Source organism: Tasmannia lanceolata, unplaced genomic scaffold (genome assembly GCF_043159265.1).
Source record: "Tasmannia lanceolata isolate RefF3 unplaced genomic scaffold, GAP_Taslan_0.1 ptg000054l, whole genome shotgun sequence".
NCBI lineage: Eukaryota > Viridiplantae > Streptophyta > Magnoliopsida > Canellales > Winteraceae > Tasmannia > Tasmannia lanceolata.
In genome coordinates this window covers 2,856,532-2,928,620 of record NW_027518731.1, presented here as the reverse complement: position 1 = coordinate 2,928,620, position 72,089 = coordinate 2,856,532, and the positions used below count along the sequence as shown (strand labels likewise).

The following is a 72,089-nucleotide window of genomic DNA, read 5'->3' as shown; positions in this document are numbered from 1 at the left end:
ACATCCCTTTATGCTGTGATTCCTAATTTTTGTTGTCTTCGTACCTGCAGTTATCTCTTTATTTTTAAACTTTTGCTAGTGTCCATCGCAAAAGTCATTTGGCGGCTGGTCTGTCACATGTTAGACCACCTAACTCGTGAATGGAGACAAAAGCTGTTGTCTTCATTCAAGAGGTGGCTGGTCTGACATGAGAGAGACGAGTTGCGAAATGCCTTTTGTGATGGACCCTAGCGAATCCCTATATATATATATATATATATATCACTTACATTTCATAGATTTGAGCATATGTGAGTTTTTATTGCTATTCAAAAAGAAAAAAAAAACAAGTGATTTTTTTTTTTAATCTTTTTTGTATTTCTGTTCTTACAATTGCTAGTTGTGTTTCGTCTTCTATGTACGGATTATTCTAAATATTTGGCAGCATTCTTTGGTTTAAGATCATGTAGAAATATCCATGCTAATTTGGTATTTATGTATTTCACATTCTTCTTCAAAATCTACATAAGATAGATTTGGGATATAAGAATCATCTTTTTATTAACGAAGCACTAGTGGCCAGAAGACCCAAGCTTACCCGAAAAAAAAAAGCCTAATTTAGGGAATTGCTAGCAGCACCCCATTCTTTTGATAATGGCACTCTTTGCTTTAAGTACTTATTTGATCTGCTTTTGATATTTTTTGGGAATTGTAACATCCTTCAATAGCTAATTAGTGAAGTGCCATATTAGAATAAGTATCTTCTTCGTAGTAGAGACGAATTGGGGCTACCTTTCTCACCAAGCAATGCTTTTAAAAAAAAAGTGCCAGATTAGAATAGCAGTGCCATTATCAAAGCAAGGGAGTACAGAATCATTTCCCCTAATTTATATTGCACACTATGTACATGTCAATAATATATGAATGTCAAAAAGTCTAAGTTCTAAAGCATCTTTTGCCTGTAAATTTCTATAACATCATAAACAAAATGTCTGGAGACAATCAACAAATGATGATTACTTCCACGGTTGGAATAAATACGGATTCACTCCACAATCTTCTCTCCAACATTACAATACAAATAGAAAACAGAATTCGCATAAAAAAAAAAAAAAAAAAAAAAAAACCCCGAAACAAAAATCAAATAATGATGCCAATGCTATAACTATCAAAAGAAAATGCACATGGATATTCCCAAAAAAAGAAGATAAGAAATTGCCTCAAAATTCAAATATGAAGGAAATAGCCCTTTGAATGCAAGGGAAATCCACCAACGGCCCCAAAAATAATGAAGGAAAAAAAAAAGGAAATTTGCCGTCAATCTATGCTGGGGTGTCAACCAATAAAACGATAGGTTCAAGTTCATTGCACATTCAAGAGGATGGAAGGATTTGACGCCAACTGCACCAAGATCCAGTCCAAAGGGGAAAGCACTGTTACCTAATGAAGGCTTTGCTGGGATAAAAGTAATGAAGAAGAGTAATAGTCAAAAGTTAAGGAAAATTTTGTGTTTTTCCCCATATATAACAACTCAAAAATAACCCCTTATCTATGTATCTTGACCATCTCGGCCTTCTTTTTGCAATACAATTGGCGATCGTTCAAAAAAAAAAAAAAAAAACTCAAAGTAACCCTAATAAGTCACACATAGACTTCTAATGTAATCTCACTTACTAATTTAACACCAACTTGGTTGAAAAAGCAAACAAACTAATGTTAACATGCCAACTACTGTCAAATAAAATTAATAAAATAAAAAGGAAACTACTGATTGGCTATGGTAGCCCACCTATTATATATTTTTGTTGGCCTTGTACTTGAAAACAACTTGGGTAGAAACAGTGAGGAAAGACTTGTTAGGTAGGAACATAACAGATAACATGACCTTGGATAGGATAGAATGGAAAAAAATGATCCACGTAGAAGAACCCAACTAGAACCAAGATTAGAGCCAGGTAGATTCCTTTTACCTTCTTTATGAATTTTTCTAAAGGATTCATTTAGCCGACCCCAACTAGTTTGGGACTAAGGCTTTGTTGAGTTGAGCTGAGCTGAGCATCTGTTCTTGAGATTTCTCCTTTATCTTTAATTGTTTTACTTATTTTTTCTTTGCTAGATGGATTCAATCGAGCAATTCTTCAAGGAGAAAGTAGCCATTATTCACGTAGGCTTGGAAGACAGAGAGGACGAGTTTGAAAAATCATTGCAGGAACAGCTTGAGAAAGCAAAGCAGTCAAATGCCGGTTTGGGAAGCACTGAAGAATGGAAACTCAAGTAATGAAACTGTTCAACACCTTCACGTGAATGAATTGTTGGAAATTATTTACTTCATTTTCGGGAAAAAAAAATTCCCTCCTAATTTATTCACTTGGATTTGGGCCCAACTTGTACCGAATTGGGTGGGAATTTTTTATTTTAAAAGAAAAAAATTTGAAAATAGTTCCCCTTTTTCATAATTTCTATAAGGCTTGGATTTCCAGGAAACTTTTCCCTTTCAATGGATGCCAAAATGGCTAGGCACCAGAAGAATCAAAATGACAACAAATATTTTTCAAAAACTTTATTTTCCATCTCATTTTGCCAGTGACACGTCGCCCACCAACAAGTGAATCAAAATCAAAACAATTAGTCATTGAATTGTGGGTGTCGTTTTTCCAAAACTTTTGGTCATCCGAGTTCTTCAAATTATTTGACCCAAGTTAGAAATGCTATGTTCTTCTTGGTTGTCGCTACTTATATTTGTTTCTTATATGTATTGCTCTTGTGAAATGCCATTACAGGAAAAAAGAGATTGAAAAGTTTATCCTTACCCAGTCAAAGGATATTGAAGAGTTTGAAGCAGAAAGAGAGGAGGTGATACGGGCGCATGAAAGGAAGAAGAATGAACGGAGGCGCAAGTATCTGGAGGAAGAGGTGGAACTTGAGAGAGAATTTAAGGAAGCACTTACTCAACTTATGGAGAGCTATGCCCCTCCCCCCCCCTGAACCTTCTTCCAGTGGCTGAAAAATGGTTTGATAAATTGCTTCTCTTTTGGGTTTTGATTCTCCTTATGATGGTAAATGGTATCTGAAAACTGAGCATATTTGCTGCTTATATAGCAGGAAGTAGACTTTTAACAGAAGGTTTCATACATAAAAGAATTAAATACATAGGGGATTTGATTGAAAATGGTGGTTCTAAACTTCTAATGGCTGTTTTTTATAGTTAATTTGATACCTATACTCTGAAAAACCAGAATTGATTTCATGGCTTTACAGCCAACTTCTCTAATTTGTTTTGGGGTTCCTTGTGATTTCTTGGACTTACCAAAGGAATGCTTTAAGTAGTGTGTGACCTCATTGTATGGCATTTTGGGTCCCATCTTAGTTTGATCTGAACCGTTCATTTTAAAGGCCTTAACTTGGACTCATATGGCCCAAAAATTACACTAATTATGCTATACTAATGTTGAAAATTGTACATGCAATGGTTTATATTCAATTGGATATTAGGATTACATTGATTGGCGTGAACATCAGACCAAAGGCTTATAAATGAACGGTCCAAATCAAAGATCTGATCTGTAGACTTTTACCTATTGGATGTAGACCACTGATCATTTTGCGATACTTTCCGTTTATCTATTAGGCCTAACCCCCAGATGGTTCTTGCACACGATGGTTTGAGCAATCCTCACGCTCTGATCTGTGCTCTCTTTTTAAAACTTCCCTTAAATTTTCCAGGATCCTTCGATTGAGTAGATTTTTATGGTGTGCACACAAAAAAATGAACGGTCTGGATCATTGAATTGTTTTTCTTACATGTATTTTAAGATGCTGCTCAAAATAGGGCTGGACACGATACTTCATTCTTATAATGATATCTTTAAAATTTGTCATTTTTGAAAAAAAAAAAGTTCCTCAAAAATAGAAGGCAAGTAAAATGCTAACTACTTGTGCTGGGATTTTTGCCGAAAATATAGTGTTTTTTTCCAATTTTTGCGGGGAAGGGAAAATATAAAACTTGGAAAAATGGGCTGAAAGCGATTTAATTGTTAGAGATTAAATTTGTCATTTGACAGATTATTATGGTGGAATGCAGACTGAGTTCAAAACCACATTTGGACTGTTTGAAAGATTAGGGATGTTTGTTTGGTATTGATTTTGCAAAATGAGGATTAATGGCAAAGACTAGGGACGTTTATTTGGTAATTGTTTGGATACGGGGAATTTAGAATCTTGGATTTCATCCGAATCGTAGATGGGAGACGGAGAGGAGGAGAGACCAGCCATCATTTTCTGTTTTCTGGAATGGAAACTTCCAATAGTCTCATGATAAGAGCATTTTTATTTTCTTTTTCATTTAAAATTTATTGTGATGTGATTAAATAACACCAATTCCAACGGCTTAAGCTTCTGGAGTAATTGGTTGTTCCACATGGTATTAAAGCAGAGGTGATGAGTTTAAAAATCCTTGATATTAAAAGTCCACATGCAATGGCCAACTCAAAGGCAGGGCATGTAAGCCAACACTAAGAAGAGGGGTCACAACCTAGGGAAAGTGTTGAAGTCTAATGATTAAATAACACCAACTCCAACGGCTTAAGTTTTTGAGTAATTGGCAGTTTGACATGATGGGGTCATGACTATGAGTGTTTGTAGAGAAGGATATCGATTGTACGAGATTTACTGTTAACACCTTCCAAACATGTAAGCAAGAATGATACATGCATGGTATCCTAAAGAGAAAAGCATGTGTCCTGAATATTAATCCAACTGGTTCATTCAGTCGCCACTTTGTTGGGGTCCTGGGGAGCTCAAATACATGTGACCATTAATGACAGGCCATTGACATTTCACCTAACAGTATGAATATTATGACTTCAGAAGGCCTCTAGCACAACCAACGTCAAAATCATAGGTGTACTCACATTAATCCTTAGTAGTTAGTACCGTTCGATCAAACATCTACACCCCTAGAAAAGGAATTTGTATTGACCAAGGTACATTAACCAAGGTAATACTAAATCGTTCTCAATACCAACCTTAGATATCCACACTCCAACTTTACGTCATGCACCTAAAAAAGAGTAGTGTAAATATTAGAATTCCCTTAGTGCATGATCTAGAAGATGCGACCCCAATGTTACAAACTCTGATATACTTGACTAATGTATTTTCACCATCCTATTCAGAGGGGTAATCAACATTCTGCATTCCCTCAATAATACCTTTCATCAATTCTGATCTTAATGTATTTCAAATCATCCGAGTATTCCTCTCAGAATCATTCCTAATCATTTTTTTTTTCTATAGTTCTATCATGAAAGCTTCAAACGCTTACAACTTAATCATTGGCCTTGTGTTAAGTATGAGTTTTGAAGTAATGTGGACTAAACAAATCTCATACTAAAATTTTACATGCCAATTTTGCAATACAAGCCTCAAACAGAGTTTATTTTTAGTTGTCGAACATTTTTTTATTTTATTTGACAGTTGGATGAATCCGATTAACTCAAATAGACGGTTAAGATCAACCAAAAGTGGGACCCACATGGCCGTGAGCATGTATGAGAATGATGGGCCCACTCAAGTTTTGAAGGTCCTGATTTATCAGCCATATCGGACACTCTTCCCGATACATATTTATAGCAATATTTAAAGATGAGAAATTATATGATGCCCGACCTTCAAGATATAAAGGACGGAAGGAGACAAAAAACTGCTGCCTTGGTTTTTAAACCAAAGAAAAGTAAAAAACAGTAGGAGAGAGATTTTGTCTCTATCAGCCCTCTATTTTAACAGTCGGGCATCATATAATTTCTCTTTAAAGACATAGGTGTCTTTGTGTTGTAATGGGTCCTACATGGGGGCACCGCCAGAATGTCACGTGACTAAATAATGTGTGGTTGGGCCTCTAGTGAGCCCGAACTCTGGCGCGAGTAGAGCACATTTTACAGATAGCCACGTGTACGGTGGTAAGCTAGTGATGAGAGTGAACCCACCTTGATTCATGGTAACGAACTCAATCGATATCACTTTTCTTTTATCGTGCATTTTCCTTCTCCTTTTGATTTTTCTATTCACGTGAGATTAAAAACGAGTGCCGGACAAGAAAAAAATAATTATTAACCTTATTCTCCCTGACTCCTGACTTGGAGCAGAGCTATCATCTGCCTTGTGAAAAACCTTATCCTGTGGGACCCAACAAAATAATAACATAGTAAAGGGAAACGACTCATTTGCCCTTTTCACACCCCTTTTAGTGTAGTCAAAACTCAAAACTCAAAAATACACTAAAGAGGTTGGCCCAAGGAAGAAACAGGGGTGAGTAAATCACGTCTATAGTAAATTTTATAATGACACGAATATATTATAATAAAAAGGGGAATGATATATTTGCTGTCGGTTTTTACTTGGGACAGCCCCTCTTATAGTGTAAAAGAGTGCTAATATGAAATAAATACAATCTGTCCTGAGTAGAAATAGGGTGGGAATATATCAGTTCCCTAGAAAAAATGAAGAAAATGTGAAGCTTTTTCCTTGCCGGTATATCACTGGCCAGACTCTCTGCCTGCTCCAAGGCAGACATATAATAAATGCATCGGCCAAACCAAACGGTCGCCGTCAATCGGCCGTCAAAAAGTGAGGAGAGTCGTGTAACGGCGTCAAACCTCCTCTTTGCACGCATTCAATACTTCGCCGTCAAAAAAGTAAGTCCCCGCTATATATGTGCAAGTTCAGCGCAAGACGTGCTGTTAAACTAACCCTGGTTTGATCCCGTGCTCCACCGATTTAACCGCTACCTGACTCGGGTTAAGTCGAAATGAAATTACTAAAATACCCTTTTTCATTAATATTTCAGAGGAGTGAAATAATACATGCACCTCTTGTTTGATAATGGCACCCCTCACTTTATTTGGACGGTTCAGATCATTTAATACTTAACAATTGATTAAAAAAAGTGTCCATAAAGAAGGGAATGAGGACTTCCGTTGTTAATTTGAAAGATGCTAAAAGGTTAGTGGTGGTTAACAACTAATTTTTAGAGCCTGCTTGTGCCACACACATGTAATCTGATCCGTTGATTTGACTCATGGCCTTATATCGGGGAAAATGCCGTTGAGATTACTTTGATCGGATGATCATATTCTCTTGATCCGTCAAGGTAAGTTTAGGGTTCTACCCAAAAAACTTCAACCGTTGATTTTGGCTGCCGCATGGGATGTCTGCTCGACAAGGAAGCAAGAGCGTGTGCATTTGATCATGATGTTTTACAAGATCAACTGTATAGATTGATCGCACCAGTTCAGATCATTTCATCTCTATGGAAATACCCTATAAAATGAACGCAGTTCATCATCTTAGCGTCATGTGGTGGGCCCAGATCAAGCTTCCCAAATTTATGGTTTTTCATAAAGTTGTTTGAAATTCTTTTTATAAGAAATATCCAAAAAATGTTTCATGGATATCTTATTAAAATTCACCATATTTGGACTCTTTGAAGATTTGACTTTTATTGAAAATTTTGACAGTGGAAGGTAGAAAATTGTACATGTGGGCCCATCCATTTCGATGATCCCAGCCCTTCATATTTTATCATTCAACAAAGACGGCTGTGTCACAAAATCTCCAACATTGGATTATTATAAGAAGGGTAAAAATGCAACGATCCACATTCAAGTACCCTCGTGGGTCCCAACAGGTACGGCTTGGATAATTCAGGAAGTCAGTACTAATTTTTGCCTATGAATATTTGCATTTCTTAGACTCTTTGGATGTATGGAAAACTTATTTTTCATTTTCTTGTCAAAATTGAAAATTTTCAATACGCTGCATTGCTAGACGAAAAATAGTTGCAAAATAAAATTTGTTTTATATCCATTATACATCTAAACAAAGGGAGATGATATTTTCAACCCCCTTGCATTACGTGCACACCCCCCTTATGACCTGATTTGACATGAAAAAGTGGGCAACTTTATGTCAAATTACGTTATAAGGGGGGGGTGTGCAAGTACTGCAGGGGGTGAAAATATCATCACCCTTAAACAAACTTAGCTCTTTTTTTAAAGAAAATTTGCAAGCATGCTACACACTGGATTGTTTTTCCATGAAATTTTTTTGTTTGAGTTTGTGACCACTGATTGTAAGCCCCCCAACAGGCACACAATCGGTTATCACAATCTCAAACGAACTCGGCAATAGTAATTGCTTATTTTTAGGGAGAGGTATCATCATTATAAATTCAAGGCAATCTAACCATAACGTTAATGCTGGTGCCCAAGTTATTTTTTTTTTCACGAGTAATCAACCAACAGAAAAACAAGAAATTGTAGAAAACGTTTTCGTTTTCAAACAATTTTCAGAAAATTCCTGCAATGTTTTAGACCATAAGTGAAGGGATTTCATTTTCCACATTAACATATTCCTAGTCTAGCGAAAAGTTTCTATTCAAAAAAGTGTCCGTTGTCTGTATTTTATGACAAAATAGCCTTTGGGTAAATGTATAAATGATGATAACGGTATCTTTCTGCGAAAGAGAGATATGATATGGTATTAACAGGGGTATATTTGTCCTTCTAAAAGGACGGAACACTACAATATGTGTGTTCTCTTTCCAGGTCTACTGAGATTCTAAAAGGCTATAATGGATATGGTATTTCAGTAAGTTTTTGGCCTACCAGGGGTATTTACGAAAATGGTATAAAAGGAGTACTTTAATGTTGTGTTTTTGGTCTTTTTTGGGGGACTTTTCCTTTGCGCGTGGAGAGGAAGCTGGTAGGGATACTAGGGCACGCTTCGGACAAGGGTACAAGGAAGGGGGTGCGCGTATAAAATAGAGGGGGCGCGCACTACGTACTAATCGACGATCGCCTTCCTTGAAAACCCGAGAATTCGGTCTCGAAGCTGAAAAAGAGGCAGCGAAAGCGATTTTACAGGCCCTTGTAGGATTTCTAGGGCAAATCCGCTTAAACATCGAACAAGTTCCCCTAATTCCACTTTCAGACATCGATCTGATTTGGCGGTGTTTCGGCGATTACGATAAAGATCGAGCACGTTCTTAAAGCTGAGGCGGATTTCTGGGGTTTGTGGTGGAAAATAGTGCAGAAAAGGTGCGGATTCTTCTTATTGTGAAGGAATTTTATTTTATTTTTTTTTAAATTTCGGTTGGAGAGAAGAATCTAGTGATCTGGATATGATTTAGGTTTCTGGTAAAGATCGAGCATGTTCTTGAAAGCCGAGGCGGATTTGGTGGGAATAGTGCACAAGACGTGCGGATTCTTACTATTGTGAACGAATTTTGTGGTTTTTTTCTTCTTATTGTAGTGATCTGGGTATGATTTAGGGTTTCTGGAGGAGAATCACGTGGAGACATTCAGTATCGAAGGAGGAATTTTGCGATCTAGTATGTTGATGATAGAGACCTGAGGGTTTTAAGTCTAGTGAGAAAGGTCAGATAAGGAGAATATTCGATTAGATTCCAGGTCTCCCAAGAAGATTCTGCTTGGAGAAGAAGAGACTTGCAGGTTTCTCTCTATTCGCGATCTTTTAAAGGCCAAACATCTCCGATTTTCTGCTGTCCGTAAGGCAGGGTTTGCAGTCTCTTGGAATTTCTGCTTTCTTCTTCTTCTCTCTCTCTCGATCATTCTCCGTTGATTGATTTTTCTTATCTGATATTTACTCTTACTCCTAGCTCTGCAAATCCAGAGAATTCTCAATTGAGCTAACCGTTTGTATACATAGATTTTATAATCCAAAGCCTGGATTTTATATGCTAAAACCAAAATTTTAAATGCTAAACCCTAGACTTGCAGGTTTCTCTCTATTCGCGATCTTTTAAAGGCCAAACATCTCCGATTTTCTGCTGTCCGTAAGGCAGGGTTTGCAGTCTCTTGGAATTTCTGCTTTCTTCTTCTTCTCTCTCTCTCGATCATTCTCCGTTGATTGATTTTTCTTATCTGATATTTACTCTTACTCCTAGCTCTGCAAATCCAGAGAATTCTCAATTGAGCTAACCGTTTGGATGCATAGATTTTATAATCCAAAGCCTGGATTTTATATGCTAAAACCAAAATTTTAAATGCTAAACCCTAGATTTTAAATGCGTAAATAAAGTGTGTTACCACTCGATTTTGTATAATCCAGCTTTTAGCTAATAAAATCTAGGTTCAGATCCTGGATTATAAAATCCATGTATCCAAACGGCAGTAGTAAGCGTTAAAAACCCAACCTTTTTATGCATTAATTCCCCTCCCTCTCTCTCTCTCTCTCTCTCTCTACTGCTATTTTTTTAATTTTATTTTGAGCTGATTTTGCAGATACTTTTTTCCGGTTTTCAAGATAAAGAAGGTGTGTATCCTATATCCGTGTCGGGAGCAGAAAAGCCGCGTCGGATCAAGCTCTGGCGAACGGGTTTGGTGCCGTTTCCGTTATAGATTTCCGTTTCAAAGGCGCATAAAGACGTTTCTAGATTTTTTTAATGTACTGGAAGTGGCAGCTGACATTGGAGTTATTCTGGGTTTAAGCCGTTTCAGAGGGAACTGATTACAGGCGTATTTAAGATAACCATTTTTAGGGTTTTCTCTCTTTTCAGAAAATCGAGGCTCTCAGCTATTCTAGGGTTTATAGAGGGGCGGTTTTTAGGGCTAATTTTGAAGTAAATGGTGGGAGTAAAGGCCTAGTTCTGAGTATTAAAGCTGATTTGTTAGGTGAAGCTTAAAAGATTTCTTCCTACATATAGGGGCTTTTAATTTACTTGGTGGAAAGTGTCTGAACAGAGAAATGGGGTAGTATTTTGGCAATTCGTTTTCCTACTTTTAAAGAGGATTTAAACAAGACTGAGCTACTGTTATTGCCGTTCTGCCTCTTTGAAGTTCATTTCATGCAAAAGCTCTTTTAGCTCAAGAATTTTGAGGATTTGTGGTCTTCATGGCCCATGCGCCTTCGAATCATCCCTCTGGAGGACCTCCCTCAGGTTAGGGTTTATCTTCACCTCCTTTCTTTTCTTTTTCCTCTATGAAAATTGAAGGTTATGTGAATGCACACACAAATACAGAGGTATGTATATGTATTCATATCAGCTTGTAGTTACAGTAGCGGGCGGGAAAGGAGAAACAAACAGATGAAACATTTGCTAACAAAATCGAAAGAGTAGCGTTTGGTCGAATCTTTCTTTCTCCTTATTTTCCTCTTGTATTACACGCCTGTATCTGTGTCCCCTTTTTGCTTTGATTGTTTTGTAGTTGCTTCAAAACACCATTCTTTCTCTTATTTGCTATCTCATTTTCTTCTGAATCTCAGTTTTACACCAAGCCTTTTGTGTATCTCAGCATTCATACCAGCATGTAGTTGCAGTAGCTGGCGGGAAATGAGAAAAAACATTTACCAACAAACCTGAAAGAGTATTGCTTGTTTGGTTCTTTCTTTTTCATTATTCTCCTCACCTGAAAGAGTATTGCTTGTTTGGTTCTTTCTTTTTCATTATTCTCCTCACCTGAAAGAGTATTGCTTGTTTGGTTCTTTCTTTTTCATTATTCTCCTCACGTTGTGTAAACGCATGTATCTGTCTTCTCTTTTTTGTTTTGATTGTTTTGTAGTCGCTTTGAAACACCATTCTCTGTCTTTTTAGGTGCTCCCTTTTCTTCTGTATCCCAGCTCTTCATCAAACGTTGCATGAATTTAGGACTCCAAACTGACCCTTCTATGGGTCTCGTTCCACTCATGTTTTAATGTGTTTATCTTCCCACGGTGGAGAATTTTTCGGTCTTTAGACCTTCTCTTTGCTTGTTTTGTTTCTTTGATGTGTTAAGATATTGTTAGTGGTCATTCTTTTATACTCCGGATTAATTTCTTGATGTATTAAGATATTGTTAATGGTCATTCTCTGATACAACATTTGTTTTACTGCAGTTGCAGTGCTTTTTTTGCAATGCTCTTGGGCTGTTCTTTTGCATTTTTCTTGTATTTTCCCCAATTGATCTTGTGATTAATTTTTTAGAATCCATTTACATTTTCTTTGGCATTTTAATGAAGCCTAATGTTTGAGACTTCTTTATGTCGATACAATGCCCCGACCCCTTAATTAGCCAACCTTGTGTTTTTTTGGTGAGACAAGCTCGAGTCATGAACTCTTAACTTGATTAACTGGGAAAGGGATTTGTACTGCTAGCTTCCGGCGCTGCAAGCCAAAATTTTTATTGGAACCGTAGTTTGAAATTTCCACTATAACCGGTGTTCATTTCCATCCCGTTTGAAACTAATACAAAAACCGAGATGTGTAGAAAAATTATAACACTAAGTGTATTAGTGGTATACGATAACAATATGTGTTACATTATTATATTTATTTGGATTATATGTGGTATGTGGGATTTGCTAGGCAATTTCGTGGAAAGCCATTTCACGGCTGACTTTTGCACGAGAGAAAAGCCACCTCATTTCATTCATCTGAGGTGGCTGTCCTCATGCAAAAGTCAGCCGCGAAATGGCTTTTCGCAAAATTGCCTAGCAAATCCCATATTATGTATACATAATTTTATAAAGAGAAAACTGTTGGTGAGCTTAAGCGCACCATTGTTTTGGTGCGCCTAAGTTGTTATAACGCCTCCCATTGGTGCGCTTAAGCGGGACCCAAACATTTAAACGAATGAGAGGCGTTATAACAACTTAAGCGCACCAACAGTTTTCTCTTTTATAAATTACATGTGAAATATGGTATATATGATGAAATGGTTTGTGTGCAGCTGCACAGATAAGCTATCTGTGCATGGCTGCATAAACCATGGGGGGGCCACATTTTTAGGGGGATCCAAAGCATTCATTTGGAAGGCCCTTCCATTGATAGGGTGTGTACCAAAAATCAGCCCTTTAGGATCATCCTAATCCTGCCATTTGTGGAGGGAAAGAATGGGCAGAAACAGTGTCTATCCATTTTCCCCTCCAACTTTGATTGGGTTAGGATGATCCTATAGGGCTGATTTTTGGTACACACCCTATCCATGGAAGGGCCTTCCAAATGAATGCTTTGGACCCCCCAAAAAATGTGGCCCCCACTATGGTTTGTGCAGCCATGCACATATAGCTTATCTGTGCAGTTGCACACAAACCATTTCCTCGGTATATATATATATATATATATATGGGGAAAGTGATTGTGAGCGGCCCCTCATATAAGCTTATATGAGGTGACCGCTAAAAACATGGTGGGCCCACATTTTTGGGGTGATCCGAACCGGTCATTTGATAGGCCCTGACATAGATAGGGGGTGCCCAAAAAATCCGCTCCATAGGATCATCCCAACCCTTCGAACTGTGGAGAAGAAAGAGGGGGAAATGGGCGGGTATAAATTTCCTCACGTACCCGTCCATTTTTCCCTCTTTCACCTCCACAGGTCGAAGGGTTGGGATGATCCTATGGAGCTGATTTTTTGGGCACCCCCTATCTATGTCAGGGCCTATCAAATGACCGGTTCGGATCACCCCAAAAATGTGGGCCCACCATGATTTTAGCAGTCACCTCATATAAGCTTATATGAGGGGCCACTCACAATCACTTTCCCCTATATATATATATATATATATATATATATATATATATATATATATATATAGAGAGAGAGAGAGAGAGAGAGAGAGAGAGAGAGAGAGAGAGAGAGTGTTGGTGAGCTTAAGCTCACCAAACTTATGGTGAGCTTAAGCGCCCAATCACATTGGGGCCTACTTTGTTAGGATGATCCAAAGCATTCATTTGAAAGGCCCTTACATAGATGGGGTGTGTACCAAAAATCAGCTCCATAGGTTCATCCTAACCCATCCATTTGTGGAGGTCAAAATGGACAGACATTATTTGTCCAAAAATCTGCCCATTTTGTCCTCCACAAATGGAGGGGTTAGGATGATCCTATGGAGCTGATTTTTGGTACACACCCTATCTATGATAGGGCCTTGCAAATGAATGGTTTGGATCACCACAGAAAATGTGGGACCCATGTGATTGGGGCGCTTAAGCTCACCAACACTTTCCTCATATGTGTGTATATATATATATATATATATATATATATATATATTATGTATTGATTAGGGTTTTTCTCTCTTTCCGTGTTTTCTTTAAAATGAATCCCATAACAAATATTTCTAGAAAAGAGAGAAATCCTAATCCCACATAAACTCATATTAATTATAATTTCAATTATACCTCCAAAATCTCTGTACATTATGAGCACTATAGGAACTAACCCATCCTCTCCTCAGCAATTCAAGTATGCCATCAATGAATAAATGCCCTTTATATTTAACATAGTCATAATAATGCTATTGTCTCTTAAATGTTAAATGTCATCTTTCCAATTAAACCAATGACACAAGTTAAACCCTAATAAACTCCCGATCAAGCATCCAACTCTGGTCTCTCATACTGAGACCTTAACAAGTAAGACTTTAGGAATTGAGCATCTTCGCAGCCTCGAAAGCACTGTACCAAATCTCCATCTAACCAGCACAAAAACATCCCAACTCCATCTAGCCTGCCCTAATCCCACATGATACACATATCAATGTGAATAAGCTCCAATACTATGTGAGCTATAGCTCGGAGCCTCTATCCACTCCAGCACACACTTATTAGTTCATCAAGTAAACAAATATTTCACAAACTCCTTCTTCCAAAAAATAAGTATATTTAACTATGTAAATACATTTAGAAAACAATTTGTAAATCTATGATAAAACACTCGGCACTGCCGGCGGATAAGAAAACATAAGCGTGCATCATGAAATTATGATCATAATCCTAGATCGACAATCCGATTCACAAAAGTCATAATATATAATATCACATAATCTTTTCCAAGCACACATGTTATTCTGTATCGGTTCTATCTTATTTCCCAGCAATGCCCTAGTCGGTCGAATCGGGGCTGCCTATCACTTACTCGTGATCAGCCTCATCCCCCTCAATGAGGTTGGTCTCGCTATGCGAGTACCAGACCAACCTGTGGACGATCATCAATTAATTACGCATTTTTTGATTGGTTTAATTACAAATTAAATTAACCAATTATCTAGTACATTAACATGCATCTCCATAGGTATGCAATAACAAGCTTACACATATTTGGCAAAGACAATCACAATCATTAGTATGCTTAACCTTCATTCTACATGTCCAAGTTAAATTGACTGCAAGGCCACGCCAATGTAATGCAGGCCAGGAAAAGAGAAAGAGAAGAAAGGGGAGAAAAGAGGAGAAGAAGAGAAGAGAGAAGAAAGTAAATTAGAGGGGAGAAATCTGCAGTAACATTATTCCAAAAGCTATCTTGTCCAATACATGAGGCCCTCATAACATAGGCAATGGAAATAAAATAACATGAAACAAATAAAATTCCTAAATCTAAATAACATGGAAATAAAACCCCCAAAACTAAATAACATGGGAATAAAATCCCTAAAAATCAATCATTCTACTTATTGGGCAAATGTGCCACTCATTGGGCCCCATGGGTTTGCGATGTGCCGATGATCCTCATCACAATGTCTAACAATGTTATGTAAAAATAATTATATAAATTGCATGTGTGAAATATGGTATGTATTAAGTTATCATACATGCCTGATAGCACGTATCACGAGGTATTTGTTGTTGTTAAACCATTATGGGTGATATTTTTTGCTTATGCGATGGTTTTTTTGTGTGTATTTATGCTTATTCTAGCATTTTTTAAATGTTCATCTTAAATGCCCATCTTTTGCATATGTTTAAATGTTTTTTTTATATTATAGGATTTTTTTTCCAAGATTTTCATCTGAAACTGACATGTTTCCATCTCTATCATGACCAAAACGCATACAGAAACCTGAAACCTTAAAGGAACCTGCTATCTTTCTTTAAGCATATTTTTGTTCCTTATTCTCTCTTCAATTTTGATTAATGTTTACACTGTCTGGTTTTTAGGTTCCTCTGGAGATATTTTGTATAAGGAACTCTGGCATGCCTGTGCTGGGCCTTTGGTTACTGTGCCTCGTGAAGAAGAGCGAGTTTATTACTTCCCACAAGGTCACATGGAACAGGTATAGTCTTTTTTTATTTGGTAATAGTATTCTATGTTTTGCTGGGGAATGGAAGCAACATGTCTGTTGTTGCCGACAAACACGCCATGACTTTTGTTTTTCATAGTTCATACTTTTTTGCATGTTTCAACTTCTAACTAATATTTCACAAAAATGTCATTAATTCTCTGTTTTGCTCTACTCCCTTTCTTTTTCCTTTTTTTATATGGGTTCTTACTTCTTAGGACTTTGTGGAAATTGCATGATCAATTTTTTCTTTATTGATGAATTATCCTCTGCTTGAGGAGAGGAATTATTTTCTCTGCTTTAGGACATTATGGGATCTAGTGGAACTATTTATCTGAAAATCTTGGCTTCTTTCGTGATTCCATCCCTTTTTGATTTTTTCTTGAAGTTGGAGGCATCAACTCATCAGGGACTCGACCAGCATATACCTCTGTTTAATCTGCCACCTAAAATCCTCTGCAAGGTTATGAATGTGCAGCTTCGGGTATATTTTCCACAATCTCTTTCTATTGTTTGCATCAACGAATTGTGCGTTTTCTTTCTTAAATTGCTATCTGTTTAATACGGTGCAAGTAATGATAGCATTTTCTTCCTTTTCCCAACTAATTAGCTTATTTTTAAGTGTAGGCTGAACCGGAAACTGATGAAGTTTATGCACAGATTACTCTGCTACCTTTACAAGTTGTGAGTTTTCCTTTCTTTTTTAAGTTTGTCTTCTCGAACCTGAGCTTGCCATGTGATTTGAACTGATTTAACAAGGCTGCCTTCCATTTTTTTAAAAAAAGATGCCAGGTTGCTACCATATCAGAAACTAGATTTACATTTCAGTTTTTTTTTTTCTGGGTACCATATACGTATCCTGATTTCTGAGTATGTAGTCATAAACCCATGGACCCATGGAATTAACATAGTTCGATTTTCAATTTTGACGTATGTCTAAAGAGATGGGGTAATGCAGGAAACACAGAATAAGAATAGGGATAAGAACACCTGCATCCTTACTATTCAAATAAAAAAAAGAACACCTTCATCCTTTCTCGATGTGATTGAAATGATCCTTTTATTAATAAACTGTCTATATATTTCCCATAATAGAATGCATAGCAGATGTCCTGTTGAGGGGAAATTTTTGTCTTTGTGGGTTGTTAAATTTGATCCATGATTTATGAAGTATTAAAAGTAGCACAATCCATTTTGTATACATCCATGATGGCCATTCACTTTGATATTTTCTATATGGTCTTGTTATTGTGCAGGAAGGTGAGATTACCAGCCCAGATCCTCCACTCCCAGAACCTCAACGGTGCACTGTTCATTCATTTTGCAAGACACTCACTGCTTCTGACACAAGTACCCATGGAGGATTCTCTGTCCTCAGGAGGCATGCTGATGAATGTCTGCCCCCATTGGTGAGCTTTGAATCGAATGCTTTCTTTTCTAATAACTCTAGTTCGTGAAGTTCGTTTTATCTTGCTTGTGCCTTTCCTTGATCTTCCTGTTTGTGCAGGATATGTCTCAACATCCTCCGTGGCAAGAATTGGTTGCCGCAGATTTGCATGGGAATGAATGGCATTTTCGTCACATTTTTCGAGGTTAACTTTCTTCTGGCAGTGTTTGCTCTTTGCATACGAAATGTCTATAGCAAACCCTACCTTATTCTCAAATAAAATGGCATAATCGTGACCTAAATGTGGACCACTTCTCTTAAGTGCACCAATTTAAGCCTCAACAATTTAACCATTAAACCTATCATTCAGAAAGAACCCATTAAACCTAAGTGGCTTCTTAGTTGTCGGATGCATTGTCACTTTAACCATCAAAATTATTAGAAAATCATAGTGACTTATTCGAGTTCTCTAGTCTTATAGTAGGAAACCATGGAACTTTATAATTGTGCAAACTAAATGGCCTTGTCCCTTAACTTGTTCGTTCTTCATGCTGCTAAAAAGAAAAATGTTACATGCAGGCCAACCTCGACGACACCTGCTCACTACTGGATGGAGTGTCTTTGTTAGTTCCAAGAGACTGGTAGCTGGTGATGCTTTCATCTTCCTAAGGCAAGTCAATTGCATGCCTATGATTGATTTGATGACCTTTTTGTTTATGTTTAATTTGGTGAATTATAATCATGGCAGAGGTGAAAATGGAGAATTGCGAGTTGGTGTAAGGCGGCTAATGAGGCAACTGAGCAATATGCCGTCGTCTGTGATATCCAGTCACAGCATGCATCTTGGGGTCCTTGCTACTGCGTCTCATGCCGTATCAACATGGACACGCTTTTCTGTGTTCTACAAGCCAAGGTTTGGTAGTTTTTTCCCAGTCTTATTTATTTATTTGTATCAATTCTATCTGTTGAAATGCATATTTTTTTGTAATTTATCAATTCTTGTCTTGCTGAGCAAGGTCTTCCGGGTTTCTGTGGAGCAGTCTCTGGGGTTTTAATTAATGTTAAAAAACTCTTCACCCAAATTTTTTTTTTTTTGGTTTTTAACTTTAAGTTGACCAATTGAATGAAGGCTTTGCTAACATTGTTAAAAATCAGCTGACTTGCTAAATACTTCCATTTTTTCTTTATGAAATTGGTGTTTGGATTTGGTTCTTGGAGCCTTACGGAGTTCTGAGTTCATCTTTGTAATTTTTTTTTGGTAATCATAAGAAAAAATAAAGATGTTGAACCATTGCTCTTTTATTCCAGAACAAGTCGATCTGAGTTTATCATAAGTGTGAACAAATATCTTGAAGCTAGGAACCACAAACTCTCTGTTGGGATGAGGTTTAAGATGAGATTCGAGGGCGAGGAAGCTCCTGAAAGACGGTATGTCAAGTTGCAGCCAGTGCTTCTAAAGTTGTGAAGAGATTACACAACACATTGATTAACTCTCTCTTTTTTATCTACAGGTTCAGTGGGACTATCATTGGCGTTGGAGATGATTCATCCTCACATTGGGTGGATTCAGAATGGAGATCCTTAAAGGTGACCTTTTTCGTTTGCCATGATATAAAACCTTGGGCATGGCAAACTAGCTGGATTTAGCGCTAAGGGCCTTGATATGATTTAGCCAAATGTTAAATTTTTTCTCAAAACTCGATCCTCAAAGTACTTGAAGATTGAAGTGCACGAGTAATAGTTCCCCAAAACTTTGTTGGAATGCCAACCTCAAACCTAGAAAAACTTGGTTGTGATCATTGTTTTCAAATCTTACAATTTACTATCAAATCTTACTTATTCAAATCGTCGTATGGAGTTTGATATGAATCCCATGATTGAATCTAAATTTGTATGAATATTGTGATTTTCAATAGAAACGTACTTTTCAATCTTTAAAATCGTATGATTCATGCGATTTACCCTAATTAGGTTTCTTTTAAAAGAAAATATAACCTCCATTCAAAATTCCCTTACCCTCTTGCGTTGAATAAGCCCTCGAAATTACTTTCGCAAGAACGAAGAAAGAGGAAGAAGAGTTAGAACGAATTGAACCAGTTTGAACCGGCAGAAAGGAGAAGAAGAAAAAGGGGATGGACCAGTTTGAGCCTGTTCTTCTTGAAGTAGATGAACCGGTTCGAAACATTTGAACAAATCATATAACCATTTCAAACAATCAAAAAATGAAGAGAAAAAGTTGGCAAAACAAAGAAGAAAGAGAACAATAGAGAACATATCTGGTGTGGTGGCCATTGTTGCCTTTCACCTGAGCAAGGGCATGAAGCAACTCACCGTCTGAAGGGAAGTTCGTTGGTTTTTTCCCTCCCTTTGGCTGGGATTAGAGGTTGGCAGGGACTCTAAGTTAGCATATGCATGTTGTCCTCTTTCGGCAAAGCTTCTCATTTACCCTATTTTTGATTCGATGGAATAGGCGAAAATAAGAGAATGAGAATCCTCCGAAATGACTCCATTCCGCCACTAATACAAACTACGCCTTTTAAACCTCAAACTATGGAAATTGGAGAAAGAGGTGCCGTGGATCGGGATTACAGAACGCGTTCTTCTCGAGTTTTTTATATTTTCATTCTCCGCACGAAAAAAGCACAATTTGATAATCGTTGTCCAACATTACATGTCTCTTCTTTTTTTCATGATGAGATTAGAAGTGCGTAGGGGACTGTATGAGTTTTTTTGGTTAAAATTAGACGTAGATAGGGATTGTAAGATTAGAAGTTCTTTGTTTATTTCTATGTGGACTTCCTCTCTCTCTTTTTATTGCGACTATCCTAGCACTTAATGTTACAAAAATGAATTATGCAGCTTAGTTTATCTTTTTAGTGTTTACCCACTTTTGGGGAACTTATTTCCATATGTGTACTCTTGAGGGCATTACTTACATCGAGGAGGGAGATTTGCTGTAATGAGGACAACAATAACGACTTATCATTTTTTTTTAATAATTGATAGTTGTCATTTGATGTTTGAGACTGAGAAAATTGACATGCATTTGTGTCTGTTATCATTTTATGATATTAACCAATATGCATGGGTTTGGATGGGATGTATGTGTCATGTTTGTTAGCAAACAATTCAAATTATATTACTGAATAACTAATCATGGTAGTTTTGATTTAAATTAATGAATTTAGATGAAAAATAAATAATTAGTCATTTTATATATATGAATATTACGATTTACAATCTGATACAATTTGACCGTTGTTATGATTTACGATTTGTTTTTGACTTTCAAAACATTGTTTTTGATGACATGGAACCACATCCCCTACATTGGTTGTGATGACTTGGAACCAAGGTTTTAAATTTCGATTTCGGTATGCGTTCGGCCCTCACAGAAACTAAAAATTTCGGCCGAAATCCAAAATTTCGCCGAATTTCATGAAATTTGGGATTTCGCCAAATTTGGGATTTTGCCAAATTTCAGTTTTGGTCCCAACTGAAATCCAAAATATTTGGATTTCGGACGAAATTTAAAACCATGCTTGGAACAACAGTGGGGCTTTACTGGGACTCCTGTTTTTGAAGCTTGGTGTGGCACCCTTGGTGTCTTTTACAGTTCTTGGATTGCTTTTTATTTCTTTAGCCCCTGTTTGGATTGTTAGAAAAACTTCTCTTGCGGAAATTTTTTTCCTAGGAATTTTATTCCACGATTTAGAGGAAAATGATATAATTCTCGCTTATTTAGAGAGACCATTATAAATTGAAGGTATTCCTATAAATAAAGCTTGAATTGTGGCGGTCAACTTACTTTTGTCATGTCTACTCAAACAATGGAAAAGCAAGAAATTTTGGAAAAAAATTCTATTCCAAACTTTTCCAGAAACTTCCTGCAATCCAAACAGGGTCTTAGTTCATGCACATAATTTATAGTAATGGACCATGGATTTCTTTGCAGGTTCAATGGGATGAACCTTCATCGATCCCACGGCCGGAAAGAGTTTCTCCATGGGAATTGGAGCCTCTTGTTCCAGCTACTCCTTCAACCTCCCAACCAGCACCGAGGAACAAACGGGCACGGCCGCTAGTTTTACCTTCAACACCGGATCTTCCACCAGCATTTGGTATGATGTGATGTTCTTTTGAAGTCATGGTTAGATAATTCTTCCTTACCTCTTTGTAAAAGGGGGAAAAAGATCCAAACATGGCAAAACTCTTCATAAAAAGGTTATTTCAAATTTGCATATCCACATCACTATATGCCCTGTTCAATATAGAGAATATATAATGTGTCATGGTTCAAAACATTGTCTCAAGCGATGCATGCCTTTTTTGCCCTGGCAATGCAAGTGTGACCCGTTTGTTGCTAGAACTGAAAAAGGTCACCACATGGTTCATGAAATATCTGCATAAAATATTATTTTGACCATTAGCCATTTCTATGTTACTTGTCCATAAAACTTTTTCATGTGGTAATTTGTGATGTTAATTTACATAATTTTTTTTGAATTTTAAAAAATTGAGATGATCATATATGTGAGATGAGATATGTGCTCTTGAGAACAAAATTTTAATCCTGGCTTCCATTGCCATCGTTTTAGAAGAGGTATGTTTTGGCCTCATCTCCCATGGCTATTTTCATCACAACCCTCATCTGCTTCTCTTTTGCCAACGCATGTGCTCTAAGACCAATATATGTCGTTTTAGAGTAGGTATGTTTTGGCATCATCTCCCAGTGCTATTTTCATCACAACCCTCACTTGCTTTTATCTTTTGCCAATTTAGGGCTGTGGAAATCCCCAGATAGTGCTCCCTCACATTTCTCATATTCTGGTATACAACGAGGGCGAGAAATGTATCCATCACCCACTTCCACCCTTTTCTCCCCGGTGTCGAAAGTGGGGTCCTTTGCGTTCAATGGGAACAATTCACCAGCCGCAGTGTCAAGCAATACAATTTGTTGGTCTAACCGAGCAGGAGCTCCAGCAGAGGTTTTTACTGGGAGTATCAATAGAGAACCAGGTGAAAGGCGTCAAGAAACTGGTGGTGGTGGGTACCGGTTATTTGGGATTGACCTAGTTGACAATTCCACTGTGGATGAAATGATGCCGGTTACTGGTGGAGTTGGAGATGATCATCTGATTCCATCTTTAGATGTGGATTCTGACAGGCAATCTCAGCCATCAAATACCAATCGCACTGATCTTCCAGCAGTCAGCAGTGAACCTGAGAAATCTTGCTTGAGGTCACCCCAAGAGATGCAAAGCAGGCAAACACGGAGCTGTACAAAGGTAACTCGGTCACTCCATCCCACTGCAAATTCCATACTCTTGTTCAAAGCTCTGGAGATGTTGGTACTCCTATCACATCTGCACAATCATATTAACAAATATACATAAGGATTTAAACAGGAATAATCTGGCATGAAGGTGTACTCATACAGTGAAAGTGGGCCATGCATGAAAATTTATCATCCTCTGATTCATCTGAACAAGTGATAGGATACCACCCACTAACAATGCCCAGTAAGGATGCTTCATGCCGGTCATTTCTCATATTTAAATATAAAATAAAAAAAGAAAACCCAAAAGTAACAACAAATATAGATGTGGTTGTTGTTGTTGTTGTTGTCTTAATAGCTATCTTCGTGGCTTAAAAACCTATGAATGCCATGTCCTTACTGAGTGGTTTAGCCATGAAGGTAAAATCATTGAGTTAGACATGTTCAAATCGGGCACCATGATCATGGAGGCCCTCAAAAGCTCAATATACCTACTTGTCTGAACACATATATTATCAAGGTAAGGAAACAAAATAACTATAGTGTAAAACATATATAAGTTTTATTATGTTATGTATCAAATTATGTCTACATAATCATGGATTTGCATGCATATTATGTTTCTATTTATGGGGGGCTGATGAGGCCCTCAAAAGCTCAATATACCACAAATATATTTTCAGGGATTTGCTAGCGTCCATCGCAGAAGGCATTTCGCGGATGGTCTGTTGCATCTGACAGCAGCCACAGAGGCACACTTTTCAGCAGATCTTGTCTTCATTCACGAGGTGGCTGCTGTCAGATGCAACAGACCTTCCGCGAAATGCCTTCTGCGATGGACGCTAGCATATCCCATATTATCAAGGTAAGGAAACAGAATAACTATAGTGTCAAAAAGGACGCAGAATAACTAATTTTTTTTTATGATATGTATCTATATCTATGCATAATCATGGATTTTCATGCATATTATGTTTCTATTTATGGGGGGCCTGATTTTCGCTGCCTGAAGACTCTCAACAGGGAAAATATTAAGGATAAGAAATTTATTATGATACAGATCAATATATATATATATATATATATATATATATATATATATATATGAGGAATAAGATTGTGCGGTCGAGGGCCCAACCACATGGGTCCCACATTTTTTGTGCTGATCAAAACCATTCATTTGCAAGGTCCCATCATAGATAGGGTGTGTACAAAAAATCAGGTCCATTGGATCACCTAATCCCTCCAAAAGTGGAGGGCAAAAATGGGCAGATTTGTGGCAAACGGTGTCTGTCCATTTTGCCCTCCACTTTTGGATGGGTTAGGATGATCCTATGGAGCTGATTTTTTGTACATACCCCATCTATGTAAGGGCCTTTCAAATGAATGCTTTGGATCATCCTAACAAAGTGGGCCCACATGAGTTTGGCACCCTCAACCGCACCTAAGCTTGGTGCGGTCGACCACACTCCTTTTTCCTTTTCCTCTCTCTCTCTCTCTCTCTCTCTCTCTATATATATATATATATATATATATATATATATATATATATATATATATATATATATGGGTGTGTGTGTGTGTGTGCGTGTGTGTGTGTGTACATATTCGACCACATATATTATCTATCTATGGGGAGCTGATATTTGCATACCCTGGTCTGACAGTGGCACCTCCTTGGCTCTTAAAACACAGATAGGGGTTCCATTATCAAACAAGGGAATATCCATTTCATATATCAATATGGGAATGTCTACGCAAATTTGCAAAAGCAATTTTTTCAAGAGAGAAGTGCGACCTGATGAATTAAATGAATAAAACAAATTCAGCTATGTGGTGGCACTTCTCTCTTGAAAAAGAGGAGTGTAGAAATGGCTTTGTGCGAATTTGCCTATACATTCCCTACCTCTTTATAAGTAATTTAATGGAACGACTTTAATATCCCCTTAAAATGAATCTGGATGGATTGTGAGATGAAATGGTAAGCTTGTTTTTTTTTTTTTTTTTTGGGAAAAGAAAGTTTGAATGTTGTTTGTATGAATGCAGGTTCACATGCAAGGGATGGCTGTAGGGAGGGCAGTGGACCTAACAAGGTTTGACGGCTACGATGAGCTTCTCAGGAAGCTCGAGGAGATGTTTAGTATTGAAGGAGAGCTCTGTGGGCCCTCCAAAAAGTGGCAGGTTGTCTACACCGATGATGAGGATGACACGATGCAAGTTGGCGACGACCCCTGGCAGTAAGACTACTCATTCGTCCTTTCTTTGTTTTTTTGGTTCAGAGGTTTATATTTTTATGCACACAAAACCAGCGACAAGGGTGCCCCCATTGGATCATCTCACCAAAATGCATTTATTATTCACTTAATTTTATATTATCCTTTGCCATTATAAATGCACTTTGGCGTGATGGTCCAATGGGGGCCACTCTTGCAGCTTGTTTTTTTGCAATGGAATCCTTAAGTTTGTATGTACATGTGCGTGCGTGCGTGCGTGTGTGTGTGAGAGAGAGAGAGAGAGAGAGAGAGAGAGAGAGAGAGAGGGGAGCACCCTTATACACATGATCTTGCTAATGGGAATGAGAAAACAACCGACAGGCAAGGTTTGATGCCAGTGCTGCTCATTACTGATTTATGGTTTTTGGTGCAAATGACCAAAGTTCCCTTCATTACTTTTCTAGGGCCATGTTTAGAGCTTTACGCTGAACATTGAAAAATGTTTTCTGTAAAATTCAAAAATTCTGAAGTTACTATGACCTGATTTTCATTTAAAATTTTCACAAAAAACACTTTGAGAAAAACAACATTATTGTTATAGCTATTGAGAAAACCTTTTCTTCAGCACAGGCAACTTGATTAAAAGGTGGGTTTCTTTCTGTTTGAAAGTTATCCACTGATTTTGGAACAAGGGTGATATTGGTTGATTTGTGAATCTGAATTTTGCAGTGAGTTCTGCAATATGGTGAGGAAGATCCACATCTACACTTGTGAGGAGGCAAAGCGTCTTTCTCCAAAACCAAAGCTGCCAATCCACGCCGAGCCCAAACTGGATGCCGATACAGAGGATGCCACATCTAGCAAGGAACAGTGACTTCATGGCAGTCAAGATTTCGCTTTGGAGGGTTTGTTTTCCACGTTTTGTTGCCCTTCACGAAAGGAGCCTTTTTTTGTCCCTCTACTTTCTATCTATATTCTTAAGAGTTTAATGGAAGGATCAACTTTACTCTCAACCGAAATATACTCACTTGCACAATTGCCAAGCCATCTTTGAACATCTTTCGTCCATTGCAGTCAGTGTTTACCTATCTCAGGAAAAACAGGAGTTTCTATGAAATTTAGACTGTATGAGCCCTCTGACAAGGACCCTGCTACAAATTTAAGAGAATTTACGTCTCTTTTGAACTGCTGCAAGGGCAAGAGGAATGTTTTGATCCAATCTGAATCGACATGCCATTGGCCTGTCTGTATGGTTCAAGAGGAATGTTCTCCTGGGAAGAAAGCCCTCTTGATGAAATAAGAAACCCTAATTGACAATTAATTGAAGTATATTTTCCACCTTTAAATAGTCCAATATTTTTTTGTACGCAGTCAGTGTTCATGGAATTGCTAACTATTTGAACATAAAAACGATACTGCAATCCATAATCTAGCACCAAATCCCAAGAAGTTATCACCGATGGGGGAACCTGTTTTTATGTATCCATGAACCCTCCTACTAGTACAGGTCCATCAGAGTTTGAACTGTCTCCGACTAGTTTCGCTGGCTGGTGGGATCCACATTACCCAGGATGGCTTAGGGCTTTTGTTTGGCATTTGGTTGCCACATCATAAAACCCCCTTGATTGGTTGCCAATATTGCATCAAGCCATAAACATTCCAGGAGACTTCCAGGGACAATCCTGGCTAATAATTGCATGTTTGAGGAGGCAAATGGGCCGTGCCGCACGATAATTCTCGGCCCAACATGGCCCGCGGGCCAGGCCAGGCATCAATTTTTAGCCTACAACTCATGCTAAATTGTCTATTTAGCCTACCCAGAAAAATAATGCCATGGGAGAAATACTGTACAACCAGTTAAATCAATTTTTTTAGATGGTCCATTGTCAGCATTTGTGTTGACGCCTTTGTATATGAGGAAGAGAAGTGATGTTGCTAGTGATGCACATTTTGCCTTGAGCTAAATATGAAGCCGTTGCAAATATTTATTCCCGCCTGTAACAGGACATTACATAATATTTGCTTAATTAGCCATATCACAAAGAATACTGCTAAGAAAGTGTCACCAGATCCCCCTCTCTGGGGGTTGTACCTGTAATTATTGTTATATTACAATCTTCCCATCCAATCCTCAGAAGAGTATCCTTTTATCCGGGAGGTGATAACTCCCCCCACCACCACACAAATTCCCCCCATTCAACATTTCTTTTGCCTTTGAACAGCTTTCTCCATTGTCATCGTCTTCCATTTACTATGCAAACCTCAAAACATTTAAATTTAAAAGGAAATGATTTAATTATGGTTTTATTTAGAGGGAACAAAAATTGAATAGGGTTGGTTCAAATTATTCTTTTTAGTGTATAAAAACAAATACGAACATTTAGAAATATTTTTTCCTTTCCAAACTTTTCAAGAAAATTCCTACAATCAAAATAGGGCACCTCTAATCCTGAACTCTTTAGCCCATAGATCTAGAGTTGTTGAGTTGCCAACTTGTAAAAATTGAAGTGCAGACCATTTATGATCAACTCCATGTTCAACTGTGAATTTGGAATTTGGTGGTGCTCTTTTTCCGATCTCCAAATTCCAGTACTTACGTTTTGCTAACGAGTGCCCCAAGGCACCCGTTAAGTGCATTGGGAAATGATATTTTCCAATCATTTTACACGCTGTTTGATGAAAATACTCATTTTCAATGAATTTATCATCAAAAGTTGTGTAAAATATCATTCCCAATGCACCTTAACAAGTGCCCTAAGGGCACTCGTCAGCAAAACCCTTATATTTATAGTCTTTCCTAGGAAAAATCTCAAAAGAAAGTTGCTTATACACCGCTTACTACAAGGCATTTATCGGGCCCAATTTTTGTCTTGTTTCAGGGATCAGATTAATTGACAAAACGGAAACCGTAAGTCCAACCATATGCTACTGAAAACACCTTGATCGGATGATCCTAGGCCTTTGATCAATCAGTCTCCATTTGGGCTCTATCAAGAAAAGCTAATGGGTTGATTTTCTACGTGGTCATCTTGCTAGAATTCACATACATCTCCCACATGGAACACCTAAAAATTGCCCTTTTAGTATTATTGAATGTAAATATGGCTTTGTCGCCCCAAAATATCTGCCAATGAGAAGGCCGGCGTTTTGGCAAAGGACGGTACAGCTTTTGTACCACCTAATTATGGCCTTTAGGTTCTGAGCCTACCAAAGAAGAAATGCAAAAGGAGGTATCATTTTTTTTAGTGATGTACAACCCATATTGAGAGCAAAACAAAGAAAAACTATAGGTGCCCACAGACCAAGTTGGTCAAATACAATGGAACAACCAAACCAACACAGAAATGGTCCGACCCAATATATGCCATTAACAACACATTCTCGAGAGAAATATATAAAAATCAAAGATGGTATAAAAGAAAGAGTAATTTTCCTTTGTGGAGACCCACTATAAGACACTCGATCAAAGGTTAGTAGCTTTGTTAAACATGTCCGAGTGGTGTTTTCAAAGAGAAAGTGGAACTCAACTTGTCCATGGAAACTACCTGGAAGCTCCCCATTGGAATGCAAAGATTTTGGGCTATACTAACAATGCCGGTTTTGGCAAAAGAGTCAAAAAAGCATTTGGGAAGAATGATGCTTGTAAAAATCAACTGCCTAAATAACTACAGACGTGATTGGTAATACACTAGGGACCGTATGATCAAGGGCAAAGATTGAAAGAGATGAACAATTTTGCATCAATGAGAGATGGGAACGAAAAGGCTTCACCCCATCTGCCTTTCGTGATACTATTGGGGCCCATTTGACTTTGGCACCTTTTTTCTTAGAAAAGCATAACGACCAACAAATGAATGAACGGCTTGGATCATCATATGGAGTGGGTTGTACTGCACTTTTTGAAAGATGGGTTTGTACAGCCACCGATCGTATAATTTCTCATTTATACATTTACTTGTAAAATGCCCCTCTATTACTTATAACATTGTTTGGATACATGCAATCTAAGACCCTTTTTTTATAACCTAGAACCTAGATTTTACAAGCTAAAACTTGGATTTTACAATCCTTAAAGAAGTACAATCAAGGTTTTAGCTTATAAAATTTAACATTTTACATTCTTGGATTACAAAATCCATGCATGACGGATATCTCATTGGCAAGATTGAAGCATTCCGTCAGGGGGGGGGGAGGAGGCGGAAATATCATTCCCCTTTTTATTTTCTATGAAGCATTTTCAAAAGGTGCAGTCCCTCTTGGTAAAGGTGGGACCTGCTACCATTTGATATTTGGATTGCCCGCCGTTGAAATGTTTCATGTCACCACGTGAGAGTCGAATGTCCAATACTAACCGCCTTTGTAGTTTCCACGCGCTTTTCAATCTTTTTTGGTTTTGGCTGTTACTAAGAAAGCCGCGTGTGGTGTGCAGTGGCGGAGCCAAGATTTATACATAAGGGCAAAATAAGATAATATATTTAATACAAAAAAAATAAAAATACATAGTTAATGAAAAGCTCACTACAGTTGTCATCGACGAGTCGATCATGCTCTGAAAGCAATGCATAATTGTTTCATTATCAATGCTACAAAATATATCAGTTTCAATGTAAGTAATCAAACTATCAGTCATCCTTTGTTCTGCCATCCGTTTCCGTAAATTTCTATGGTTTTATCATAAATATCTAGGGCAAATCTCATCAATCAAATGCTTTAGTCTTCAGAAATACAAAAAATAAAGAAAAAAAGGAAAAAAATCTGCCCTTACCTCCTCTTCCTCCTTATTCTTCTTCTTATTCTTCTTCTTTACTTCTTAGATGAGAGTGGGAGGGGCGAAGTTGAATCGAACGGCTTGAGAGTTGCCGAGTTGGGATGGTGGGACCATGGGAATGGGAGGGGCGAGTAGTTTCCGATGAAAGGAAAGAAGAACTCTATGTTTTTAAGTGTGAATTTTAAGTTTGGGATTATTTTAGGGCAGTGATATTTTCCCAATTTCCCCCCTGATGGATAAAATCACCCCCCTTGAGTCCTTGACGTTTTCCTTTAAGTTTCAAAGGTAAAGGAAATGGTCAAAAGTGGAGAATTTATCCTCGGGCAGTGAACCAATCTCATGATCCACGAAAAGTATCATTGTCCTACTTTATTTTTATATTTTGCTACTTTTCAACTGTTGTTTTCTAGAAAAGTATAGAAAACTTTTCCAAAACTTTTAAAACATGTTCTTTATTTAGTTTTTTTTTTTCAACTCATGAGGGGCATGTCGGCAGTGGGTAAAAAGTTAACTTTCTTGTTCGTGCAATGCATGAGACAAAAGAAGGTAAATACTTTAAGAAGCTGAAAAATGAAAAGGAAGGAATGAGAAAAAAGAAGGTAAATACTTTAAGAAGCTGAAAAATGAAAAGGAAGGAAAGAAAGGGAGAAATATGAGTAATGGACGTGAAATATGACCAAATAGTTTAGTGTGAAATTAGAATATTTCTTCATAATTAATGTTTTAACAAATGCATGGTATATATCAGTATTGAAATGTGAGTAAATTGTTAGGAGAGAGAGAGTGAGAGAGAAACGTTAAACAGAAGTAACAAATACCAGGAATGTTAAACTGAAGGGCCCCTTTACAAAAAAGAAGCTATACGGGCGCTCCCATTGGACCACCTCACCAAATCAAGCACATTCATTATTTGTTTATTTACATTTGTCTGCACCATTATAAATTCACTTTGGTGAAATGGTCCAATGTGGGTGCCCCTATAGCTGAACTTTGCAAGGACGCCCTTCAGTTTAGCATTGAATAAAAAGGAGAGAAAAGCATCCCAGATCCTAATGAGAAGTAGAAGCAGCATTGAACAAACAATAAATTTAGCAGATAGACTATGTCAATGACAAAACAATAACTTTAGACTTTAGAATGATATATATTTACGTCCCTTTAGTCATACATAGTTTATCTGCTAAATTTATTGTTGGGATAATTACATTTACACCTCTAGTTACATATCCACTTCCACCCCTATAGTTTAAAACGTGACAAATACACCCTGTAGTTTCAATTTGTTTAAGGTTTGCCCCCTCAGCTGAAGGTTCGTCCATATATTGAAGGGTTAGGATGATCCGATGGAGCTGATTTTTTGGGCACACCCTATCTATGTCAGGATCCATCAAATGAACGCTTTGGATCATCCAAATAATGTGGGCCGATACCCGAATCCAAACACTACCAAAAAATCATCCAAATAATGTGGGCCAACATTGTTTGGATGATCCAAAGCGTTCATTTGATGGGCCCTGACATAAATAAAGTGTGCCTAAAAAATCAGCTCCATCGGATCATCCTAACCCTTCAATCTATGGACGAACCTTCAGCTGAGGGGGCCTACCTTAAACAAATTGAAACTAAATGGGTGTATTTGTCACATTTTAAACTATATTGGTGGAAGTGAATGTGTTAGAAACTAGAGGGGGTGTAAATGTAATTATCCCTTTATCGTTTGTTCAGCTTTTATTTACGCCCCTTTAGTCATGACAAAAGGGAGGCTAATGTGCTTGATGACAAACAATAACTTTATGCATCAAGTACATTAGCCGGCCCCTTCCGTCGCCCCTCTTACGTCATTAATAATTAATAAAAAAGCGTCACTTTTGCGTCACTCCCACCCACCATTATTCTTTCAAACCCGATAATTTATATATCATTCTAAAGTCTAAACCACAAAGCAAGGGACTTTAATTTTTTCGTCCCCACTCTCAGGAAGGATAGTACACGCCGGCCCCTTTAACGTGAATTGTGGGCAAACTTTTAATGCAAGTAATCATCCCTTCTCTACAACGTAAAAATAGGGAAGAACAAAAGTGTACTGTACCAGATCGAGTGCACAATTTAATGGCCGAAACGGTTACCGAAACCGAGTTTTACCCAACCCCCACCGCCCCCCCCACCCCCTTCCCCCCCCCCCCCCCCCCACACACACACAGTTGAATGAAACACAATCTCGAGTTTAAGGGTACTTAGGTAATTTTCCCTGGTCCTTTTGTCTTGCCCTAGGAATGAATGGGGGTAAAGGAACTCGTTTTAGGCAGGTTTGTTTGTTGCAGAGGTGGGACCCAGGTGGGATTATGGTTTTTAAAGATTGAGAAGGAGTGTTTTTCTCATTTTGATATTGTTTGTTGTGCCCTTGTTTTAAACTTATAAAATAATTATTGTTTCCTCATACACAATCAATGTCAATAGCCGTCTCCAACTAGGGGGCAAAATTACCTAGCAAATCCATACCTGCTAATAGGGCTGCAACTCGGGTCGGGCGGGTCGGGTTTTAGAGAACCCGACCCTACCTGAGAAATATCTCGGGTCGGGTCGGGTCGGGTTTTTTTTCGGAAAACCCAAGATTCCCGAACCCGGATAAGAGAAATAATGTGTCAAACTATTTGGTATCAAATGGACGGTTATATAACTTATATGACAAATAACATTTAATTTTGTCATTTTTCTTATTCTGATGACAATTATCTCACTTCCCCTCTCACATTTCTACGTTGCTCCCTCTACTAACTCTATGCCCTAATTGTGTACAACTTAAGTAGGACCTAGGACACTCCCTAGGGCAGTACGATTCAAAATAGTTTGTAACCCAGACTAAAAAATATGATTTGAAAAGCACTCCGAAACGATCAAACCGAAACCAATTCGAACAAATCATGACCAGCACATAGTCGATCAGTTCCGATCTGGCCACCGATCGTATAATTTCTCATTTATACATTTACTTGTAAAATGCCCCTCTATTACTTATAACATTGTTTGGATACATGCAATCTAAAACCTTTGTTTTATAACCTAAAACCTAGATTTTATAAGCTAAAACTTGGATTGTACAATCCGTAAAGAAGTACAATCGAGGTTTTAGCTTGTAAAATTTAAGATTTTACATTCTTGGATTAAAAAATCCTTGTAGACGCAGACCGAGATCTCATTGGGAAGATTGATGCTTGAAAAATCAACGGCCTAAATAACTCCAGACGTGATTGGTAATACACTAGGGACCGTACGATCAAGGGCAAAGATTGAAAGAGAGGAACACTTTTGCGTCAATGAAACTATGAAAGGTCGGTTGGAAACGAGAAGGCTTGAACCCCTTTGAAACTTCTGCCATTCGTGATATTATTGGGGCCCATTTGACTCTGGCGCTCATTTCTAGGTCCTTTTGTCCTAGAAAAGCCAATAACGACCGCAAAATACGTTGGGCGGAATCTAAAGGCTTTGCGTGGAGGCCGTATTTAATTTCTTCATCGTAGCATTGTTATACATGAACAAAATATAAGATGGTTGGACAACCTATATAATAAATAAAGGGAAGTGATATTTACGCCCATTTTGATTACTAGGGACACCCAGCACCAGTGTATCAGTGACTAAAGGGGGGCTAATGTACTTGATGTCAGAAAAATTAGTAGGTCTGATTGCCACGTACACTGGCGTTAGGTGTCCCTGGCGATCAAAAGGGGCGTAAATATCACTTACCTAAATAAAATGTATTTTATTTGAATATGAATGGTATATCAAGTATGATGGGGCTACAAATAATGGCCCAATCACAGACCCGCACATGTCCGAGGGTGATAAGTAATCTTACCTGATCTAGAAGATTTTAGAGTGGATCGTTGCTCAATGACAAGCTATCACCTGTTCATGGGCAATAGGTTAATCTCATCCCTAATTCCCCTTTTAGCCTCCAAGTATAAATAGCCTTCTAAGGCTCAAAGGTAAGGGGTTAAATTCCCCGAATTTACTATTCAGAAAGAGTAATTTATTATCTGTTGCTGGTCACTCGACAGGTGGGCCTGCAGTCAAGCTCCCTTCTACCTTCGCACTCGAGGGGGCAATCTCCGTCCGGCTCGAGGAAACCTTTGCATGCCTCCGTTACCTTTTGGGAGGCCAACGCGACTTAAGTATCGGGGAGCCTTCCCAGAGTACCAACTCGGACTAGGTCGTCTGACCATTTTTTACCGTGCACAGACTCATCTCTTCTGAACCCACCTCAGCAGAACACCGATTTTGACCGCAACACGGTAGATATATTTCCCATCGTCCATTTTGTAGGAAATAGATCATACACAGGATTATCTAACACATACGAGTTTGGGTCATTGGAGATCCAAGATGGGGCCGGCCTAAGCAAAACAAGCAAGCTAGTATATATCCGAATGAGGATGCAACTGTAGGATCATCCTCTATATTGCAAAGGAAGCCTTGTCTAATGTGGCAGTTCATTTGGTAATGGAAGGTTAAATAAAAAAATCATGATCTTATCATTTTTTGCACTTTTTTTTGGGTAGGTAAGCTGGGATCGAACCTGAGACCTCAAGGTTGAGAAACAAAGCCTCGACAGCTGAGTTACAGGCCCAATCCCTCCTTTTTTTGCACTTAAGGCTCTGTTCACTTGTTTTCCTGGAAAAGGAAAAGAAAAGGTTTCCTGGGAATCTGACGTGGCATTAGGAAAAGAAATCCATGGAAACTATGTAGGAAAAGGTTTCCCGCGCCTATTCACGTGCGCAGGAACTGTGGAGGAAAAGGTTTCCCGAGAAACTGCTTGCCCACTTTTTTTCATTAGTTTTCCCGGGAAACCAAATCCGACCAAAATAGTGGGATTTGGTTTCCCACACTTGTGAGAAAAGAGACATTTTCACATCATTTTTGGCAATTTCCATGTCATTATTTGACATTTTCCAGCTAGGCTTGTTAGTTTCTCAGAAAAGCAAGTGAACACCAGAATTTTGTCTTGTCAAGGAAAAAGAGGCTGTTTTCCCGGGATTTGCTTTCCCGGGCACGCAAGAGTACAAGAGAAATAATGTGTCATACTATTTGTGTGCAACTTAAGTAGGACCTCGGACACTTCCCAGGACAGTCCAACTCAAAATGGATCATAACCCAAACTGAAAAGCATTATTCCAAGAGCACTCGGAAATGATCAAACCAATAAGGAATTCGAACAAATCATGACCAAGACATAGTCGGTTCCGATCAGAAATGGATACAATAAGAAAAAGAAAAAACTACTTCTTTGTAAGTTCACAATCATCGAGTAAATATACGTATCTTTAGATATTAGGATTTTTTGGTTGACATAATTTTTAAGCCTTTGAAGTTGTCACATAGGTCCTGTCAAATAGGCGGTCTAAATCAGTCAAAGGTGGGAGATGTAATAGAAGCACTCTTCCAACCAAAATCCAATAAGAGAAGTGTTTTATATAGCAAGGAGTGGCATTATCAAAACAAAAGAGTAGTAAGATGATTCCATTTGATATTTGGCTTGCCGAATTGCCATGATTTTTGGGAATTGGAGATCCAACTTTGGGCCCACCAGATTGACGATTACGATCAACCAAAGAGAGGGCTTACTTTTTGTGCCATTTTCTTAGACAGAGAGAGAGGCGAAATTCCCTACGAAATCCACTCCAACTAATAGAAAACTGCTTAAATCGTGATTTTGTTTTGTGCCAGGATTTTAAACTTATAAAACAGCTTTGTTTTTTTTTTATTACGTAGGCAGTTGTCTTGTCTAAGACCATTAGACCTGGCAAAAGCGACCCGTGCCCGCGGGTCGACCCGACCCACCCGCAAATTTGCGGGCACGGGAGTTTTAGTGACCCGTCAAAACTGACCTGCGGGTGACCCAACCCGCAAAAACACGGGTCTGGTCGGGTCAACCTGCGGGCACCCGCGGGTCATTTGGCTTTTTTAAGGGTGGTGATTTTGTCATGCTAATCTAGTTAGATGGCTTTTTTTCTAATGCAAAGGATGGTGATTTTGTCGTGCTAATCTATTTTTTAAGGGTTTGATGCCTGAATAAGTTATGGCTGGCAGCATAGAATATAAATAGGTTATGGCTGGCACCATAGGTTGATCCCAACCCTCCGATCTGAATATTAGAGGGTTGATCACTTGATCCTAACCCAAGTGATCCTAACCCTCTATAGATCGGAGGGTTAGGATCAACCTATTGAAATGATTTTTGGTGCACAACCTATTTAGGCTGTGGGCCATCTAATGGACGGTTTGAATCATCCCACGGTGCCGGCCATACCGCCCTCATCAAAATCCAGTGATAACATTTCCCAATATAAACGATTGTTTGAATTTGCGGGTGACCCGCAGGTTGGCCCGGCCCACCCGCGGGTCACCTAAATTCTGACCCGCAAACGATTGACAATTCTTTCTTGTTATTACTATGTATGGGAATTGCTAGCTGCCATCGCAAAAGGCATTTCGTGGATGGTCTGTCGCACATCCGACCAGAAATTAAAACAACAGTATAGTTTGCATTTCATTCAAACAACGTATAATTTGCACTTCTATCACTCTTTTTTTCTTTGACGTGACAAAGACATCTTTCTTCCCTTCTCACTGCTCTTTTACTTCTTTATTTTTGCATCTCACTGTTGAAAAAAATGAAACACAAAGTTAGTAGCCAGACAATTATTTTTGCATCTCTCTCTCTCTCTACATAGTTAGTAGCCCGACTACCGGAAAAGATTCTCTAAAAAAGACCAAAAGTCGTTCTGACGTCCGGAGAGGGAGAGTGAAGCTTTTCCGGCCACCGGAAAACTTTTCCGGCCGCCAATAAAAACTTTTCCGGCGAGCTCTCTATATGAAAGAAATAGATACTTACAATTACATAGAAATTAAGGCTCAGGCAATCTGAACGTCCTCATCTGGTTGATCACAAGTTAGAGAGGGAGGAGTGGCGGAAATCGAACCAAGTGATGGTGGATTCACATACATAAAAACATAGAATATTTGAGGCCTCGGTCGATTATATAGTGGAATGATGAGGTGTCTAGATTGATAATTTCTCTTCCAGACAAGTAGTTTTTTATATGAGTAGTAGAAAAATGAAAAGGCATGAATAACAAAAGGAATGAAAAAAACCGATATCCTGCCCTCTAATTCTCGGTAAAGAAAATTGGAGTGTAGGGAAAATACGGTGAAATTCAGTAACAAAAGAAAGAGGTGAAGAGGGAGACTAGCGATCTGGAAAAATATGGTAGAGCTCATGGCAGTGAAACAGATGAGGTTGGAAGCTATTGCAAGTTTCATGGGTAGAGGCACATGTTCTTGGGGAAGAAATGAAGATAAGCCTATAATTAAGGATAGGGTGAACACGAACAAGAGCTCCTTCATCTTTCTATCACTAATCACAACCATGGTCTTCGGTGTCCCCGCTGGGCGAAACTCGTTTTCTGTTTAAATAGAGCTCGAACCCTCGATCCTTAAATAAGGCAAATGCTAGGGTTCATATGGTGTGGTATTTTCAACGACAAAGAGGAGCTCAACTTCCTGGAAGGGTCCCATGGGGCAGTACACGAGGCAAAAGTCATTTATTGCTAGTGTTCTTCTTCTTTTTTATTTTTTAATTGGTAATTGTTTAGTTTGTTAATGAGAAATAAGGGCTCTCAACAGACATGGAATGAGATGGAATGTTTGGCAGTATTATTCAAGGCTTACAAATTACAATGGGGTTTTCACAAATTTGAGTCCAAAATTGATTATCGTACCCAAAATAAACGTAAATATGAGTACACTAATCAGTTTTTGGCCCACAATCGGTTCTCAAAATAAAAAGACAAGGAGGGCCTAGTATTCTTCCAGGCTATGGTAAGCGGTCAATATTGCCATTCAATGATCCTAACCGTTCATTTGTTGGGTCCTCAGTTAAGTAGGTTGTGTCCCTAAAATCATCTCCTTAAGGTGATCCTAACGTTCTGATCTGTTAAGGAGGTGCTACCCTTTTGCATGATCTAAAACCATTCATTTAGTAGTACCCAACAAAGATTAGTCGGTGCCCCCAAAATATCTTCTCTATAGGATGATCCTGACCTTCCAATATTTTGGTATAACATGGATGACAAAAAAAAATGTTAGTAGCCATACATATATATATATATATATATATATATATATATATCTCTCTCTCTCTCTCTCTCTCTCTCTGATATTAAAGTTCCGGCGACCGGAAAAGTTTCCCGACTACCAGAAAAGATTTCCGGTGACCGGAACAGATTCTCTAAAAAACGGGCGTAAAGTCAAATGAAGCTTTTCGGGAGAGCTCTCTATATGAAAGAAATACAAAAAAGATACTTACAATTACATAGAAATTAAAGCTTGATGTGGGGGCTTTAGCCTTTTTGTCAGGCAATCTGAACGTCCTCATCTGGTTGATCCCCAGTCAGAGAGGGAGTAGTGGCGGAAATCGAACCAAGTGATGGTGGATTCACATAAATAAAAACATAAAATATTTGAGGCCTCGGTCGGTTAAATAGTGGAATGATGAGGTGTCTAGGTTGATAATTTCTCTTCCAGACAAGTAGTTTTTTATATAAGTAGTAGAAAAATGCAAAGGCATGAATAACAAAAGGGATGAAAAAAACAGATATCCATCCCTCTAATTCTCGGTAAAAAAAATTGGAGTGTAGGGAAAAAACAGTGAGATTCAGTAACAAAAGAAAGAGGTGAAGAGGGAGACTAGTGATCTGGAAAAATATGGTAGAGCTCATGGCAGTGAAACAGATGAGGTTGGAAGCTATTGCAAGTTTCATGGGTAGAGGCACATGTTCTTGGGGAGGAAATGAAGATGAGCCTATAATTACGGATAGGGTGAAGACGAACAAGATCTCCTTTAATTTCTTATCACTAATCATACTCATTATCGTAGATGTATGTTTCTCCACTTGAAACATGTCGAATCCTTTTATAACAGAAGAGTGGTGGGATCCAACGGTTGGATGAATTCCACATATTCTTCCGAAGCTTCCACGAAATTTAAGTTCCTGTTGTGACGGCTACTGATATTTGCGCTACAATGCGTCATCTTTCTATCACTAATCACAACCATGGTCTTCGACTCTTCGGTGTCCCCGCTGGGCGAAACTCGTTTTCTGTTTAAATAGAGCTCGAAGACTAGATCCTTAAGCTTCCAGTAGATTAAGTCCTACTTCTTGTGCGTGTTTCCTACGTTAAAAATAAAACCTCCTTTTTGCCCGACGTTAAATAAGGCAAATGCTAGGGTTCATAACGGTGTGGTATTTTCAACGACAAATAGGAGCTCAACTTCCTGGAAGGGTCCCATGGGGCAGTACACGTGGCAAAAGTAATTTATTTTTTTTTTGAAAAGGGCGGCAAAAGTAATTTATTGCTAGAGTTCTTCTTCTTTGTTATTTTTGAATTGGTAATGGTTTAGTTTAGTAATGAGAAATATGGGCTCACAACAGACATGGAATGAGATGGAATGTTTGGCAGTATTATTCAAGGCTTACAAATTACAATGGGGTTTTCACAAATTTGAGTCGAAAATTGATTATCGTACCCAAAATAAACGTAAATATGAGTACACTAATCAGTTTTTGGCCCACAATCGGTTCTCAAAATAAAAAGACAAGGAGGGCCTAGTATTCTTCCAGGCTATGGTAAGCGGTCAATATTGCCATTCAATGATCCTAACCGTTCATTTGTTGGGTCCTAACTTAAGTAGGTTGTTTCCCTAATATCATCTCCTTAAGGTGATCCTAACGCTCTGATCTGTTAAGGAGGTGCTACCCTTTTGGATGATCTAAAACCATTCATTTGGTAGTACCTGTTAGGTCTAAAATTGGTAACAGGTTATGGTAGGGCCGGAAGGGCTGATCTGGCAAGCCACAGCTGAAGGGCTAATGGAGTCCTGCGCTGCATAAGGGCACAGACAAGGATACAAAGGGTCAGAAGACCAACCCGGAGTGGTGCTCCGGACGGGCGCTTCGACACTCAAGTCAGTATGAGCAGGAGTGCAGAGCAATGTCAGAGCAAAAAGCTTAGGGTTTTGATCTCGGATCCCTCACCTTAGCACAAGTGAAGGCTATTTATAGTGATCCTGAGCCACCTGTCCAGGACATGTGGTAGCCCCTGTATGTACCAGGTTTCATACCTAGGAGGGGCAGGTGGAAGTCCCTGATTGGTCCAGGCGTCATACCTAGCAGGGACAGGTGTCGGCTTTGCAGTGGTCCCTGTAAAGGCCACGTGTCAACATCCGATTGGTTGCAGATTTTGGACCCTATCAGTACCCAACATAGATTAGTCGGTGCCCCAAAAATATCTTCTCTATAGGATTATCCTGACCTTCCAATATTTTGGTATAACATGGATGACAAAAAAAATGTTGTCATAACCCTCCTATCTATTTAAGTTTCAATAATGTGCAGTCCGTGTCCCTCTGTAGATTCGAGGGCAAGGATCATCCTATGGAAATGATTTTTGGGGCTCGCACAACCTATTTGTGCTGTAGCCCAACAAATGAATGAACGGCTTGGATCTTCATATGGAGTGGGTTGTACTGCATTTTTTGAAAGATGGCTTTGTACGGCCACCGATCGTATAATTTCTCATTTATACATTTACTTGTAAAATGCCCCTCTATTACTTATAACATTGTTTGGATACATGCAATCTAAGACCCTTTTTTTATAACCTAGAACCTAGATTTTATAAGCTAAAACTTGGATTTTATTAGCTTGTAAAATTTAACATTTTACATTCTTGGATTACAAAATCCATGCATGACGGATATCTCACTGGCAAGATTGAAGCATTCCGTCAAAGGGGGGAGGAGGCGGAAATATCATTCCCCTTCTTATTTTCTATGAAGCATTTTCAAAAGATGCAGTCCCTCTTGGTCAAGGTGGGACCTGCTACCATTTGATATTTGGATTGCCCGCCGTTGAAATGTTTCATGTCACCACGTGAGAGTCGAATGTCCAATACTAACCGCCTTTGTAGTTTCCACACGCTTTTCAATCCTTTTTCGTTTTGGCTGTTACTAAGAAAGCTGCGTGTGGTGTGCAGTGGCGGAGCCAAGATTTATACATAAGGGCAAAATAAGATAATATATTTAATCCAAATAAAAATAAAAACATAGTTAATGAAAAACTCACTACAATTGTCATCGACGAGTCGATCATGCTCTGAAAGCAATGCATGATTGTTTCATTATCAATGCTACAAAATATATCAGTTTCAATGTAAGTAATCAAACTATCAGTCATCCATTGATCTGCCATCCGTTTCCGTGAATTTCTATGGTTTTATCATAAATATCTAGGGCAAATCTCATCAATCAAATGCTTTAGTCTCTAGAAATACAAAAAATAAAAGAAAAAAGGAAATAAATCTGCCCTTACCTCCTCCTCCTCCTTATTCTTCTTCTTTACTTCTTAGATGAGAGTGGGAGGGGGCGAAGTTGAATCGAACGGCTTGAGAGTTGCCGAGTTGGGACGGTGGGACCATGGGAATGGGAGGGGCGAGTAGTTCCAGAGAAAGGAAAAAAGAACTCTATGTTTTTAAGTGTGAATTTTAAGTTAGGGATTATTTTAGGGCAGTGATATTTTCCCAATTTCCCCCCTTGGTGGATAAAATCACCCCCCTTGAGTCCTTGACGTTTTCCTTTAAGTTTCAAAGGTAAAGGAAATGGTCAAAAGTTGAGAATTTATCCTCGGGTAGTGAACCAATCTCAGGATCCACGAAAACTTTTCCAAAACTTTTAATACATGTTCTTTATTTAGTTTTTTTTTCAACTCATGGGCCCCTTATTATATACGTGGCTCAGCCCTACTAGTGTGTGCATGTCGGCAGTGGGTAACAAGTTAACTTTCTTGTTCGTGCAATGCATGAGAAAAAAGAAGGTAAATACTTTAAGGAGCTGAAAAATGAAAAAGGAAGGAAAGAAAGGGAGAAATATGAGTAATGGACGTGAAATATGACCAAATAGTTTAGTGTGAAATCAGAATATTTCTTCATAATTAATGTTTTAACAAATGCATGGTATAAATCAGTATTGAAATGTGAGTAAATTGTTAGGGGAGAGAGAGAGAGAGAAACGTTAAAAAAGAAGTAACAAATACCAGGAATGTTAAACTGAAGGGCCCCTTTACAAAAAAGAAGCTATATGGGCGCCCCATTGGACCACCTCACCAAATCAAGCACATTCATTATTTGTTTATTTACATTTGTCTGCACAATTATAAATTCACTTTGGTGAAATGGTCGAATGTGGGCGCCCCTATAGCTGGACTTTGCAAGGACGCCCTTCAGTTTAGCATTGAATAAAAAGGAGAGAAAAGCATCCCATATCCTAATGAGAAGTAGAAGCAGTAGGGCTGCAACTCGGGTCGGGTTTTGGAGAAACCAACCCTACCCGAGAAATATCTCGGGTCGGGTTTTTTCCCGAAAAACCCACGATTCCCAAACTCGGCCCTACCCATGATAAATCTCGGGTCGGGTTGGGTCGGGTCGGATTTTTTCACGTTGACGCAATTTTTTAAGGAAAATTCTTGTTTGGCAAGGCAACTCAACTCATAGAAGCAGAAATTACACTCACATTACACTTGAATCAAACAATGATGTAATTACACTCACATTACACTTGAATCAAACAATGACGTAATCAAACAATGTTGAAATTACAATCAAACAATGCTGAATCAAACACTTGGATCAACTCAACTCATAGAAGCAAAAATTACACTCACATACAATAACAGTGGGTGCGTGGGTTTTCACTTTTAACTTTTAACTAACAATAGAAAAAAATGTACATATTATAACTTATGTAACTTGGGTCGGGCCCCTTCAAACCCGGCTCGACCCGAGATTCATGTGGGCTTTTGAATGCTCAACCCGGCTCGACCCAAAACCCATGAAACTTGAACCCAACCCAGGCTATTTTCTGGTCGGATAAAACCCGGCTCGAGTTGCAGCCCTAAGAAGCAGCATTGAACAAACAATAAATTTAGCAGATAGACTATGTCAATGACAAAACAATAACTTTAGACTTTAGAATGATATATATTTACGCCCCTTTAGTCATGACAAAAGGGGGGCTAATGTACTTGATGTTGACAAACAATAACTTTCTGACATCAAGTACATTAGCCCCCCTTCCGTCGCCCCTCTTACATCATTAATAATTAATAAAAAAGCGTCACTTTTGCGTCACTCCCACCCACTATTATTTTTTCAAACTCGATGATTTATATATCATTCTAAAGTCTAAACCACAAAGCAACGGACTTTAATTTTTTCGTCCCCACCCTCAGGAAAGATAATACACGCCGCCCCCTTTAACGTGAATTCTGGGCAGACTTTTAATTAGGTAATTTTCCCTGGTCCTTTTGTCTTGCCCTAGGATTGAATGGGAGTCAAGGAACTCGTTTTAGGCAGGTTTGTTGCAGAGGTGGGACCCAGGTGCGATTATGGTTTTTAAGATTGAGAAGGAGTGTTTTTCTCATTTTGATATTGTTTGTTGTGCCCTTGTTTTAAACTTATAAAATAATTATTGTTTCCTCATACATAATCAATGTCAATAGCGGTCTCCAACTAGGGGGCAAAATTACCTAGCAAATCCATACCTGCTAATAGAAAATTTCTTAAATCGTGAATTTTGTTTTGACCCTCCATTTGAAACATATAAAACAGCTTGTTTTTTTATTACTTAAGCGGTTGTCGTCTCATGGTAACCAAAGGTTCCAAAAAAAAATGATCTTATCCAAACGGTTGGAGAGAAATATATAAAAATCAAAGAAAGAGTAATTTTCCTTTGTGGAGACCCACTATAAGACACTCGATCAAAGGTCAGTAGCTTTGTTAAACATGTCCGAGTGGTGTTTTCAAAGAGAAAGTGGAACTCAACTTGTCCATGGAAACTACCTGGAAGGTCCCCATTGGTATGCAAAGATTTAGGGCTATGCTAACAATGGCGGTTTTGGCAAAAGAGTCAAAAAAGCATTTGGGAAGAATGATGCTTGTAAAAATCTACTGCCTAAATAACTATAGATGTGATTGGTAATACACTAGGGACCGTACGATCAAGTGCAAAGATTGAAAGAGATGAACAATTTTGCATCAATGAGAGATGGGAACGAAAAGGCTTCACCCCATCTGCCTATCGTGATACTATTGGGTAGACATGGCAAAAGCAACCCGTGCCCGCGGGTCAACCCGACCCACCCGCAAATTTGCGGGCACGGGTCTGACTTTTAGTGACCCGTCAAATTTAACCCGCGGGTTGACCCAACCCGCAAAAACATGGGCGGGTCGGGTCAACCTGCGGGCACCCGCGTTTTTAGAGTAATTTTTAAGAATTTATTGGAGAATGCTATCAGCACTTGGGAAATCATCCTATGGAAATGATTTTTGGAGTATAACCTATTTTGGCTATGGCCCATCTAATGGACGGTTTGGATCATCCGATGGTGTGGGCCATATCATACTTTTAATAAAGTGAGAGTGCTAGTGTTGATAACATTTCGTTTTTTTTTTTTAATAGGTGGTAATACTCTGTGCAAAGATGCGCACATGGGCGAAGGTTTCTAGCAAAAAGCAAAAAAGTAAAAAAAACTAATCTTTACAAAAAGAAAAGTAAAATAACTGAGTTATAAAGTTTTAAATGAAAAATTACGTATAAATGGTTATGAAGTTATAAAATTATGAGAAAAATACAAACAACATGTATAGAGTTACTACAATTACGGGAAAAACTTTGGCGGTGCGGTCAAATCAGGAGAATTACAATCCCAGATTATATCATATTATATTTGCGGGTGACCCGCGGGTTGACCCGGCCCACCTGCGGGCCGCGCGGGTCACCAAATTTCTGACCCGCAAAAATGCGGGTCACCAAAATTCTGACCCGTGTGACCCGCACCCGCACCACCCGCGGGTTGACCCGGCCCGACCCACCCGTTTGCCAGGTCTACTATTGGGGCCCATTTGACTTTCGCACCCATTACGATTTCCGAGGTCCTTTTGTCTTTGAAAAGCATAACGACCACAAACTATCCTTGTCACTTCGAATTGAATTTCCACTAAGGTTGACCGGAATCTCAGGGCATTGCCTGGAGGCCATATTTAATTTCTTCATTGTAGTGGGTTAGGATCAACTTATGGAAATGATTTTTGGGGCACAACCTAAATAGGTTGTGGCCCATCTAATGGACGGTTTGGATCATCCTATAGTTGAGGGTCATAACGTACTTTTAATAAAGTAAGAGTGCCCTCGTAAAAAGAAAGTAGTGCTGATAACATTTCCTTATAATTTTCATTTCAGTCAAACAAGACAGAAGTCACAGAACACAGACAAAAAAATAATAATAATTTGCACTTCTATCACTCTTTTTTTTTTTTCCTTTTATGACTAATTTTTCTTCGACGTGACTAAGACCCAAACAAGACAGAACAGACAAAAACAAATATAATTTGCACGTCTATCACTCTTCTTTTTTTCACTTCTTTTAGGCAAGAGACATCTTTCTTTCCTTCAAAAACTCATTCAATCTTGCATCTCACAGCTCTTTTACTTGTTTATTTTCGCATCTCCCTGTTGAAAAAATGAATCATCACAAGGTTAGTAGCCATACAGCTCTCTCTCTCTCTCTCTCTCTCTCATTAAAGTTCCGGCGACCGGAAAAGTTTTCCGACTACCAGAAAAGATTTCCGGTGACCGGAACAGATTCTCTTAAAAACGGGCGTAAAGTCGAATGAAGCTTTTCGGGAGAGCTCTCTATATGAAAGAAATACAAAAAAGATACTTACAATTACATAGAAATTAAGGCTTGATGTGGGGGCTTTAGCCTTTTTGTCAGGCAATCTGAACGTCCTCATCTGGTTGATCCCAAGTTAGAGAGGGAGGAGTGGCGGAAATCGAACCAAGTGATGGTGGATGCACATAACCATAAAATATTTGAGGCCTCGGTCGGTTAAATAGTGGAATGATGAGGTGTCTAGATTGATAATTTCTCTTCCAGACAAGTAGGTTTTTATATAAGTAGTAGAAAAATGCAAAGGCATGAATAACAAAAGGGATGAAAAACACAGATATCCATCCCTCTAATTCTCGGTAAAGAAAATTGGAGTGTAGGGAAAAAACAGTGAGATTCAGTAACAAAAGAAAGAGGTGAAGAGGGAGACTAGAGATCTGGAAAAATATGGTAGAGCTCATGGCAGTGAAACAGATGAGGTTGGAAGCTATTGCAAGTTTCATGGGTAGAGGGACATGTTCTTGGGGAGGAAATGAAGATGAGGCTATAATTAAAGATAGGGTGAAGACGAACAAGAGCTCCTTTAATTTCTTATCACTAATCATACTCATTATCGTAGATGTATGTTTCTCCACTTTAAACATGTCGAATCCTTTTATAACAGAAGAGTGGTGCGATCCCCACATTTTCTTCTGAAGCTTCCACTACAATGCCGGTTTTGGCAAAAGAGTCAAAAAAGCAAATAAGAAATGTGTACCCACTATCCAGACTTCAAACTCGGCCCCATCGAATATTGATTATATCTTGTTCCCAAAATAAATGTACCTAGCTAAAACCTTGATTTTAATCATTTTATAAGCTAAAACTTGGATTTTACTATCCTTAAAGAAGTACAATCCAGCTTTTATAGCTTGTAAAATCTAAGATTTTATAAAATCTCAGATTTTACATTCTTGGATTACAGAATCCTTGTAGATGCAAACGGAGATCTCATTGGGAAGAATCTCTCAGTAGCCAATTAAAATGGAAAAAACAAGTTCAGTTTGTGCAATTATTAAAACATGGGAGTGCGAAAATCACTTGGGAAAACAAAAATAAGGTTGCCCGTAGGATCATCAATATATTTGGTATAAAATGGACGGTTAGATAAAAATATATATGATCTTATCCTTTACTGCACAAAACGGTCCATGGAAACTACCTGGAAGGTCCCCATTGGAATGCAAAGAATGATGCTTGTAAAAATCAACGGCTTAAATAACACCAGACGTGATTGGTAAAACACTAGGGACCGTACGATCAAGGGCAAAGATTGAAAGAGAGGAACACTTTTGCGTCAATGAAACTATGAAAGGTCGGTTGGAAACGAGAAGGCTTGAATCCCTTTGAAACTTCTGCCATTCGTGATATTATTGGGGCCCATTTGACTCTGGCGCTCATTTTAGGTCCTTTTGTCCTAGAAAAGCCAATAACGACCGCAAATTACGTTGAGCGGAATCTAAAGGCTTTGCGTGGAGGCCGTATTTAATTTCTTCATCGTAGCATTGTTATACATGAACAAAATATAAGATGGTTGGCCAACCTTTATAATAAATAAAGGGAAGTGATATTTACGCCCATTTTGATTACTAGGGACACCCAGCGCCGGTGTATCAATGACTAATGGGGGGCTAATGTACTTGATGTCAGAAAAATCCAATAGGTCTGATTGCCACGTGCACTGGCGTTAGGTGTCCCTGGCGATCAAAAGGGGCGTAAATATCACTTCCCTAAATAAAATGTATTTTATTTGAATATGAATGGTATATCAAGTATGATGGGGCTACAAGTATTATTTGACAATTGCTCAAGTAATAAAAAAAACTAGCTATTTTATAAGTTTAAAATGCGGGTACAAAACAAAATCATGATTTAAGAAAATTTTAATTAGTTGGAGTGGATTTGGTAGGGAATTTTACCTCTCTCACTTCCCCCCTCTCATTCTAAGAAAATATCACAAATAGTAAGCCCTATATTTGGTTGATCGTAATCATCAATCCGGTGGGCCCAAAGTTGGATCTCCAATTCCCAAAAATCATGCCAATTATGCAATCCAAATATCAAATGGAATCATATTACTAGTCTTTTGTTTTGATAATGTCACGTCCAGAATCACCAAACAGGATTGTCAATCTCTCATCGAGAAGGTAAGGAAACGGTTAACTAAGCATCTCTAAGGCTGGTAGGAGGATAGAACTTGTAAAATCCATTCTCAACTCCTATCAGATCTACTGCTGGTCATCTGCTTTCAATGTGTCTTCAGGGATCCTAGACACATTGAAAAGGATTTTTTTTTTTGAGATTTCATATTGGGGGGGGTGCTAAAGGCAAAAAGAATCTCCACACGATAGCTTGGGATAACATTTGCAAGCCAAAGGTTGGGACTAAGGCAGACCCTCAACAACAGTAATTCCTTGTTGGCTAAGTGGATTCATCCATCCTGGGGGTACGGAGTATCCTAGAAGCTAGAGAGATCACAAAGAATCATGTCTGCTACCCCGTAAGAGATGAGCCGAGCATCGACCTTTGGAACCAACCCTGGCATCAAAAAGTACCCTCAATTCTCGACGAATATATCCCCCAATATAGAGATTAAATTGGTAACTGATATTGGCGCTTTCATGCTTTGATAATTGCACTAACTCACCTTGTCTCTTCTTTATTAATTAGCTTATAAGAGCTTTTTTTGGATATTATGTAATCTTTCACAGCTTATTAAAGACTAAAAGACAAGGTAGTTAGTGCACTTATCAAAAATGCTAGTCCGGATAGCACTAGCCATTAAATTTCAAGAGAGATGTCGTATTATCACGAGATGTAAAATAATTGTCTTTCAAAAGCTGATTTATTTTCCCCACTTTTTTTACATGGACAACCCCTTCTAAGTGTATTTATGACTACTTATTACCCTAGAAGGGTCTCCCCTTCCCTATTTGGATAATGATATTGTAATCGAGTTGGGGACAGAGAGTGGAACCCAACAAATAGTAGCACTTTAACACATTAGATATCTTTCCCTTTATTTTTGGCTTTTCTCTCTATTACAATTCCCAAAAAGCCTTTGGAAGCAAATTAAAAAAGAAAAGACAATCTCAGTTTGTGCGGTTATTAAAAATGGCACTGCCAGTATGAGTAGCCTTGCGGCAGACAATCCAGTCAAAAAGAGAATTGATGACGTGTACTTTCCGGCAGACAGCTATAAAAATTATTTAATAATGGTTCTACTTATTTTCCACATGTAAGCCATTAATTAGACAATTCCTAAATTGTGGTCCCACAAATAAAGACATTTTTCCGCATCTAGCATGCTGGCCGAACAACACTAGCGCGTTTTCGGAAGTTTAGTAAAAGATACACGCAACGCAAGTCCATACATTGGACGGTTTGGATCATCCGATCGAATCAATTTTCTTCCACTACACGAAGCTCATCTAAGAGGTCCCATAAGACAACAACCTTTTTCCGCGTCTAGCTTGCTAAAGATAAGCGCAAGTCCATAAATTGAACGGTTTCGATCATACGGATCAATTCTACTTTTTTTTTTGGCTTCACGAAACTCATTTAAGAGTGGAAGGCCTGAGATTGTATTTTTCGTAAAGTAATTTGTATAAAATTTCCTACTACATAGTGGGCCCTACCTTTAATTGATCCAGGCCGTCGATCTGATATCCCTCTAGTGGATCTCCAATCTCTCAAAATCATGCCATTCCGTAACCAAAATTACATATTATTAAAGGGTTAGGATTGTCCGATTGACATGGTTTTTGGGTCATTGGAGATCTTACTCACAGCCTATCAGATGGACGATGTGGATCAAACCAAAGTGGGCCCTACTAAGCTCAATTTAACTACAATGGTCACCATTGAAGTATTCCCATGGTCACAAAAGCTGAGCCACCATGTGTCACTTGTACGTTATTGGGGAATCTAAACCGTTCTTGCGTTGTCCATGTGGGTCACCACTAAGGCTCACTAGATCAACCATCTCAAATCAAACACGTGTACAATGTGGGCCCCAAGGTTGATTTTAAGATAGAATTGAAGCAGGGGTCACTATGATGATTTTACACAGTGGGAAATGAAATCTCCACCCCCCTGTTCAACATTCCAGGCTTCCAGCCCCTTTTGTATGTCTTTTCAAGAAGTTCAGGAAAAGACAAGCAAAAGTCAAAAGGAAGTGAAAATGGCAAAAGGCTGACGGTACTTCCGGACAAGACAAACAAAGGTGGTGGAAATATCATTTTCCTACTGAAATATCTCGAGACAATTAAAAGTATTTCGACAACTTGTTAGATTTGGACTACTTGTTTTATGAGAAGAGAGCCGAGCCATGCTAATTTGCTGTTCGGTTTATGTTTTGCTTAATTTATTTATGATCATCTCCTAAACAATATCATTTGCACTTTCAACTGATCTACAACAGTAGACCTTTGCTTTGTCTGACTTTGTCATTCATTCAAGTTCAAATTTTATATAGAAACCGGTCTTTCTTACCATACTGCTACACTTAATACATCTCCCTTTGTTTTAGAGCATTTCAGCATAGGACATTCACGTACTCTTGCTCGGTCTCCATTCACGCACGCTAAAGCTCATCAAAACAGTCAACAGGTCCTTTCGTGCCGCATACGCTCCGGCGAACAGATCTTAGACTTCAGTTTCGCTTCTAGTCACGAATTTAAAAGTGAACTAAGACGGCCCAAAAAGAAAAAAAATAAAATCAGTTCACTATTGTACATCAGCATTGTAATTAATTTATCAAGCAAAGCTCACCATAACAGGTTAGTACTCCGAACCTTAAAACTCGCAGAAAGTGACTGAAGCCTCAAGCCTCAAAATTATCCCAACTCCTAAGATAAGATTGAACTTAAATCAAATCCTGAAATTTCAAATTTAGTAGTTTTCAATTGGCACGCCCGGTGGCCGGTGGGACTACAGTGCTAAACGTGCCTGGGAAGTTATGCGTCATCAATCCCCAAAACCTCAGTGGATTAGATCGATCTGGTTCAATGGATCTGTTCCTAGGCAAGCAATTGTCTCTTGGAAAGCTGTCCAAAACATGTTGAACACAAAGGATAGACTAGCAATCGTGAATATAATTCTAGATAGTGATTGCATCCTGTGCTCGACGGATCAAGAATCGGTAAATCACTTGTTCTTTAATTGTGGTTTCTGGGTTGGATCTGGAGATCCATCCTTTGGAAAGTTGGGATCAGTCAACACTTCCAAGGAAAAGGCCAATGTGCAACGGCCATCAAACTCAGCTTCCAATCGGCCATCTATCACATTTGTAAAGAAAGAAATTGCAGAACCTTTGAAGGCAAAAAGAAGCACAAGACTCTCATCCTAATGAAGATCCTCCATGAGGTAAGACTCAGAATTAACACTTTAAATCTCCGTGACATTCCAAATGAAAAAAAAAAAAAAAAAAAAAAACTTCAGGGCAACAAGAAATTTTGGATACAAGTTCCAAGTCGTCCAATCCTCTATCAAAGATTGCACCTGGTCCAAACTGAGATAGGTGAGCTTAAAATTAACTTGGATGCTTCTCTTGAGTCAGATGGGGCTAACTTTGGAGGTATTCTCCGTGATGAACAGGGCATGATCGTATCGATGTTCTCAAGAGAAATTTCCAAAGAAGAAATCTTTGCATTAGAATTGATAGGAATACAATTAGCTCACAGATTAGGAATCTTAAACAAATGGGTCGAATCTGATTCTCTTTTGTGGTAAACATTATCGAAAAGAAATCCAAATAAAGAGAAAATGGAAGTAAAAGAACACATTTTTCATTTCTAGCAATGCTTGGTTGTCATTTACTATTCACTGGTGGGCTATAAATTTTCAAAATGCAAGCCTATCACACTGGCTTTCCTCTCAAATAAAGAGAAAAAGAAACATGAGGAAAAATGAGAGTATTTATACAGGGTTCCCGTGTGCCTTCCTTGATATTTGATTTAGAAACAACCAACATTTTCAGAGGCTGTCATTGGATCAAATTTCAAGGGCAGTACCCTTGTCTTACCCCTATAGCGCTCGGACGAACACCATATAATTTCACAGGAAAAGGAATCGATATTCCTTCTACTTTTATATTAGGTACCTACAAACCGTCCCTTAGGCCCAGTTTGGATTGCAAGAAAAACTTTTTGGAGGGAATTCTTTTTCTTTCCTAAATTTAAAGGGAAATGGTAGGATTATGATTAGTTTAGAGCGATATTATCATAAATGGAAGGTCCCTCGAAGAGGGTTGGCGGAAGTTATATTTTTTCCTGTGTAAAAGAAGAAATTCTAGAAATTTTTTTCCAAATGAAGAATTTTAGAGAATTTCTATTATTCTTGAATTACTTAGATAAATTACAAAGAAAATTGATGGCTCTTATAAAGAGCACTTACATGATAAACATAGAAATAAATTAAGATAACTATGGAAGGAGATATGTGTAGAATATTCTAACCTAATTACCGGTCAAATCTAGTATCCTAATCTATTTAGGTTACCTCTACTAGCCCACATGCCTAGTTTATTAAGATGATCCAACGATGAGATCTCCACATAATCTACCAATAAGATCTCACATATTTTAACGCCAAACCTCTCCAGAGTTATTTTCTATGCCCTCTTCCTCCTCCAATCTTCCATTACGGTAGGTTTCATTCGAAGAGATAGGTTGCCCTCTGCATATTCAAAAAGGGTTTGGAGCTCTCTCTTTTCCTGATAATAAAGAAAAAGACAAGCAAACAGGGTAGTGATACTGGATCATCCTATGGAAATGATTTTTCAAAAAGTACTGTATGACTTGCACCATAGGATGGATCCAAACAGTCCATTTGATGGGCCACAATATAAATACACTTGGCCCCCAAAAATCATTTCCATAGGATGATCCCAACCCTCCAATCTATAAAAGTTTCAATAATATGCGTTTCCTCTATAGATCGTAGGGCTAGGATCATCCTATGGAAATGATTTTTCAAAAAGTACTGTATGACTTGCACCACAGGATGGATCCAAACAGTCCATTTGATGGGCCACAATATAAATACACTTGGCCCCCAAAAACCATTTCTGTAGGATGATCCCAACCCTTTGATCTATAGAGGTTTCAATAATAAGCATTTCCTCTATAGATAGTAGGGCTAGGATTATCCTATTGGAATGATTTTGGGGGAGCAACTTATTTATGTTGTGGGCTTGTGGCCCATCAAATGGGCGGTTTGGATCATCCTATGGTGTAAGCTTCTTGAAAAATACTGGACTAAACGTGCTTAAACCATATAATATCTCTCTCTTTTTTTTTTAAAGATATTCCTTTGTTTGATTTGTATATGAGGAAAAGAACTGATGTTGCCAGTGATGCACATTTTGCCCTGACCTAAATATGAAGCCTTTGCAAATATTTCACTTCAAATATATTCCCCTCTGTAACAAGGCATCACACATTCGCTTAGCTATATTACAAAGAATGTTGCTAGGAAAGTGTCATCAGATACATTCTCTGGGGTTTCCACCTACAATTACTGTTATATTACAACTTCATAGTAAATTCTTGTGTGTTTTAATTTTGCTAAAAGATAATTATGGGAAAAAAATTTCAAGTTCTAATGGACGGTTTGGAATGCAAGCTGTACGGTACTTTTTGAAAAATACCAAACTACATGGCCTTACCCCGTATAAAAACTCACAAAATTCAGGGTAGCCAAATCTTTGAAAAATTATACTTTATTTAAATAAATTCATGCAAATAAGAGTAATATTTGATTTAGGGATATTAGCGATTGGAGATCCAAGTCGGGGGATATAAGATGGATGGCTTGGATCGATTAAAGATAGGGCCCACTATGTAGTAGGAAATTTTATGCATATCCCTTACGAAACATACGGTGAAGTTCAGTGTGAAAAGTATCGTAGGCCATCGACTCTTAAACTGGCTTCGAGTAGCCAATGAAAGTTGAATCAATCAGCATGATTCAAACCGTTCAAATTATGTACTTGTGCGTATATTTAGCAAAAAATGTTGTATATGACTTTCGTAGTTTCGTGTAGGCTAAGAAAATTGAATTGATTGGATGAACGAAAACGCGTCGGATAAGGGTTTTTGGAATTAGGCCAATTCTTAGCTTACACGTGGACTGATAAATTTTTAAACCTACACGTCAGGACTCAGGCCTTTTGCCTTCCTTAGGGTATTTTTGCCTTCCTTTAGGGTATTTTTGCCATTTTGAGTAACGAATACCTTTTGCAAGCTTCCAAAAACAAATGCCCGCTATTTTCTCAACCGTACGTTAGCTTTTCACATGTAGCATTTTTGAGCAATAAACAGGACATGATAAATTCGCACCCTGTAGGATAATTCGCACTCCTTACGGTATAGCTTGCACCGTAGGATGATCCAAACCATCATTTCCATAGGTTGATCCTAACCCTCCGATCTATAGAGGGCTAGGATCAACCCTCTAACATTCAGTTCACTCCCCTATATTTTTTTGATGTCCCACTTTCCACGAAAGTTCAGAAGATGATGCAATCTACGGGCCCCACATGGTGGAGTGTGGGAATGGTGACATGGCAGATTGGCAGTGATTAGGATCTTACATTGAAATTAAAAAAATGGCATGCATGCATTGCGGACCCCGTTGAAATGTTTCATGTCACACCACGTCAGAGTCCAATGTCCAATGCTAACCGCCTTTGTATTTTCCACGTGCTTTTCAATCATTTTCGTTTTGGCTGTTACTTAAAAAGCAACACGCGTGTATGTTGTCAGTGGGTACGTAACAACCGACACGAATCGACCGCCTAACATCATTTATAAAACGCGTCACTTTTTACCCTGAACTTGCATGTATGTCTAAAGTAATTTGCATTCAATTTCCTACTACATAGTGGGCTCACCTTTAATCGATCCATGCCATCCATCTGATATCTCTCAAATCTTCCTCCTTGTTCAGCCACCATTGTTGCTGGCAAATCTTGAAAACTTGAATGCTGAGTTCTTACCATCTATCTCATTGTATTTAGATTTTGTTTTTCTTTTCTTTTTTTAGGGTTTTGCACTATTTTTCATTCCTCTGTTTTTTATTTATCTTGTTTAGGGTTTAAGCGATTTATATTTTATGGTGAATTCTGGAGATAATGCATGGATGGCTTCACTTACTTTTTTGGAAGACAAGTGGTTGAATAAGAAAAAGTTGATGTAATACATGAATGGATGGATGGCTACACATTTTTTGATTTACTTAAATCTTTTTTTTTTTTTTGTAATACACAAATTGGGATGTAATACATGAAGCACATTTAATGAAAATAACATCCATTTCTTTTGTTATTTCTAACATGAGCAGAATTGTAATGCCATTATAAGAGTTGCTATAGGCAGGGGGTTTTGTAGCAGAAGGGGTTTATCAGCTCTCTGGAAGGGGGTTAGTAACTCTCAAAAGTAGGGTTACCAATTTTTGAATGGGTTTATCAAGTACTTGAAAATTGGCCGAGGGATTTCAAGTCTCTAGGAATGGGGTTATCTAGTATAAAAAATGGGGTTACCAATTTCCGAATGGGGTGATCAAGTCCCTGAAAATTGGTCAAGGGTACTAGAGTTTTGGAAGGGGGTTTTCAAGTCTCTGGGATTAGGGTTATCTAGTATAAAAAATGGGGTTACCAATTTCTGAATGGGCTTATCAAGTCCTTGAAAATTGGCCGAGGGTGCTGGAGTTTTGGAAGGGGGTTTTTAAGTCTCTGGGATTGGGGTTATCAAGTATCAAAATGGGGTTACCAATTTCTGAATGGGCTTATCAAGTCCCTGAAAATTGGCCGAGGGTACTAGAGTTTTGGAAGGGGGTTTTCAAGTATTTGGGATTGGGGTTATCTATCTAGTATCAAAATGGGGTTACCAATTTACGAATAGGCTTATCAAGTCCCTTAAAATTGCCCAAGGGTACTGGAGTTTTGGAAGGGGGTTTTCAAGTCTCTGGGGTTGGAGTTATCCAATATCAAAATGGGGTTACCAAATTCCGAATGGGCTTAGCAAGTCCCTTATGAACACGTTTTCACTTCCTGTTTTTTTTCACTCGTTCATTTTCACATTTTTTTCTTTCTACCGTACGATTCATCTTCCTCATCCTCCATTGAAAGGGAGAAGGAGAAATGCAAAACCCTAAAACAAATCAAAAACAAAACCTAGATATTGAGAGATAGATGGGAATGAACTCACGTTTCAATTTTTTGAGTTTTTCCTCCTCCAATGGTGGCTAAATGATGAAGAAGATGACTGGTAAGGTAAAAAAAACAAAGTTGATAATGAAAAAGTAAAAAAAAAAGAGGGAAAGAAGAGAGAAGAGGGAAAAGTGGAAAAGCAAAACGTGTTGCTTAAGAAAAGGGCATTTTCGTCCAGCTTTTAATGACAAGACATCTTTTGTCCCTCATTGATAATTTCTGAAAAGCATGGGTCCTGTTGATAATTCCACCTAATTTTTGTCCCCGATTGGTAATTGATCCAAATAAAAATTAGGAAAGAGAGAAAAAGAGAGAGAAAGAGTGACGAGAGAGAATAAATAAAGAGGAGAGAGAGATGAGTGGTGGATGTCTTGTTGAGTAGTCATTCTATGTTGGGATGTGTTTTAGTTTGTTCATGTCTTTAGATTTCTTTTAAATATTTATATTCCTGAGATAAGATTGAATTATGACGCTCGATGGTTGGGATTTTGAATTTATGAAAAAATTCTCTACATCTGATTTTTGTTGTCCAGAACTGTGAAAGGTCTGATGATTTCACCTCTGTTTGTTTAGCTGGGATTTTAGTAGATGTAGTAGTCTACAAGGAGGTGACAAGGGTGAGATATGTGTCATTAACAAAATAAATAAAATAGTAGAAGAGAGAGAAAGAGAGAAAAAAGTAATGATTACACATGACAAGACATCTTATGCTCTTCTCCCCTCTAAAATCCATCAAAAACAAGGTTTTGCATTGGAAAAGTAGGAGAAGGGACAATCCCGCCACATAGGCGCCACCTAAGCAAAAAGCTAATAATGATGTCTCTTCCATGTCTAGTAGTCCAATGGAATTTTTAGCTAAAAATTGACAACCAAACAACCTTTGGTATTTCATATTCCTAAAAATGCTCAGCCGTCTTCCTTGCTTTTTGCAACCAAACAGAGCCAGAGTTATGGCTCGACTCTTAGCTTTCTTCTCGGAAAAAGAAAATTTTCAATCTCATCTAATTTTGGTAGAATCGGACTTCCCTTTTGCAGTTGAGTAGACAGCTTTGCATGATTCTGTCTCTATTCTTTGATTTTTCATCATGTTTATTCTGGATATAGGTTCTGGGCTCTATAATGATATCATCTTCTATTGGTTTAGTTTATTGATAACGTTTATCTTTAGATTTGCTAGCCACCTTTGCAGAAGCCGTTTCGCGCTTGCAAGTGATAGACATCCTTATATGTTGACTTTTACTTTATTCATGCAAAAGACGGGGCGCGAAATGGCTTCTTGTAAGGTGGCTAGCAAATCCCTAAACTTCATCATCTGTTTTGGTGGACTTACTAAAGTTTATTTTAATGATGCAACAGGTAATTCAGAAGCAGTGAATGTAATTTGATGGTCTCGGGTGAAATTGTTGTAACAATAATATTCAACATGAACTTAAATCATGTTTGAGTTATTATCCCCAAACATGTAATTAGCACTAATAAGAAATAGTAGTGAATTGGGTCTGTCGTGTGCAAGTGTAGAAGTATGAGAAATGAAATTTTTAATTAGTTGGAGTGGATTTGGTAGGGAATTTTACCTCTCTCACTTCTCCTCTTTCATTCTAAGAAAATGTCACAAATAGTAAGCCCTATATTTGGTTGATCGTAATCATCAATCTGGTGCGCCCAAAGTTGGATCTCCAATTCCCAAAAATCATGCCAATTATGCAATCCAAATATCAAATGGAATCATATTACTAGTCTTTTGTTTTGATAATGTCACGTCCAGAATCACCAAACAGGATTGTCAAGCTCTCATCGAGAAGGTTAGGAAAAGAATACAAAGCCGGTTAACTAAGCATCTCTAAGGCTGGTAGGATAGAACTTGTAAAATCCATTCTTAACTCTTATCAGATCTACTGGTCGTTTGCTTTCAATGCACCTTCAGGGATCCTAGACACATTGGAAAGGTTTTGTTTTTTGTTTTTTTTTCTGAGATTTCATATGGGGGGGGTGGTTGTGCTGAAAGGCTTCTATGGCAGACGCTCAACAACAGTAATTCCTTGTGAGATAAGTGGTTCCATCTCAAATACATAAAAAACCGAAATATATGGACTGTATCAATACCATCAAATCCATCCTGGGGGTACGGAGTATCCTAGAAGCTAGAGAGATCACAAAGAATCATGTCTGCTACCTCGTAGGAGATGAGCTGAGCATCGACCTTTGGAACCAACCCTGGCATCAAAAAGTACCCTCAATTCTCTGATTACCAGATGAAGCAAAGATTCCTCTCTAGCTAATTTAAATTGCCTGGCTCAATGGCACTGTGAGGGGTCGTCGAATCCGATAATCTTCATGGACTCCCATCAAGAAGAAAGGAATTTTCTAAATCAAGCTTTGTACATAGACAAACCAGTCAACAAAATTGTCTCGAAACCATCAGTGAATGGAGACTACAGTGCTAAAAGTGCCTGGGAAGTTATGCGTCATCAATCCCCAAAACCTCAGTGGATTAGATCGATCTGGTTCAATGGATCAGTTCCTGGGCAAGCAATTGTCTCTTGGAAAGCTGTCCAAAACATGTTGAGCACAAAGGATAGACTAGCAATCGTTAATATAATTCAAGATAGTGATTGCATCCTGTGCTCGACGGATCAAGAATCGGTAAATCACTTGTTCTTTAATTGTGGTTTCTCGTGTTGGATCTGGAGATCCATCCTTTGGAAAGTTGGGATCAGTCAACACTTCCAAGGAAAAGGCCAATGTGCAACGGCCATCAAACTCAGCTTCCAATCGGCCATCTATCACATTTGGAAAGAAAGAAATTGCGGAACCTTTGAAGGCAAAAAGAAGCACGAGACTCTTATCCTAATGGAGATCCTCCACTAGGTAAGACTCAGAATTAACACTTTAAATCTCCGTGACATTCCAAATGAAAAAAAAAACTTCAGGGCAACAAGAAATTTTGGATACAAGTTCCAAGTCGCCCAATCCTCTATCAAAGATTGCACCTGGTCCAAACTGAGATAGGTGAGCTTAAAATTAACTTGGATGCTTCTCTTGAGTCAGATGGGGCTAACTTTGGAGGTATTCTCCGTGATGAACAGGGCATGATCGTATCGATGTTCTCAAGAGAAACTTCCAAAGAAGAAATCTTTGCATTAGAATTGATAGGAATACAATTAGCTCACAGATTAGGAATCTTAAACATATGGGTCGAATCTGATTCTCTTTTTGTGGTAAACATTATCGAAAAGAAATCCAAATAAAGAGAAAATGGAAGTAAACGAACACATTTTTCATTTCTAGCAATGCTTGGTTGTCATTTACTATTCACTGGTGGGCTATAAACTTTCAAAATGCAACCCTATCACACTGGCTTTCCTCTCAAATAAAGAGAAAAAGAAACATGAGGAAAAATGAGAGTATTTATACAGCGTTCCCGTGTGCCTTCCTTGATATTTGATTTAGACACAACCAACATTTTCAGAGGCTGTCATTGGATCAAATATCAAGGGCAGTACCCATGTCTTACCCCTATAGCGCTCGGACGAACACCATATAATTTCACAGGAAAAGGAATCTATATTCCTTCTACTTTTATATTACGTACCTCCAAACCGTCCCTTAGGCCAGTTTGGATTGCAAGAAAAACTTTTTGGAGGGCATTCTTTTTCTTTCCTAAATTTAAAGGGAAATGGTAGGATTATGATTAGTTTAGAGCGATATTATCATAAATGGAAGGTCCCTCGAAGAGGGTTGGCGGAAGTTATATGTTTTCCTGTGTAAAAGAAGAAATTCTAGAAATTTTTTTCCAAATGAAGAATTTTAGAGAATTTCTATTATTCTTGAATTACTTAGATAAATTACAAAGAAAATTGATGGCTCTTATAAAGAGCACTTACATGATAAACATAGAAATAAATTAAGATAACTATGGAAGGAGATATGTGTAGAATATTCTAACCTAATTACCGGTCAAATCTAGTTTCCTAATCTATCTAGGTTACCTCTACTAGCCAACTCGCCTAGTATAATAACGATGAGATCTCCACATACTCCACCAATGAGATCTCACATATTCTAACACCAAACCTCTCCAGAAAATTCCTGCCATCCAAATAAGAATACAAAATAGTCTCACTTGAGTAGAAATAAGACACCAATCCCAACAAAATCTATGGACATCCATCCATTAGATAACAGGTCTTCATGTGTCTACGTAAATTGTCACTTGTGAGCTTGTTGGGACAGCCCCCTCTAGTATACCTCTAGTGCATTAATGACTACTCTTTTACACTGGAGGGTTCTATCCCAAGTTTGAACAAAAGGGGCGAATATATCACTTCCCTTGATTTATAGGCTATAGATAAATGATATTCCCACTCTCTTTTGTGTGAAAATGACGAAAATGACGAAAATGACAACTAAAAGGTAGTGGAAATGTTGCCATTTTTGGGAAAAGACAAACAAGAGGGGATGAGGGGGTCATTTTTCACCCAGTCTATAGTTGGGCCAATAAAGGCACACGCGCCACGTGTGCAGGTATTGAGTTTCTAACGAAACTCCTTTCATTTGTGCACCTTCTTCTTACTGCGTAGGCCTCCCTCTTTCTTTGATTCAAATATTATCAATGAGTTGGAGAACTTCTTACCAATCAAAGAGGGAAGAAAAAATGAAACATAAGGAAGACTGATATTGAAGTATAGCAGTGTTGCATACCTTTATTTATCTTCTTTTCATGTTTTGATTTTGATGATCCTACATTCCCATTTCATCGTTAACTCCAAATTCAGTATCAGAAGATCATTTGAAGCACACCCAATTCTTAATATCCTGAAATCTTCAATAACTACTTTGCTTCTACATACTGATAATGGTGAAGACATCAATGCACACAAGATGTTTGACAAAATGCAAGAACCAAATTTAAAATCATGGAATGCCAAAATCAGAGAATGTTGTCTGAATAACCATTACAAAGAAGCTCTTTCACTCTATCGCCAAATGCAACAAGCCGGCCTTAGACCCGACGACTACGGACTCCCTGCTCTTCTCAAGTCGTGTGCCGCTCTTTCGACCATTGAATTGGGGAGAGCTTTACATGGGTCTGTAGTTAAGGAAGGCTACGAATCCGACAAATCCATTACCAAGGCGCTGATGAACTTGTATGCCAAATGTGGCGCTTTATATGATTCCCAACAACTGATCGATGAAATGGGTATGAGGGATCCAGTGTTGTGGAATATCCTCATGTCTGGATTTTCAGCTTCAAAATTCTACCTAGAAGTAACTGAATTGTTTTACTCAATGCACGTCTGTGAGGAGGAACCTAAGCCTAACTCCATCAGTATCGCGATTGTTCTTCCTGTTTGTGCACAATTGAGAGCTTTGAAATCAGGTAAGAGCATCCATGGGTATGTAATTAAGAGTGGACTTGAATCGGAGACCCTCGTGGGGAATGCATTGCTATCCATGTATGCAAAATGTGGGAGTGTTTGGGAGGATTCCTACTGCTTGTTTTCGCAGATTGATACCAAGGATGTCATTTCGTGGAATGCCATGATTGCCGGATACATCGAAAATGGGCTTTTTCTGGAAGCATTCAGATTGTTCTGTCAAATGCTATTGGCCGGGGTCGGTCCTAATTGTGCGACAATTGCAACTATTCTCCCTGTTTGTGCATTTTTAGCAGATTGGTATCATGGAAAGGAGATCCATTGTTATGTTTTGCGTTTTGGGCTCGAGACAGATGTTTCTGTCTGTAATGCACTTATGACCTTTTACTCAAGGATCGGATACATGAAAGAAGCGGAATTCATATTTCGAAATATGAACTCGAGGGATTTGGTTTCTTGGAATACAGTCATCGTGGGATATGCCATGAATGGTTTGCTCTCTAATGCATTAGAATTGTTTCATGAATTGTTATCAACCGGGTTGAAACCTGATTCAATCACTCTCATCAGTTTACTTCCTGTCTGCGCACAATTACACAATTTACAAGAGGGGAAAAAGATCCATGAGTATGTTCTTGGGAACTTTCGACTATGCAAGGATACAGCTGTAGGGAATGCTCTAGTAAGTTTCTATGCGAAATGCGGTAAGTTAGAGGATGCATCCCGGACATTTGAAATGATCCGAAAGAGAGATTTGATATCATGGAACACAATGATTGCTGCTTACGCAGAGAGCGGACAGGGAGGGAAGCTTGTTGAGTCATTATGTGACATGAATAATCAAGGAATTAGACCGGACTCAGTAACCATCTTAAACGTTCTTCGGGTATGTTCTTTTTTTGGTGTCAAAGGGGTTAAAGAAGCTCATGGGTATTCGATTCGAGCAGGTCTAATCAGTGAACTGACTGTTGGAAATGCCATGATTGACACATATGCAAAATGTGGGAGACTTGATTATGCGTTGAGAACTTTCGAAAATTTGCCTGGAAAGAATATGATCACGGGCAATGCGATGATCTCGGGTTACATGAAACACGGTTGCGAGGAGGGTGCGGAAATGATCTTCAATCAGATGGGTGAAAGAGATCTCACCACATGGAATTTGATGGTTCAAGTTTACTCTCAAAGCAACTATATTGATAGGGCTCTTAGTTTGTTTTGCAAGTTACAATATCAAGAAGGAATGAGGCCTGATGCAGTTAGTATTATGAGTGTTCTTCCCGTTTGTGCCCATTTGGCTTCTTTACACCTATTGAGGCAGTGTCATGGATATTCAATCAGGGCTTGTTTTGATGATGTTTGCTTGGAAGGAGCTATGTTGGATGTGTATTCAAAATGTGGAAGTATAAATGAAGCTTATAAGCTCTTTCGAACGAGCCCTCGGAAGGATTTAGTCATGTTCACGGCTATGATTGGTGGGTATGCGATGAATGGAATGGGAAAAGAAGCACTTGAGGTCTTCTCTAAGATGCTTGAGTTGGAGATGAAACCAGACCATGTTATAATGATGGCCATTTTATCGGCTTGTAGTCATGCCGGCCTTGTCGATGAAGGGTGGGCGCATTTTAATTCTATGGAGGAAATTCATGGTATTAAACCTACTATGGAGCATTATTCATGTATGGTTGATCTTCTTGCTCGAGCGGGGAGATTGAAAGATGCATTTTCTTTTATAACTAACATGCCATTTGAAGCCAATGCGAATGTGTGGGGGACGTTGCTTGGTGCTTGTAAGAAACACCATGAGGTGGAACTAGGGAGACTTGTGGCGAACCGTCTGTTTGATGTGGGGGGAGGTGATATTGGGAACTATGTGGTGCTATCAAATATATATGCGGCGGGGGGAAGGTGGGATGGGGTTGGGGAGGTGAGGAGATTGATGAAGATGAAGGAATTCCAGAAGTCAGCTGGATGTAGTTGGATTGAGGTGGAGAGGAGGCGGCATGCTTTTGTAGTTGGAGATTCTTCTCATCCACAAAGGCTTATCATTTACAGTATGTTGAGAACTTTGGATCGACAAATCAGAGAGCCAATTATGTTGTTGAATCAATGTTGAACTACCCTTTTAAGTACAGTAAAGGATCTGTTGTTGGTTTTGGGAAGAGTAAAAAAATCTGTCATTCAAAGCCACTGGATCGATCGTGATCCTTAGAAGGAAATTTATGAAGAGATTATGGAGTTACTGTCATGAATCCATCTCATAGAAGATCACGATTGGTTGGGAAATCTCAGATTTCTATTACTCAATGTCGATCAAATGGCAATCATCGGTTTGAATAGCAAGTACAGGCCTTGTACATAAGGTAAGATCAAGGCTGGTGCAGTATTGAAAAAAAAAAAAAAAAACACAAAGAAAAGGGATCCATGAGTAAACAGGTGCATTTATCTGTAGAAAAGAGGAAGAATCAAGTGATTGTTTTCTTGTTCAGTGCAAGGTGGGTTTTATTGGTTTGGGGTTTTTTGGGACTTCCCATGTTCTACTCTTGATCTTTTCCGGTGGAAAGCGGGACATTTCTTGGTTGATGTAACCGTTTGTGGTATTATGTGAAATTTGGAAGGAAAGGAATAGAAGGATCTCTGAAAAAAGTATGAGCCCGTTCAAAAATCTCATTACAGATGTTGAGAATCAATTGATTAGTTGGGCTTTAGCGAGAAAAAAGTTTTGGGTCTGTTGTTCAAGATCTCATGATAGACTGGGAATCCATCATCCGTCATCCTCAACCGTCGGATGGATAAAGGAGAGAAGTCGTGCTATCCGGCAACGACCTCCTCAATGCAATCAAATTCAATTTTAATAGAAATTCTATTGTGAGAGCCTTGCTTACCAGTTTTTGCTTAATATGTAGTAATCTTGGTGAATGCAGGTTGGGCGGGGGGGTTGGTTTGACATCTCTTCTTTCAAGTTCAAAGAGATGCAAATGAGATGGAGGATTCTTTCGCAAGAGTTGCAAATGGAAAATTTTTGTGTGTTGGCAAAATCTTTCCTTTTCTGTTTGGAATTGAACAGCCAAATGATGGATATCCATATTCACATAACATAAGAGCAGGAAAAGAATCTGTGATCAATGTTTGTAGAGGCTGAGTTGCATTGCACACGTTTTCAAATTGGTCTTGATTAGTCTGTCCGCAGTGTCATCCTGAGAAATATGACCTTTGAACCAGATGGATTTGGCCTACTCCATGACATCTTGAAGATCAAGAGGCCCACGCACCGGCGAGAGAGTAGATACCTGCAGGGTTTGAAAGACACATAGGGTGATTGGGGGGGGGGGCTGGCATGAAAGTTGCATACGCGAGGTATCTTTTTTTTTTCTTTTTTCTTTTTCGTATCTTTTCCTTGGGCTAACCCGAACCCAACCCAAACCAACGTAGGAAAAATGGGTTAGACACATGGGATCCGCAAGGTACCTGATGCATGAAAGAGCCCTGTTTCCAAGTCTAAGTTTCTGTGTTTGAGGCTTTGAGCAGGTCCTATACCATAATATTGCGTGGGAAGTCTGAGTCCATGAATTTGTTGTGAATTTCGTTTGTGAGGGGTCTGCTAGGGACCTAGGGTGCCATGGATCCTTCCTAAAGTCCACCTTGATACCATCTCCGGTGATGTATCTGATACTAATGTGAAAATGGCAGTATCTTTAGTTAATCTTATAATAGGGGAGCCTACGTAGAGGGCGACCAAAAAGACAATAGACTGACGTGTATACCGATCAGTGATCTATTAGTGAGGCTAAGATGAAGGCTCTGACAGCACAAAACTAATAAAGCCAGCTTGTATAGTAATTAGTTATACACTAGCATGACCTACGTAAAAGCAAGCCTAATGACCGGAACAGTAAGACACACATTTATACTAGTCTCTAATCTTATTATTAGGACTAAGACGGAGTGTTCATGGCAAAAAAGCCCAATCGAACCCATATATAATAATATAAGTTATATGCTACTGGGGCCACATAAAGGGCATAATGAACTAAAAATAATGACCCCACATTCATGCTAATCAGTGATCTACTAGTGAGGCATGGAGGGCCAAACGACAAAACAATAGAGCCTATATATTGTAATTAGTTATAGAGTAGTAGGGCCTATAAAGAGGGCCTAATAGAAAAAAATAATAATGGACCTCTCATTATACTACTCAATGATCTATCAATGGGGCAAAAATGGGGAGTCCAATGAGCAGACACTGATGAGGGCTAGATAGATCATAACAAGTTATAAACTAATTGCCAAAAACCATTGGACTCATATTTGGATGCTGCCTCACATGTCTTTCCAAATAGAAAAGAAAGCCACATCCATGATTTATTAGTGGATTAAGATGAAAAATAATTAACCTTTTTCTACCTTGGAAAGTCTTTCTTGCAGAAAACAAACAAAGGAAAGTGGTGAAAACTTGGAAAAAGTAGTTTTAAGCAAATATTTGATAATTGCAATCCTTTTTTAAATTTACACTTTTCTAATTAGCTGTTAAAGGCTACACGTTCCCCCATGAGCCATCAGCTTCCTATCAGAGAAGTATTTATTGAATATAGGAGCATGGTTTTAAATTTTGACAATTTCGGATTTCGGTGGAGACAGACACCAAAATCACCCAAAACCGAAACGGTCATTTATTTCGGCCGAAATTTCAGTTTTTCCGAAATTTTCCCCAAAAAATCTGTTTTTTTTTTTAATATTTCACCGAAATTTCAACCGAAATTACCAAAATTTCAACCGAAATTACCAAAATTTCAACCGAAATTACCAAAATTTCGGCTGAAATTTAATATTAAATAAAATATTAATTTCTGGTTTTGTACCAGATTTCGGTCAAAATTTTGAAATTTCAATGTCCGAAACCGGTACCGAAACCAAAAATTTAAACCTTGTATAGGAGTACTAAGCCATCAGCTTCCCATCAGACAAGTATTTATTGAATATAGGAGTACTACTATCAAAATATGGGAGTATAGATAAATTGGCAGCCCACAACCCCACAACCTCTATAGATCATGCACCACTATCTGGCTATCTCAGCTACCTTCCATCATGGTCACAAGTATCTCAGACCGTATTTTTTTTATGAAAATATCACTATACTTTGTGATTTTTTGATAGAACGACAGAATTCCAAAATTTTGCCAAGATTCTAAAAAATCACGTAAGATATCTTCATATTTTATCTTGGGATTTGCTAGGCAATTTCGCAAAAAGCCATTTCATGGCCCACTTTTGCTGGAGAAAATCTACATCAGAAGATAAAGTAAATGAATTAGACAAAATCTGCTAAAAAGTGAGCCTTTGTGGATGTTCTCTCCAGCAAAAATGAGCTGCAAAATGGCTTTCTGCAAAATTGCCTAGCAAATTCCTTTAATTTTATTTTTCATTGTGAAAATATCGCAAAATCACGATATTATTTGTTGTCTGCTACTGCTAAAAAGTGAGCCTCTGTGGCTGTCGTCTCCTGCAAAAGTGAGCATTGAAATGACTATCCGCGTAATTGCTTAGCGAATTCCTTTTATTTTCATTGCAAAAATATCACAAAAATATTCTGATAAATTCATGAAATTATTTGCTGTCGTTATTTTCATTGCCCTTAAATTTTCTCCCGAAATAAAACCAAAGAGAAGGATTTTTTTATTTTTTATTTTTAATATTCCAATATACACCTTTCTAGAGAAAGATTTAAAAACAAAAATATTCCAATAGACACCTTTCTTGAGAAATACTTGTGACTATGCAGACCCCATGAGATCCACCTCAGATGATAGACAGTACAACACCAAACACATTTTTGATGCAGAATGGATGGAAACAATTCCTCATATATGATTACCTAAGCCCACAATTTATGACAAATGGAAGGGCTAGTATAATCCACAGACAGACAAAGTGGACTGGATCACAGAATCATAATAACCAATTAACAAGGAAATGAATGAGAATATAAAAAGGATAGGAACTCTACAGAAGCTACAAGAATTCATCATCACAACTTCCACACCATACAAAAAGACAACCTCCAGGGAGATTTTCTTATATTTTAATACCGTGGTCTCATTTGTGTACACAAACCTATGAAAAACATATACAAGGAAATTTTATGTGAATGGGTTGCGCATACCTTAACAGGACAGAAGGGACTTAGTGCTGCTTTTCTCTGAATCCGAATCCGATAACAGCCCTGAAACAGAGGGCTTGTTGTCTCCCATCTCAGAAAACTGTTGGCTTTCATCTGTATAGATTTCTCACATGTTTATATGTTTCAGTACAAACAATGTAAAATATATAGAGCTGAACCTTCTAATAGATTGAAATGACACATTTCAACTCAATGAAAACCAGGTTAATTGCACTTATTGCTATCTCGACAAATGCTCTCTGAGTGCATTCAAGTATATTCTGCCTTCAATTCAAGTTCGATATAGCTCGCTCAATTAGAAATGCACTGAAAACCCCGACAGATCCCTAGCCAAATCCCAAACAGAACCAAGCACACAACTGCATCAATGGCGAGAACTATCCAAACATGGCGCCACCACATCCTTCGAGCAAGCTGTTGCCCTCTAACCCTTGTCGAGCTCAAACTCTTTTGTAATGAAATAGAAGATACCCCACTCTGGTTAGATTCGGGTGCTATATCAATCTTGATTCCCCTATCACTAGACCTTCCAAGATCCTCAGAAACAATATCTCTAGTTTCAACTAACCTATCCTTCATTTTTTTCCTCTCATGCTTGTTATGTTTCTCAAGCAATGGAGCTTTAGAGGTTGCTGTTTCAGAATTACCCATCTGGTCATTATTGAACTGGGAGGAATCAGAATGGTGTGGGGGCCGCTCACCCATCTGGCCCGCACCTTCCAATCGGGATACATTCTCCAATGAGGATATAAGGCGTCGAATAACAGGCACTAGTTCTTCTTGTAAGCAAACAGGGCTCAGGCATGAAAAGCTACCCTTTGTCCTGACCTTTGCAACCTTCTTAAATCCATCCCTAACATGTTCTAGAAATCTTAGAATCCCTGAATTTCCAAGACCCACATTGGCAATTGCAAAATAAACATACTCATCTTCCATAAGAAACCCAAAAGTTCTCCTCCCCACGGTTTCGAAATACCAGATATGAAAAGGTGGGGCTTTTTCTAAACATACAACAGCCAAGGCCTCAAGCTCATGGTCTTCACGACTATAAGCATAGAAAACCCTATTCCCCTTGGAAACACAGCAATAATATACAAGGTCTTGAACAGAACCCATCAATAGATCAAAGGAAACACCCACAATTTCTCTGTATAAAGGGTTTTCTCAAAGCTGAAAAATTCTAACAAAACTTGCTTTTGGGTTTTGAAACCGATCAGAGATGGTCAGTTACTTCTACCCAATGTTTCAAAACGCAGCCAAAGCAAATCCTAGTTGACTTGGCACAACGTGGTCCAATACTCGGCTGAAGTGCCCAAGGTAAAAGGGAGTCGACTCAGGGGAGTCCGCAATGACGTGGGGGATTTTTGAACTATGCTTCTACCTCATGGGTTCAAAATCACCAGCCATTCTTTCTGCACGAAGGGGCTGAAATCCATATAAACAACATAAATGGTATCTACTGCCTCTGCTTTTAGGGTTTCAAAATCATCCTCAATTCATTGGTATGCGTTGGCTGTTTCTGCTTATTGAATATCGAAAGAAACTGAACATTTTCAGGTGCTAGAGTTCTAGCATCTGGCAAAATAAAAAACCAACACATTTTCAGTTAGGATTTCAAAGATAAGATGGAAAAACCAACGGATTCATCTGATACTATTTTGAAATCTTTCAAATAAAGATAGTCTGTTAGGGCCGACAGGAAAAAATATATACTGATAGGGAGTCAAAAATATAAAAAAGAAAAAAACTTAAAGAAATTCTTTGGCTTAGGCTTCGTAACTAATTAACTACAGGGTTCAAGTTTGCCAAGAAGAAAACCTAGCAAATACCCTTTGAGGGATTCAAAACTTAAAGAAATTCTTCTACAAGGTCTTTTCTGTATGCTGAAAAAAGTCAACAGATTCTTTAGGGATCTAATATCTGACGAAATTTCAACAAAATTTAGCTGTTAGGGTTTCCCAATAGATCACAAATCTGCCCCCAAAATCCACAAAAAAATTCCTCTGTTAAGAAATCAAAATCTGAAGAAAACCCAATAAAACTAACTGCCATGATTTCCGCGTCTGCCTTAAAACACACAGTTTCCTATGTTAGGAGATCCAAAATCGAACAAACACCCGATAAAACCCTAAATTTGAAGTAAATCCCATACACATCAAGGTTAGGGTTTTGAAAGGAACGTAAAATCTAACAAGATTTGAATAAAATCCAACAAAAATAACTGCCACGACTTCTCAGTCTAGAGTTTTCTCTGTTAGGAGATCCAAACTCGAACAAACACCCAATAAAACCCTAAATCTAAAGTAAACACCATAGACATCAACGTTAGGGTTTTGACGGAGCGAAAAATCTAACAAAAACACAAGAAAAACCCAAAAAAGTGAGAAAGGAAAATAAGCACAGATCAAATCTGAACTGGCAGTTTCACAAGTCAAATCAGAAATGAAATCCTATAAATTTTTAGGGTTAGGGCTTCAATTTCTTACCTGAAGGTTTGCAAGATGGAGAAATGATGGAGAAATGATGGAGATGGACAAATCAGAAGAAGATTTCTTCTTAGAGAAAAAAACAAAAATACATTATTAGGTATCAGAAGAACTGGCATTTTCCGTGGGAATGAAAAATTCAAAAAGGTTAGTAGATAAAATTACCAAAACGCCCGAAGCCTTACCTAGAGAGACGAATATATCCCCAAATATAGAGATTAAATTCGTAACTGATATTGGCACTTCCATGCTTTGATAATTGCACTAACTCACCTTGTCTCTTCTTTATTAATTAGCTTATAAGAGCCTTTTTTTTGGATATTATGTAATCTTTCAAAGCTTATTAAAGACTAAAAGACAAGGTAGTTAGTGCACTTATAAAAATGCTAGTGCGAACAGCACTAGCCATTAAATTTCAAAAGAGATGTCGTATTATCACGAGATGTAAAATAATTGTCTTTCAAAAGTTGATTTAGTTTCCCCACTTTTTTTACATGGACAACCCCTTCTAGTGTATTTATGACTACTTTTTACACTAGAGGGGTATCCCCGTCTCTATTTGGATAATGATATTGTAATCGAGTTGGGGACAGAGAGTGGAACCCAACAAATAGTAGCACTTTAACACATTAGATATCTTTCCCTTTATTGTTGGCTTTTCTCTCTATTACAATTCCCCAAAAGCCTTTGGAAGCAAATTAAAAAAGAAAAGACAATCTCAGTTTGTGCGGTTATTAAAAATGGCACTGCCACTATGAGTAGCCTTGCGTAAATTTATTATCGAAAGGGCGTTTTCGTCATTTCATAAAAAGTAAAAGAGAGGATTGGGGTTTTTCGTTAGTCGTCCAGTCAAAAACATAATTGATGACGTGTACTTTCCGGCAGACAGCTATAAAAATTATTTAATAATAGGTCTACTTATCTTCCACATGTAAGCCATTAATTAGACAATTCCTAAATTGTGGTCCCACAAATAAAGACATTTTTCCGCATCTAGCTTGCTGGCCGAACACTCATGCGTTTGCGGAAGTTTAGTAAAAGATACACGCAACGCAAGTCCATAAATTGGACGGTTTGGATCATTCGATCGAAATCAATTTTCTTCCACTACACGAAGCTCATCTAAGAGGTCCCATAAGTCAACAACCTTTTTCCGCGTCTAGCTTGCTAAAGATAAGCGCAAGTCCATAAATTGAACGGTTTGGATCATACGGATCAATTCCTAATACATAGTGGGCCCTACCTTTAATTGATCCAGGCCGTCCATCTGACATCCCTCGAGTGGATCTCCAATCTCTCAAAATCATGCCATTACGTAACCAAAATTACATATTATTAAAGGGTTAGGATTGTCCGATTGACATGGTTTTTGGGTCATTGGAGATCTAACTCACAGCCTATCAGATGGACGATGTGGATCAAACCAAAGTGGGCCCTACGAAGCTCAATTTGACTACAATGGGTCACCATTGAAGTATTCCCATGGTCACAAAAACTGAGCCACCATGTGTCACTTGTACGTTATTTGGGAATCTAAACCGTTCTTGCGTTGTCCATGTGGGTCACCACTAAGGCTCACTAGATCAACCATCTCAAATCAAACACGTGTACAATGTGGGCCCCGAGGTTGATTTTAAGATAGAATTGAACCGATGATATCTCCACTCCCCTTTTCAACATTCCAGCTCCTTTTGCATGTCTTTTCAAGAAGTTTAGGAGAAGACAAACAAAAGGAGGTGAAAATGCTGTCAGTACTTCCGAAAAAGACAAACAAAAGGTGGTGGAAATATCATTTTTCTGCTGAAATATCTGGAGACAATTAAAAGGATTTCGACATCTTGCTTAGATTTGGACTCCTTGTGTTTTATGTGATGAGGGCCTAGCCTGCATTCTACTGAGTGGGTCACACCATTGACTCTTAATCATTCCACCACATATATTAAGAGTTTGGAACGTGTTGTGGCTTGGTTTCATTCATGGAGAATCTAATAAAATATTGGCCAGAACCAAAAAAAAGGATCATGTCTTGATGGGGTGTGAAAACACCAGCCTCTCACAGGCTGCCACCTGTCCCAGAGTAGGTGAGATCCAGCCTCTCACAGGCTGCCACCTGTCCCAGAGTAGGTGAGATCCAGCCTCTCACAGGCCGCCACCTGTCCAGGACACCTCACCCGTTTTTCCCTATAAATAGGGAAACATGGCTCAGACAAACGGGTAATGCTAAAAACCCTCTTCTCCCTAAAAACTGACATTTCCCTTCACTCTTGCTCATACTGACTTGAGTGTCGAAGGACCTGTCCGGACTAAAATCCGGTCTGGTCTTCTG

The 72,089-nt window shown here is 38.4% G+C and overlaps 4 protein-coding genes across 10 annotated transcripts in view; 3 read left to right on the top strand and 1 right to left on the bottom strand.

Moving 5' to 3' along the window:
* LOC143864878 (protein SUPPRESSOR OF GENE SILENCING 3 homolog) overlaps positions 1-3,252 on the top strand; it is a 14,983-nt gene extending 11,731 nt beyond the window's left edge. The window contains exons 5-6 of the mRNA XM_077375745.1: positions 2,096-2,253; positions 2,760-3,252. Coding sequence (XP_077231860.1) covers positions 2,096-2,253; positions 2,760-2,964 — 363 coding nt within the window. The 3' untranslated portion in view covers positions 2,965-3,252. The remainder of the gene's footprint in view (positions 1-2,095; positions 2,254-2,759) is intronic.
* A 5,468-nt stretch (positions 3,253-8,720) lies between these two features.
* Positions 8,721-25,926, top strand: LOC143864812 (auxin response factor 1-like). 7 transcript variants are annotated; one of them, XM_077375650.1, is made up of 16 exons: positions 8,721-9,074; positions 9,308-9,549; positions 10,281-10,936; positions 15,914-16,029; positions 16,424-16,519; positions 16,663-16,719; positions 17,292-17,444; positions 17,543-17,627; positions 18,002-18,092; positions 18,171-18,335; positions 18,731-18,850; positions 18,934-19,009; positions 21,378-21,543; positions 22,205-22,710; positions 24,747-24,937; positions 25,643-25,926. In XM_077375650.1, exons 3-16 carry the CDS (start codon positions 10,891-10,893, stop codon positions 25,785-25,787), a joined length of 2,013 nt encoding a protein of 670 aa, XP_077231765.1. In that variant the 5' UTR covers positions 8,721-9,074; positions 9,308-9,549; positions 10,281-10,890; the 3' UTR covers positions 25,788-25,926. The 7 variants fall into 7 exon arrangements, with proteins under 7 accessions (XP_077231765.1, XP_077231767.1, XP_077231766.1 ...); XM_077375652.1 differs by having other exon boundaries at positions 9,289-9,549; XM_077375651.1 differs by having other exon boundaries at positions 9,167-9,549.
* Positions 25,927-60,116: 34,190 nt separating this feature from the next.
* SLG1 (Tetratricopeptide repeat (TPR)-like superfamily protein) lies at positions 60,117-64,903 on the top strand. The gene has a single exon (XM_077375730.1). It carries the CDS (start codon positions 60,450-60,452, stop codon positions 63,207-63,209), a length of 2,760 nt encoding a protein of 919 aa, XP_077231845.1. The 5' UTR covers positions 60,117-60,449; the 3' UTR covers positions 63,210-64,903.
* Positions 64,904-67,137: 2,234 nt separating this feature from the next.
* Positions 67,138-69,880, bottom strand: LOC143864834 (SNARE-like superfamily protein). The gene is made up of 2 exons (XM_077375686.1): positions 69,764-69,880; positions 67,138-68,852 (listed from the first exon to the last, which is right to left on the bottom strand). The coding sequence occupies exon 2, from the start codon at positions 68,391-68,393 to the stop codon at positions 67,569-67,571; it is 825 nt and encodes a 274-aa protein (XP_077231801.1). The 5' UTR covers positions 68,394-68,852; positions 69,764-69,880; the 3' UTR covers positions 67,138-67,568.
* Between the last annotated feature and the right edge of the window lie 2,209 nt (positions 69,881-72,089).

Coding starts and splice junctions, on each gene's coding strand:
- LOC143864812 (XM_077375656.1), top strand. CDS start 10,891: ATGGCCCATGCGCCTTCGAATCATCCCTCTGGAGGACCTCCCTCAG. Junction 16,720..17,291: donor CTCTGCTACCTTTACAAGTT/GTGAGTTTTCCT, acceptor GTTATTGTGCAG/GAAGGTGAGATTACCAGCCC. Junction 21,544..22,204: donor GGATCTTCCACCAGCATTTG/GTATGATGTGAT, acceptor TTGCCAATTTAG/GGCTGTGGAAATCCCCAGAT.
- SLG1 (XM_077375730.1), top strand. CDS start 60,450: ATGATCCTACATTCCCATTTCATCGTTAACTCCAAATTCAGTATCAGA.
- LOC143864834 (XM_077375686.1), bottom strand. CDS start 68,393: ATGGGTTCTGTTCAAGACCTTGTATATTATTGCTGTGTTTCCAAGGGG.